We start from the raw sequence: 72,089 nt of genomic DNA, 5'->3' as shown, positions 1-72,089 counted from the left end.
GGATATTAGTCATCGGGATGGAGATGTACCAATCGTCAACGAGGATACATCCACGTTGAACGGAGCTATATCTGCCAAACACCAAAACATACATTTGGCAAACCCTTCTTTATCAATGTACAGTAAACATTTATTACCCGTGTAAAGGCGCATTTTACTTTTGTATTGTATGCCTATTCCCATGACAGAGGGATAAACCATAATTTTCCAACGACTGAGTTTCGTTGTGCTTTTTCATAATGAGTATTACACTTTCTTGCATATATTCAGGCTAGTGTGTATTAAAATTTGCGTAGTTGGCAAAGAATCTGAACATTTTTTCTGGCAAAAGGAAATAATATTACTATTGTTATATAACTGTGATATATCAACTTCTGAACCTTTTTAATAAAAATGTATAATGTGTGCTGTTAGGGGCCTAATACATTGTTTACACTCTTGTATTTGTAATAATATTTCTTAATGGGCCTTCAGGAACCTACAAACAAAAGGTGTAACCGAAGTTCTATTTTTAAAGAACAAAATGGGGGTGGTTATAACGTTAAACTATCCCACGTTGCTTTCTTTTCAAATGGTTGTTAGCTGTTTATGCATGGTTTAAACAGTCTTTTTCATGCACACAGAACCAGCTTGTTACGCGAGGCAGCAAATGAAGCAAAATTATTCATAGCGTAATGACCACTTATGCACGACCACGTAAAAAATAGAGTAAACTATTTTTGATACTGCATTATGTTTTACGTTGCTTCTATACTGCATTAAATTTTTCCGTGTGCCATAAAATTGCCTGATTGTTACAAGACCTCGCGAAGCCGTAGAGTATCTCCTACTAAATATATTTCAATTATGCTAGCTGTCAATCATATAAGCAGAGATGGATCATGAGTATAATAAAATATTCATCTTGCAGCATAACAATGTTTAGTAGTTCGTGCGCGTATACATCTCTGTAAGTGACATAGGCAGTGCTGCAGGTGTGTGCTTCTTTGCTGGCTGATGTGTCTTTTCAGCTTTAAAAACAATCAAATTTGAGTGAAAACCAAGTGGTCCGACTCTTAACTAAGCCTCCGTAGTGCTAAAAACCCAGTCTTTCATCTCCTCCATGGTTCGGTGGTTGAAGTTGTGGGGCAAGCTTAAAGGGGCCGTGCAACACTTTTTGAGCATTGTCAGAAATTGCTGCTGATCGGTAGTAGTGGCTCCCAAAAACACGCTAGCCAAATCTTATAGCGCAGCACGTGGCCTGAAATTTACAATAAATTATCAAAATGAACTGAAAATTGCTCTCTCTTCTCTCGACAAATCACGCAATAAGCCCAAAAATCACTCGCAGTAAGCCCATATATCAGCCATTGGCTGATTTGAACATCGCGCGCTTGGTCGTTACAGAGATTGCCGTGGGAGGCCATCGCTTGTCCATGCGTGTGCTCGTGATCACACTGAGAAAGCCACGCATTCTAAAAAAAAGATAAAAGAGCTCATGGTCACAAGGCGCGCGTGACGTATTTTGTTTGCCCCTCCCATCACTTTCTGCTTAGCTTCCAGCGCTTTCGTCGGGATGAAAGAAGAGAGAATGCAATTGCAGCGTGTGACAAATCCATCACTTTTACTGAAATGCCCATGCCACGGTCATCCAAAAACTTGTAGTTTTTATCAACAACTAGCGGTAAAGTGTTTATAACACCGATACAGGATCAAGAAAGAAGGCAGCAAAATATATTTCAGTACAAAAGCAACCTTAGAAATCGTCGGATGTAAGCTCCTCCCTTGCTGACGACCGCCATCTTGCCAGGAGGCTTCTACCAAGCCCAGTGCGAAACATTGAAATTCAGTGCGAAGCTGAAGAGGACTAAATTATTTCGATTTCACGAGTGGCTGACCTCAGAACAATATAGTTCGCCAGAATGCAGACGCTCGCACAGCTAGTTGCTTCTTATATCAATATTCGCGAGCACACCAGTGTTACCCAACTTCCTGGCAGTTTTCGTGTTTGAAAAGATATTCAGTTCTAAATCAATTATTCGACCGTATTGGGTGAAATGCCAGCAGATTATTTGAAAAAAAGGCTTATCCATCAAAATATTATGGTCGAAACTTGGGTTTCATGGCCTTATTCAAATGGTGCGAAGAAGTGTGGCAACCCCCACCCACGATGGTCCAGTCGCTAAGGTACTCGGTTGCTGACGTACAAGTCGAGGGATCGAATTCTGGCTGCGGCGGCAGCATTTTCGATGGAGGCGAAAATGCTATAATCCCGTGTGCTCAGATTAAGGTACACATAAAGAAACCCAGGTGGTGGAAATTTCCGGAGCCCTCCACTACTGCGTATCTCACAATCATATGGTGGTTCTGGGACGTTACACCTGACATATCCATCTATCTAGACGTGGAGAAACTCACGGAGCCCGCATTTTTGATGGAGGCGCCAATTACATTTGGTCAATCTAGCAACGCAGTCGGCGCCACGTTATTTTTCTCCGTACCTGGTACACGGTGATAAGTCTGCGACGCAGTTCGCTCTCGTGGTATTCATTAGCGCTGATTCGTTTTCATTCAGACATCTATGCGTCTCCTCAGCGAGAGAAAGTGTGGTCTGCAGCGAAACTAGAGGACTAGACGAGCTTTCCTACCTGAGATAGGGTGCACTTGAGACGCACACCTCAGGACCATCTCGTCCGCCATTTCGACCTACCGTCACGGAATGATCGAATAAACCCATCTGCTCATACTGGGCTGCAAGTGTGTATAAGATCGGGCTCTTGCGCATGTGCACAGATACTGTGTGCTGCTCCTTTCTTTTTGTTATACCTTCCCCTCACTGCCCATAGATTTACATAGGTGATACAGATTGATGAACGGGGCTTCATTTCTTTCTCAGCAGTTTGTCCTCGCTTGGTTACATCGAACACAATACACGATGTCAGAAGAGTTTGCCTTGGCAGCAGAATGAAAAACGTCAAGCCACTGGAGCCGCTGTAGCCTAACAGAAACCTGAGAATAAACTGGCTGCAGCTTAAACAAAAGTTGCGACTCTGCCTCACTGCCACATCACCATAAAAGCCTAGGAAATAAGCTGTGAAAGCAGCCATACTCCTCAGCGCTGCAGGTGGTGATGCTCTGGACCTGTACAACAAACATCATGTTTACAGAAGTTGAGAACAAAGAACACTTTCAAATGTTGATCGTAAAGTTTTATGAGTACTGTGTCCAGGAAGGCAATGACGTTTATGAAAGGTATGCGTATCGACTTCGAGTACAGGATGAGGCAGAATAGTTTGAACTATATTCGAGAGACCTCAAGAAGCAAGTGAAACTCTGCAGCTTCGAATACCTGGGACAATCTATGATAAGGAACCAAGTAGTAATCAGGATTAGTGACAAAAAGCTCAGGCAGAGAATGCCTAGAGAGAAGGACCTTAGGTTGCAGAAGCTGGTCAAATATGCATAGCAGCTTTGACCAGCTTAGACCTGTTGGTTCGCAGTGAAATGCAGCGTGGTCGAAAGAAACTCTGTAAGTTGAGTACACATGAAAAGCTGAGCGGGACCGGAAAAAAGCAGTGTCGATGTCATCAATGCGGATGACTTCACGCTCCAGAAGAATGTCCAGTCTGGGGAAAGTTTCGCTACCTACGCAAGAAACAATAATTATTTGCAATGTGTTGCCGAACACAGCAGGTTGACCGAGTGGACGATGCCCAAGAGGCCGGAGATCTTTTAGATATCTTGAACAGGGTATGTGGCGTTGCTGACGGCGTTGGGGTAGACTGGCCAGTGCGCGGCGAGACAGCCGGTCCAAAAGTGCGATTTAACGTAGATACTGGCTCACAAGCTAACCTACTACTTCTGTCTGGGTTGAGGCGTGCCAAGCAAACAAAGGAGCCAAGAACAAGCACAGCAGTTCTAACGGCATGTAATGGAATCATTATCAAGCACGTGGGAGTCTCAACAGAAGTCTTAAAATTAAGCGGCCAAGAAGGTCACTTGTCACGCATACCCACGCTGACCTTTTCCAGTGTCTTCTGACAAAGAGCAGTGCAATTTCTGGAAGTAAATGAATACTGCATTATGGCAGATTATTTCGAGTTTTATTTATTGTATTAGTTTACTTACAATACTGCAAGTTTTTTCTTAGACCATAGCATGAGGTCACTATAGAAAATACTACGAATGCTCATCATATTAACCAATTAGCAATATATTTGTTCTTGTCAGTCAGCGTGCGTCATTCCGACGACCTCCGCCGCAGAACACGCAAGTGCAAAACCCTGTCTTTCGCAAAGTGGCGCAACCAAAAGTTCATAGAAGGCAATGGCAAGCTCTCCGAAAAAGCGTGCGTTATAAGCGACAAGGAATTCCACGGCACAGACAAAATACGCGGTCTGTAACGCGCAGTATTTCAAACACTGTGCAGAAAAGCCTCTGGCCTTCCCATCGCCCCAATGTCCAGGTCAGGCTTCAACGCCTCTAACTCATTGGCACACGCCGCTTCTTCTTCCTTGAACGCCGCAAGCGGTCAGCCGTGGAGAACGCTAGAATGAGCCCAGTAGCTGTGCCTTTCACATTGAGTTTTTTTTTTGTTATTAGCAATTCTCTTTGCAAGAACAAAACCAGAGGCAACGGGCTCTAAGAGAGGCGCACCAGATAGTAGGAACAGGGCTATGTAAGGCAACTTATCAATCTGCCCTTGCGGGATGCGTCCGGAGAGCATGCAGGTGGGACGGTGCCAGGCAAAACGCACGTGAAAGAAAATCCAAGGCTTAATCGCTCGAAGCTCGCTTGTATCAACCGACGTCAACATCACCGGGTTCAACCTTCACTGGCTGCCGCTATTACCACCACGCTCTTTGGAAGAAGCCAAATAAAAGAGAATGAGGAAAATATCACGAAGCAAAATAAAAACTAATTACGAACATATCACTGCAGGAGTGCGTTTACGAGAAACTTGAGGGGCATTATTACTTATCTGTTTCTGCTAAGCCGAGAAAAAGAGTGGGAGGAGGTCGTAGCAGCTGTTAGGGGGGGGGGGGGGCTGCAGTCTAAGATGGCTGCGGGAGGATGATGAACCCGTGACCTCTCATAGGAAATGATAGGACGCACTAAGGCCACGTTCACACTGAGCATTCCGGCCGCCGAAAGTGCTCCTAATCCGGTTCGGTGGCGGCAAAATCCGGTTCGGTGCTCCTAATCCGGTTCGGCGCGAAGGGCCCTCTCCGCGCCGATTGCTCTCAGACAAATTTTTGCGGCGTTTGCCACCGATTCGGTCACTGCGGACTAAAAGAAGCGCTAGTCAAGGAATTTTGAAAAATGGCGGCCCAGCCCGACTCATTTGTTATGCCGCAGTGCACGTAACTGAACGTTGAAACCAATGGGAGTTTAACCTACTCGGTGCCTACTTCGCATCCGTATTTCGTGGAAGAGGTGACCGAGCTTGCTGTTGGTGTGACCGGGCTTGTTGTGGTGTTGCAGAGCAAATTAACCCGCCAACGCCGCTGGCGTGGGTGGTTTTTTTTTTCTTTTGCTCTTCGTGCATTACAAGACAGCCACTTGCCAGCAAAGTAGGCCGCACTGTCTTTTCTTGCTTCCTGCGTACGAGAATCATCGAAGTATACGCCACCGGATAGCGTAGTGGCGTTTGCGAGCCGCGACAACAACCGGGTGACAGCGCATTCATCCTGCGTTCGACCCGTGGTAGATGGCATATTCGGCACATTGCATAATGCTGCACGTGCTACACAAAACTGCGCGAACTCGAATTGACGTCTCCAATAAATGGCACTCCGAGGTAATTTGTACCGAGCCTGCCTGACAGATTTCCCGAAGTAGTGGCCCACTAGTGATTAGAGCGCCGTCGCGGCTGCACGGGACCAAATGTGTTTAACGTGTATAGCAATGGTTTCCAAACATATTATGCCGTCGTCATTACTTGCACTGTAAGCACGATGGAGTTGCTTCTTCAACGGCACACAAGCAATGAACTTACAATTAAGTAGCGCTTGTGTCACAGCTCAGAATAGTGCGCAATTTACTGCACTGGAATGTAGCAGGTTACATCAGCGCGATCGCAACAAGGATATCGAAATGAATACACGCGTACACTTTTCGCACCGTCAAAATTCTGAAAATTCTTCGAACAACAAGCGTACGGACGGTACCGTTGAAGTGCTGGGGAAGTCAGCAGAGAGATGCGGAGTCTAGTCGTAACTGCACGTTTCACTGCTCTAACCATTTCGCTTCGCTGGTCGAGCTTGAGCGTGTTGGCGGCCTGCGATGCTCCGTAATATTCACTGTGATAGGGCTATATGCAATGTAGAAAAAAACTACTTTTATTTTGAGCTCGCTGAAATTTATTATACACTAAATGCGATCAAAGTAACTTATGAGCATAAAAAAACATTAACGTACGAGGGGAGGTGAATTGCAACTCGCTGCTCGTGAGTTAACAGCTGATCGTTCATCGTCGCTGTCACTCTTGGTGCGTCTACGTCCATTTAAAAATCGTATACGTCACGACGGTTTCTTTTACACAACTGCTCAAAGTAATCTGAGGAATCCTCTCCGGCAAACGACTTCAATAACACCAAAAACGCGTCACTCCCAACGCATGACACCAACACGGTGACACTCACCATGGTCATCTGGGCGCGGATAACAGTTCTTTCTGACACCGGGCAAGAAGCGAATCGCTTCTAATGTGCTGACATGTATGAACGACCGTAAAAATCAAGCAACGCAGTGTTCGCCAAGGTTTGAAACAGCAGATCGCGAGCCTGCGCTACTTTCCACATACAATGAAAGTTATGGGATTCACGCACTACAAAAGTACTGACGAATGCTGTAAGCACATTAGACAAGCCGAGTTTCAACTGCAAAGGTCAGATGATAGCATTTAGCTATCCAACGTGACTGCAGCAAAGCTCACAAAACTCACATGTGTACTCGGCGGGCTATAATTAAGCGCGCGAGTTACCACGTATTTTATGAAGCGCGGAAGAAGGTTCAACTTTTTAGGGGCGACATTCTTTATAGCATCACCTGGTTGGTCGTCCTTTCATCTTAATTAGCCAGCATATCCATGGAGTGATTGTTGCCGAGCGGAGCGAAGCGTCCGTGCGTGTGATGCATGCTTTAGTGTGATAGGAGCGGATGTACAGGCAGACAGACAGCAGAAGCAAGGACGGAACGACGAACCGATGGACGGACGGACGTACGCTTCACCCGACTCGTCATCATTCACTCTGTGGATATGCTGCGAATTTTGTTTCGGAAGATCATACGTGGACGCTACGCACCAGTGTGCCGGGTGGCATCTAGGGACGGCGGGTGCGCAATACTGCTTTGTTGATGCGTGCTCACCTCTGCCCCCCACCAAGCTGCCACCAGCTGCACCAACCTTACGACTCGGTGCCGCCACCTGCTGCACTAAGTCCTGGAGGTGAAACTGAGAGAAAATGTGACCCTCCTGACAAACTTTCATAGCCTACGAGTGTCTATCGGAGGCTATTGAAGTAGCACAAGGATCATCAGCGTCCTAACATGCTGACGGAATATCCTTAGGTCGGGCAGGGCTCTAGAATGCCTCAAAAGGAAGAAACACCTTTCAGGCCAGCCGCCTCATAAAGGCAGCAAAGTGTGAATAAATCACCTTTTTTCCTCATTGATGAAAATGGCTGCCGAGAGCATCATTCACGGAATTCGCCGACGCCTACTGAATAACCTAGACGACATCTAAGATCTCCTTGCGCGCCAACCAAACCTTCTTTGCTTGCACGAAACGGGCCCAAACGCAACACACATTAACTTTTTTAAAGTTATGTCGTATACCGAAAAGACAGCTTCATTCAACACTGTTGCTATTGTTATGCAGAGCAAACTGCATCACCCTGGTTACTGACTTAGGGGCAGCTGAAATACGAACGCTAATTTTTGACCAAATGGCATTGTGTGCTCGCTAAACATCCCTCCAGAATACCACCTCTCTTCAATAGAACTTGAAACTCATCGACCAGCTCTGGCATTCATTGCTGGTGGTTGGAGATTATAATGCGTATGTGGATGTAGACGAACAGACTATCGAGGTTTCCTAATCGGTAACTTCCTGTTGTCCTCTGGCTCAAGTATATATATAAATTTAGAAAGAGCCAACATATTTTAATATTACGCACAGCTCATACAGAGCAATAGATCTTGCGATGAGCCCTCCTTCACTCATGGCAACCACTTAGCGGGCGGTTATAATGGCCACTGCGGAAGTGATAATCTTCCTGTCTGTATCAAACACAAAAGAAACTGAAATTTGATTATTGCAAATGTTACCAGTTTTAGAGAACAGGATGCTGACTGAATAAAATTTCGAAAACTTTGGACATTGTCACGTTCATCAATCGAAAACCTAGGCATTCAGGAGTGTGAAGCCTTAGTCACACTGCATAATATACAGACCGCAGAGCAATTCATCTTACTTTCATCTTACAATACATGAAAGGAACGACGACCTTGGTGAAATGCAGAGTGCGAAAATGCTTGTGAGAACCACAACAAAGCTTGGTCGAAATTTCGTAGGTATCCTGCAGCTGAAAACCTGATGAACTTCAATCGTGCGAAAGCAAATGGTTGGCGTACCCTATGAGAATCTAAACGACACAGCTGGAAGTCTTTCCTCTCATCGGTTCACTCTTATCATCATCAGCAGCAGCAGTCTCACTACGTCAACTGCAGGGCAAACGCTTCTCCCATGATCCGCCAACAACCTGGATTTGTGCTTTCTGTCCCCCCTTCGTGCGTTGGCCTTCCATGGGAATCCAGTCAGTTATCATTTGTGACCAGTGTTATTCTGCCTACATGTGACGGGCCCGGCGGATGTCCATTTCTTCTTCTTGATTTCAACTATGATATCATTAAACCCCTTTTTTCACTGGCCCACTCTGCTCTCTTCTTGTCTCATGGCCACACCTATCACTATCATTTGCCTTTCCATGGCTCGCTGCGTCGCTCTTATTTGAAGCTAAACTATCTTTGCGCACCTCCAGGTTTCTGCTCCTTAGGTAAATACCGGCAAGAAGCAGCTGTTATGTACTTTCCTATAGAAAGTTATTGGAAGATTAGCATTCATGATTTGAGATGCTTGCTGAACGTGATCCACCCCATTCTTGTTTTTTCTAGTTATTTCACTCTCATTGTTCGGCTCCGTGGTTACTACCTGTCATAAGTAAACATATTATTTCACAACTTCCAGTGTCTCTCCACCTATCGCAAAGTGCCGTTTTCTGCTGATACTGTTGCACAATACTTTATTTTTATGAATATTAATTTTCACATGTACTCTTTCGCTTCACGTTTCTAGTCCAGTAATCATGAGCTGTAATTCGTCGTCTGAGTTGCTCATCAAGACACTGTCAACAGCAAATCGCAGGTTACTAAGACACTCTCTATTAACTCTTGTCTTTAACACCAACCAATCTAGGACCTTGCAAACCTCCTGTATACAAGCGGTGAATAGCATTGAAGAGATCGTGTCTCCAAAGCTTTTCACCGCTTATTACCAAGGAGAGCTATGGTGGCTGAGAAACCACTGAATCCAGTGTGTTTATGTAGGGTTCGTCAATGACGTGACTACTACTGATGTCTCGAGTGAGTCAAACTCCTTCTTGTAATCTACTAAAGCAATGTATAGGTTTTCGTTGTATTTTGCGCATTTCTATATTAGCTCATTGATGGTATGAATATGGTCTATTATGGAGCAGCATGTGCGAAATTCTACTTGATGTAGTAGAGTGAAAGTCACGCTTGCACGGCAACCAACGCGCATGTGCCGCTTATCACAAGCCTCCTTATATACTCGGCTGCTTTACTGAATAAACTTCTTTTGTTCCCCGCTACTCGTCTGGCATACATGGCGTCAGAAGTGGACACGGCAGTTAGTTTCTGCCTTGCAGAAAGCTTTTCAATGTAACCACAGTTTTAACGGAGACAGTACGGGAAGAGTATCTCTCACGCCCAAGCCCGCGAGACAAGTCGGGATCACCCAGAACTGCTGACACAACCATGAGTTCGACACTGCTACCACCCCCCAAGCTGCTCGACACCACTGGCGACGTTTACCGTAACTGGAACATCTGGAAAAGTTAGTTCTAACTTTCCGCAACAGCAACAAATCTGATGGCACAGCCGCAAGATGTTCAAGCCGCTACGTTTCTCATGACCATCGGCGAAGAGGCAAGGCGGGTTTTCCGAACCTTTATAGTTGAGAAGGAGGAAGACAAGAAAGATCTGAATGTCCCAACCCGGAAGTTCGAAGACCACTACAAACCAGTTACAAACCTCACCTTCAACGACTTAAGGTTTGGTTCCAGAAACCAGCAAGAAGGCGAGTCGTTTAACGATTGGATCACAGAGCTCAGGATTCTAGCAGCGCAGTGCGAATTTGGGGAGCTGGAAGATAGGCTTCTACGCAGTGGAATAATCCTTGGGATAAGAGACAAAGAACTTCAGCAGAGACTCATCCATGAAACTCCCTCCTGTGCCGAAACGGTTGAGATTTGCCGTGCTAAAGAACAGAGTAAAGAACAGGTCGCTGAATTCCGAGGCAGCCTTTCTTTTGAATCTGAAAAAAGCATTGACGCGGTACAATAAAAAACCGCCCCCTGCCTGAAATGCGGCTTGCAACATCACAGATCTCGAAGATTTCCAGCAGTGGGGAAATATTGCAAGTGTAACGGTCGAAATCATTTTGCAAGCGTGTGTCGCACTCGAAGCATGACAACGCGGTCAGAAGGACGACACATACAACATGTAGAAATGACCGACGACGAAGAATACTTCCTGCAAACGTTGAAAGTTCACGCGATCAAGAATGATCCCCACAGGGGCGCCTGCGCAAGTAGGCGTTTGGTGTGTAGCGACACCACGGGCCCAAGATAACGGGGGAGTTTCGACTCCCTCCCACGCCTAGCCATGCGTGGCTTTGCCGTGTCCGGGAAAAGGGGATCCTGGGGGTTGAGCTAACGCTGGGTGATTGGACCTTTAAGGCGCCCCGGCAGAGGCAACACACCCATTTGGCCCCGGCTTCACGTAGACGGCAACCATGGGCTGACCCACCCAGGGAAAATCGGCAGTCACCTTTTCCTATCTTTCTCTACCTACATCTTCGTCTTTATCTCTCACTTTTTATCTGTCCTGTCATTTTCTCTCTTCCGTTCACTTCCAAATTTTCTGTCGGCGAGGGTTAACCCTGTGTAGTTACCCAGCCTTGGGTAGTTATATTCGGTTATAGCGGCGATGCATGGCTGGCGTCTCCAAGTGTTCACCATTCAACCTTGTAGCGTCCCCTTTTTGGGCTCAATGGTGGGTGGCCACCATCGCCGCCGAACTGCACACAATCTGTATGGCCAACTTTTTCTCCTCTCTCCCTGAACGCCGCCCCAAAAGGTGGCGCACCAAAGAACCGTTTCTTTTTTCCAAACCGAAGCAGTCTTTTCCCAAGTTTCATGTCGTCTATAGCCAAAAAGAGAACAAAACAGTCTGAGCAATTTCACCTTTTCTGTCTTGAAAACACTCACCGAAGCAATCGGCCCAGGATACCGTGTAACTAAGTTGGGAAGCGGCGACCTCCTTTTGGAGGTCCGCGACAAGCTCCAATACGACAACTTACCTAAACTGGTAGCGTTTGAAGATGTCCCAGTCTCAGTGGGCCCACACAGGTCAATGAATACAGTGCGCGGCGTGGTCTCTGATGACGACCTGCTTGAACTGTCCGAAAGTGAATTATTAGAAGGCTGGCAAGACCAGAACGCAGTCAAAGTCCAAAGAATAATTATACGACGAGACAAAAAGGAAACACCCACGAAACACATAATCGCCACCTTTGGTACGAGTGACTTACCCGATTCAATTGAAACTGGCTACTGCAAGCTCCGTGTCAGGCCCTACGTGCCAAACCCTCGCAGATGTTTCAAGTGCCAGCGCTTTGGAAATGTCCCACAAAGTTTCAAAGGGCGTAATACTTGCGCAATATGTGCATCTAACGAGCACGCATCAGATACCTGTCAGATGCTGCCTACTCAATATCGTGCCCAATCTGGAAGAAAGAAAAACAAATCTGGGAGATTAAAGTGAAGTTCAATCGGTCCTTTCAAGAAGCACGTGAACGGTTCTTCATCCATCAGTCCAGTCCATCCTTTGTCGATGTGACGCGCCGGGGCACCGCGCCGCGTCTTTCCGTGCCCGCATAAGTCACACAGAGTGAGACTGCGGGCGCGTCACAAGCGCTCCCGGCTGGAGCAGCCAGTACTGCTCCGCCACCTAACAAACAGGGCCAGCAGGCTCCCCAGTCGGCTGGACCTCGAACCACTGCAAGTGCTGTTACGTCCGAAAGTTCTGTGAATGTCCCTGCCGCGCAGACACCATCCACCACCTCACAAGAGGCGATGGATACAAGTACGACTCCTCCGGCATCCGAGACGCCGAAGGAGAGGCGTAGCTCTTTGGAGCGCACTAAAAAAGAAAGACTTCGAATTACAGGGCCTCCTAAGACCCTGTAACGTAAGGCAATACCTTTGTATATACAGCACCACAGTGTTTAAAATGACACAAATATTACAGTGGAACGTCAAAGGACTGCTGAAAACCTCGACGATATTCAAGAACTTTTACACAAATATTAAACAAAAGAGCTGTGTGTACAAGAGACACACTTAAAATCAAGACAAACTAACTTTCTTCGAAATCACGTTATCTTTCAAAAAGACCGGGATGATGCTGTCGCCTCATCCGATGGTGTTACACTTTTACCCCTTCAGACATCCCTGGAAGCAGTAGCTGTCCGAGCTGTCATCTTCAACAAATTGGTAATTTGCTGCCTATACATACCACCACACCATCAACTGAATAAACACGAGTTTCAGTCGCTGATAGCTGAAGTTCGAGAACCGTATCTTGTCCTAGGGGGCTTTAATGTTTATAGTAGCCTATGGGGTGACTCTCGCTGCGATGCGCGAGGTTGCTTGATTGAACAGTTTCTTTTTTCTTCCGGTGCGTGCTTCTCAATCGGAAAGAGCCAACACACTACAACATCGCTAGCAATACGTACTCAGCCTTGTACCTGAGCATAACGTCCCCATCACTCCTGCCTCTACTTAAATGGAAAGTCATTAATAATTCATACAGCAGTGACCATTTTCCTATCGTTATCAACACATCAATAACAAATATATGCCCTACACAGGTTCCCAAATGGCTCACCGACAAAGCCGATTGGGAACAGTATCAAAAAATGACTCTCCTAACTTGGACTGACATGGAGGGGTTAAGCGTAGAAGCTGCTGTGAGCAACTTGACAGCATTTTTGATTGATTCTGCAATGAAATCTATACCACAAACATGTGGATTATCAGACAAACGACGAGTCCCATGGTGGAATAATGAGTGCCGTAATGCGCGCAAAGAACAAAATAAGGTATGGAAGTTGCTTAGAGACTCGCCTACAGCCGAGAATCTTAAAAGCTTCAAGAATATCCAGTCGCAAGGAAGGAGGGTGCGCCGACAGGCGAGGAGAGAAAGTTGGCATAGATTCTTATCAGGCATTAATTCGTGCACAGATGAGGCGAGAGTCTGGAACATGGTTAGTAAGGTAGCAGGACGACAAGTACACACACCTCCTGTAGTGAACACACAAAGGGAGAGCTTGGAAGACCAGGCAAACACTCTTGGGGTGAACTTCCAGCAGGTTTCCAGCTCATCACACTCTAGTAAAGCGTTCTAACGATGCAAAACGAGAATAGAAAAACAGAGATTAGAGCGCAAACCCACAACACATAAGACATACAATGAACATTTCTGTTTGACTGAACTGCAAGCCTTACTTATGTGCTGCAATAAATCTACCCCAGGCACGGACCGTGTGGCATATGAAATGTTAAAACACCTGCCCACTGAAACGAAGAAAGCTCTCCCCTCTCTGTACAATGCGATATGGTCTTCCGGCGAGCTACCCTCAACCTTGAAGGAAGGTATCGTTATCCCGATTTTAAAACAAGGCAAGGACCCGGCCTCAGGTTCCAGCTACAGGCCAATAGCATTAACCAGCTGTCTTTGCAAGGTCTTTGAGAAAGTGATTAACAGATGCCTGATGCACTTCCTTGAAAATCAGGGCCTACTTGACCCATACCAGTGTGGGTTTCGAGAATCTTGGTCCACCACCGACCACGTTGTCCGTATCGAGACACAAATTCGCGGCGCTTTTGTTCATAAGCAGTTTTTTTCTTTCTGTGTTCCTCGGTATAGAAAAGGCATACGACACTAGGTGGCACTTTGGCATATTGCGAGACCTGTCACATTTAGGTGTGTGGTGTAGAATGCTGACAATTATCGAAAGCTACCTATTCAATCGTACATTCCGTGTGCGAGTTGGCACTGTCTTATCCCGAGTATTTCTCCAAGAAACAGGATTGCCACAAGGAGGTGTATTGAGCTGCACACTTTTCATAGTTAAAATGAATTTCTTGCACCTGTCTCTCCCACGTAATATTTTTTACTGCATATATGTCGATGATGGGCAGATTGGCTACAAATCGTGCAACATCTCAACGTGCCAACGTCAAGTTCAACTAGGGTTGAACAAGGTATCTCAATGGGCAAATGAGAATGGTTTTATACTCAACGCGCAAAAGAGCACTTATGTCTTGTTCAGCCGATAGAGGGGCCTTCGTCCTGACCCCGACATACCTGCATGGTCAACCTCTGTCAGTGAAGGCCGAGCACAAGTTTCTTAGTCTCATATTAGAAACTAAACTAACCTTCATCCCACACATCAAATAATTAAAGGACTAGGTGCTTTAAAACAGTGATTACTTTGAAGGTGCTGTCACGCACTACATGGGGTAGTGACACGAAATGTCTAATGAATTTATATAAAAGCCTCATACGCACACGCCTATATTACGGTGATATAACTTATCAGTCGGCAACACCATCAGCTTTGAAGATTCTCGACTCTGTCCCTCATCTAGGCATTCACCTCTCTACGGGTGCTTTCCGAACTAGCCCTGTGGAGAGCTTGTACGTGGACTCGAATGAAAGGTCACTCCACCTACAAAGATGTTTCCTGTCCTTTTTGTACTTTTGGGAGGTGTAGGCAGACAAGAAACACCCTTCCCACTTTACAATTTATGATTTGTCTTGTTCTGGCTTGTTCGAGAACCGTCCTTCCTTTAGGCAGCCCTACGCGCTCCGTGTAAGGGGCCTGGCTGAAGAAACAGGTGTGCCTCTACTCGAACACAGTTTGATGGCTCCTGCAACATATCTGCCACCGCGGCAGTGGCAGCTTAAAGACTGTGATGTCTCTTTTGTTGAAGTCACAAAAAAGCACGCACCACTTACACACATACATACATACTTTCTAGAACTACAACATAAATACACATGTCCTGAGTTCTTTACCGACGCGTCAAACACGTCGGTGTCATATGCAGTGGTAGGCCAATCCTTTTACGAGGCCGGCGTTCTTCACCCTGATGCAAGCATTTTCACAGAAGAAGCTTACGCAATACTGGCGGTCGTAAAACACATCAAACAGAGAAAATTACAAAAAGCGGTAATATACACAGATTTCCTAAGCGGGGTCAAAGCCCTGAAAACTCCTAAAAAAACACAAGAACCCCATGCTGGGCTCACTTTACTTACGTCTGTGCACACTGTACACATCAAAACAGCACGTCGTTGTCTGTTGGGTTCCAGGGCACCGTGAGACACAAGGGAACGTATTGGCAGACAAGCTGGCCGCTTCCGCCAATGACACCACCCCCAAAGCATCAATACCAATCCCTGCACTTGACCTTAAACCTTTTTCTAAAATGAAAGCTCAGGCGGTATTGGCAGAGCACGTGGGATAAACACACAAACAATAAACTCCATGCTATTGAGCCGCAACTAGGTTATTGGCCGCCACTATCGAAATCACGACACAAGAACAGGACATACATACTCTATACATTCATATCTTTTGCCACCGGCGATCCACTGTATTGTGGGAGATGTGGTGAACCATAAGTGGTTCTCCACATTCTCGAACAGTGCAATAAGCTTGATGCTCTAAGGAAAAAGCACTGTTTACTGCCCTACCGACAGCAGCTCCCACTACACCCTGGGATGCTCATCGGTAGGGATTTGCTTTTTAAACTGCATACACTTCTCACCTTTTTAAAAGATGTGCATAGCTTTCAACCGATATTTCGAGGTCATTCGTAGCACGACCTCTGTATCGTGGTCGTGGCTGCGGTGACTACATCTCCACCATGATATTAATATGATGACATTTTGCCATCCACTTTCAAAGCACATATTTCACACCACTGCCATGCTTTTATTACTTCCATATTTTAACCCGCGTTAGCGCGAGGAATTGTAAGGCCCCTTTACAGCCACGCATCATATCATTGTACATATCTCTACACTATTGAAATGACACTCTTTGGCCGTCAATTGGCTCTTGCGCCATTAAAAAGCACTCATCTTCAGCGATCAAGAATGATGGGCACTGGGTGGTGACGTTGAATGTAGCCGGTGTATGATCAGGTGCAAAATAGACATGGGAGCGAACTGCTGTGTCATACCAGAATCTGTCCTTTGAAAGTTATCAATGGCTCCTGCGCAAAACAGTTCCGCTACCTTGCGTGCTTTTTTGGTCACACACAAAAAGCAATCAGAAAGATAAACCTTACTGTCTCTAGCAGCACGCAGAGCACCAAGGTTACGTTTTTTGTAGTCGCTCAAGAGGTGCCAGTTACACCAAGTGTTGAAGTCGCTGAGAGGCTGGGCCTAATACAACGCACAGATGCAGTCAAGGTCGAAGCGTCTGGCACGTTGGTGTCCGGCTTTGATGATATTTTCCAGGACCTAGGACACTTGAAGGCTTCACCTATCGCCTGCAGCTTAAACCCGGCGGACCACCAAGCATCAAACCCGCAAGGAGAAGTGCCGTCACCCTTTAGGAACCAGTGAAAGCAAAGCTAGACGAGATGGAACGCGACGGCGTCATCACAAAGGTGAAAGAGCCGTGCGTGTGGTCCAGCCACATAGTGCTACGAAAATTTCCCATCGCCTTGGCTTACAAACCGTGAAAAGAACTGTCTTTGGCCGACGCACTTCGCGTTTTCCTCGCAATACAGAGCTGGTGGATGAAACGGAACAATGTCAAGTCAACGCTGTTTCTTCGTTACCTATTTCAGATCGGCAGCTACTCAGCAAGAAAGCAGAGACCGAGAAGGACACACTCATGACCGAGCTCTGCCGCTATGCAAGTACAGAGTGGCCCCAAAGCAAGCAGCAGCTTCCGGATGCCTTAAAGCCATATTGGAGCTTCCGGGATGAGCTCCACGTCGAAGACAATCTGCTTCTCAGAAGTAAAAAGCTTGTCATTCCGCCAGCAAAGCGCAGGAAGTTCTCGGCCTGCTCCACGCTGAGCATTGTGGCGAAGATAAAATGAAGGCAATGGCACGACAGGTAACTTACTAGCCAAGCATGAATGCTAATATTTCAGATGTGGCGAAGACATATTCTGTTTGCGACAAATACAAAAAAAGAAATGCAAGGCTTCCCATGATCAGCCACGAGTTACCAACTCTGACATGGCAAGTTGTCGGGGTAAATATTTTTCACCACGAAGGCAATGAATACTTCATAATAGTTGACTCTTACTCATTTTTCTTTGAGATTCGCAAGCTTAGTCTTGCTACCGCTGCTGCAGTAATCAAAGCAAGTGCAGAAATCTTTGCGAGGCCCGTTTTCTACCCTTGAATATTACAGCGCGTTGCTGGAATGGCGAAACACTCCGAGGAACGAATGGCTGCAATCGCCAGTTCAAAGGCTCATGGGACGTCACACTCGAAGCCAACTCCCGGTCCTCAACTGTTACTTGGAACCGAAGACGGTTCCGACAGAAACTGTTCATCAGTGACTGCAAGAAATACGACATAAACAGCGCTTCTACTACAACAGAACTACAAGGAGTCAGCCAGACCTTCATAGCGGAAACAGTGTCGATATATAACACACGCAGCAGAACGTGGGCTCCAGCCGTAGTGGTCGGCCCTGCAGGGCCCACGCAATCCTACGTGGTGACTACAGACAATGGGCAGCAGCTACGCCGCCCAAGAGAACATCTTCGGGCCACGGAAGTCTCGTCGCCTGCCCGCGAGTCCCAAGCAGAAAATCAAGCAGTACCATCAGACTCTACTCAGATCCTTCGAAGAAGTTAGTGCATACGCCGAGAGCCGCAACGTTATCCATTGCCAGAACGTCACAAATAGCAAGGCAATCTATGTTTGCAAACGAAAAAGTTCCTCAATGCTTGTTTGTGTGTGTCTGTGTGTGTGTGTGTGTGTGTGTGTGTGTGTGTGTGCGTGCGTGCGTGCGTGCGTGCGTGTGTGTGTGTGTGTGTGTGTGTGTGTGTGCGTGTGTGTGTGTGTGTGTGTGTGTGTGTGTGTGTGTGTGTGTGTGTGTGTGTGTGTGTGTGTGTGTGTGTCTTCATTTTTTGCCCCAAAGAAGGGAAGATGTAGTAGAGTGCAAGTCACGCTTGCCCGGCAACCAACGCGCATGTACAGCTTATCACAAGCCTCCTTATATACTCAGCCGCATTATTGCATAAACTGCTTTTGTTCATCGCTACTCGTCTGGCATACACTTGGTTCTTTGGTTCATTCAACTCTAACGTCGCCTTAATTTCATTAGCTTATATAACCCCTCTTATAAAAGTACCAATCATATCTTATGCTGATACGCATAAGGTGCACAACAGAGTAAAACCACTTCAAAGGCACAGAACCCATCCGGTGCCCCTTGTCAGTACTGCTGGTTATACACCTGAACACCAGGCAGATGTCATAAACCGGCATTCTGAATGCATCATTCGCTGAGCACATTATACAGACTCCTTTAATCGACACAAGCTTGCTGAGGAACGTAACGTGATAGAAAAGCGTATTCGTGATAGAAGGCCATCTGTGGAAAGATACAATACCCTTTGATACAATAATATCTGATAATTACTTTGGTACGTAAATTCCCACATTTGGGAACTCAGCAAATTCGTTAAAGGGTGTCTAACGCCATTATAACAAACAACACTAAACGACAATTGTCAATGGCAAGGCACTGAATGTTAATTATCAAAAACACAAAAAATAAACACTTGATAGTTCTAAAACAAGTGTTCATCATTCCTAAACCATGAAAGCATAAATGACGTGGTAATTTTATGTAATAAATACAAAAAGGTGCAAATATGTGGTACGTATAAGTGCGAACTTAAATACGTGTGAACGTTAATACGAAAAGTCTCTTTAGTAGGACGAGTCACTATGAATTGATGAAATAACTTTATTAGGGTCCAATAGGTAGTGCTGGTGTCCTAGCCAGAAGTCGGCCGCTCCCACGTTGGCACCGGAACACCTAGCCTTTCAGCCGCTTCGCGGGCCCGTTAGACAACCCATAATTGTTCCTTGGGTGTAGTACTGCGCAGAGATGCGTCCCATCGTTCTTCCATATTTTCCTGGTCGCTGCTTAACGCTGAGCAATGCCAGATTATATCAGCAAGATCTGTTGTGTCGTGGCAATAATCGGATGTTTTAGGAACACTGAACACCGGATAAGTCTTGGTAATCAACAGCGGCTTTGGATATGTTCTTGTTTGTAATCGCTTGAGTGTAATGGCGTGAGCTCTATTTATTTTACTTTGTCGATAGGCAAGACCCTGCGTCCTAGATAAAATGTTTTGTTTGCTCGTTGTATGGAAGGAGGTGATCATTGCACTCTGAAACCTCAGCATCTTCTTGAATTGTGGCTACATGGTTGACAAGCCTTCATGCAGCAGTGTGGGCAGATTCGTTAAGGTTCATGGAAGCAGCGTTGATTTCTCCCTTGTGAGCAGGAAACCGAATAATCGTATGTAACTTCATAACTTTTTCGTTGAGCATTGCCAGAGCCTATCTAGAGATTACTCCTTTGGCAAATGCTCGCACGGCTGCCCTATAGAGTTGCTATGGATCCTCGTTCTATTGGGGTCCAAAAGTGCCAATGTTATGGCTACTTGCTCGGCAATTTCCGTCTCTGTGGTGTATATGCAAGCCGAGTTGACTAGTTGACGTTTACCGTTCACTAGTACTATTGTGAAAGCTTGTTTATTAAACGCGAAAGCCACGTTGGCAAACCAGCATTCCTCAGCCTCACTTTTAGCTTTTTCTAGCAGAGACTTGCTTCTGGCTTTTTTTCTGCTTACATTATGAATAGGGTGAACATTCCTCGTAACAGGTATGAATGTGATATTGTCCTTCAGTTAGTTGGGTATTTCCTTGTGGTTATCATCTATCGCTGTGATTGGTGTAACACTTTTCATTTGAGGATGTGCCTACCTGCTTGCGTTGTTGTAAGTCAAAAGAACTAAGCTCTCTCTTGTGCCTGGACAATTTCCTCTAAACTGTTGTGCATCTCAATCTACATGAGTTTTTCAGTATCGTTGTACATAGGTAGCCCAACAGGTACCTTGATTATCTTCCTCAGCAATTTGTCTCTTTCGGATCTGCCATTCGCACGTGGCTGCTACGTAAGCGAAGTAGCGCAACACAAACGAGTAAACTAGTCTCACAACGTTGTCTTCACCAAGCCCTTGTTGGTGGTTATTAACTCTTTTGATGAGCCTGACTGCATTGTGCACTTTCTTAACGATACGCTGATTAGTATACTATTGATCTAATTTGCCAAATGTGCTAAGAAAAAGGTGTGTCACGGTGATGTTTTTAGACTAGCAGTGAGGCAATTCCAAATCACAGTTCCTCTGAATTCCAAAGTTTGACGACTATAATTAGTATTTATTTTCGGTAGTAGAAGTCGGGTGCATGAAAAACACTTGGTAGCTCGAGCTGACGTACGAAGAGACACCGACAGTAAGTCGAGGCTGCCGTGAAGTATGATGTATATCAAAGATGCAATATTATAAATAACAAGATTGTGTACACTCAATACATGGAAATTCTGAAACAAGTTGCCATCCCTTACATTCGATTATTAGGCAATATCATAGAGATCTTTAAATAGTTAAAACAGATTTTAGGTGAAATTTTTAAGTTCAACACCATATACAAATGTAATAATTTCTTTGTGAATGAATAATGCATAATGAATAGTATGTAGTATTTCGCTTGAAAAACAAAGTGCCGACATTTACAAAGAACATGCAATCTGTATGAGGCTTTTTGAACACTGTTGCGAGCGTTGTAATGAAATTTTAGATAAGAACTCATATATACTCCCAAGAATTTAGTGTGACTGGCAATCTGTAGTAAACAGTTGTAGATTGTGTCATTGTGTGGTAAGATTTACCCCTTTTTGGAGTGAAAAATAACGAATACAGTTTTCGTAGGGATTACGTGCGCCCGCAATGGTTGTGCTCCAGCGGTGAAGATCATAAAGTTAATGATATTGATAAATAACAAAGTTTCATTACTAGCAGAATTTAGCATTTTAGTGTAACCTGCTTAAAGCAGCGCAGTAGCCTTGTCTAGTTGTGAAGGTAAATCATCTGCGTACAGGAGAAAAAGTAGTGGTCACAAAATGTAGCCCTGTGGCACCCCAATGTTAACCAATTTAGCATATGATTCTGACGTGCCCATATGAACGATCAGTGTTCTGTCTTTCAATGGGGCTCTGAAATGCATTTTCTGATAACCATAAAATGGATTCAGTAAAAAAGCTCATTGGCTCACTATTTCAACACCGCTAAAATTCTAAGGCTTCATCTTGTACGAGCGGAATTCCTCTTCTCTCGTTCCGACGAAAGTGCTGGAAGCTAAGCAGGAATGAATGACATAGGCAAAAAAAATACATCACGCGCGGCTCGTGACATTGAGCACTTTCTTTCTTTTTTTACTTCGATTACATGATATTTTTTTTCAGTTAGATCGCACACACGCGTAGAAAAGTCGCTGCGTCTTGCGGCGATCCCTGTATTGACCGAGCGCGCCATGTTGAAATCAGACATTGACTGATAGATGACCTCCTACGAGTGATTTTTGAGCTTCCTCCATCATTTATCGAGAGAAAAGAAAGCAATTTTCAACTGCCTTTGATCATTTCTTGTGAATTCGAGGCAATGTGCTGCGCCATATTATTAAGCTCGCGTGTTTTCGGGAGCCTCTACAACCAATCGGCAGTGTTTTCTCACAATCCTCAAAAAGTGTTGCATGGCCCTTTTAGGTAGCTTCTGATGAGTTCCAGAGGCATTCCACTAATGCCATATCGACCAAGTTTATATTTAGGGATATTAGGATTTAACGAGTCAAACGCCTTTGCAAAGTCAATAAAAACTCCTGTTACTCATAAACCGGAATTCATCGCTTTCTTAATACTGCCAATATACGTTCAAACTGTTGTCGGACATTTTTTTTGCGAAAGCAAACTGGTGAGGCAAAAGAATTTCAAAATTTTTCGAGTAACTCATCATTCGATTACAAAATACTTTTTCAGGGGCTTTTCGAAAAAAATGAAAGTACTGAGATCGCTCTATATTTTCTGCCCTGTGTTTTTCTTTTCATTTGTGCAGCGCAGTACGTTTAGCGGTTTTCATTTTAGTAAGAAATGCACCAGTTCTAAATGCGATATTTATAAAATGTTCTAGCACTGGTGGAATACTGTCTTCAAGAAGTTTGGCAGAGTAGGCTGATATGTTATCGATACCACAAACAGTGTTGTGCAATGCTAAAAAAAAAGAAGCTGCTTCGATTTGATCAGTGGGATGAAAAGAAAATGATGAATCAGAATGAGGTATGTACGATGCATCAGATGCGACAATTTCATACCCACACTTTGACAGATAAAACAAAAGGGAAGATGTCTGCGACAGCGAAAGTGCGCCTCGAAAAGAACACCTCGAAAAGAACACCAAATTTACGAGAACGGTTCAAACACCATGAAACCATTTCGGGTTACCAGTTGACTCATTCGATCATAGTAAGGTGCAAGAATTATGCACACAAACACTAAATCAAAACTACGCAAATAACTTTTAATAGCCCAATCTGTGAATTTTCTAGTGGTAATATAGACGCCGTTTCGAAAATTGATTGTCCTCCAAGTAGCTCATGTAGCAAACGAAAGGTGCTAAAAAAAGCAACGAAGCTTCCCATATTTAAGCCGCGTACGCGAGAGGCATTCGTCAGTTGATACTTGTCACTTTTCATTCTCACTGCCAACAAATGTTTTCTATCACTTGGCAAAGAAAGCATCTTCCATCCATTTCTATAATGGTTCGCGCCCTGTGTAGCACGCAGCATGCAGTCATCTTGCGGGACTTGCGATAATTCATACTGCCGTCAAGGCAGCAGGCGCCGCCTGCACGTTTAAACAAGCGCGACGTGGGCCAAAAAAATGGCGGGCGCGGGGGGGGGGGGGGGGCGTTGACTTTTTCAAAAACTGACCACACTTCAAGCGAGGACGCACATGTCGAGGCCCTCTAGGTTAGTCTAAAACTCCTATATTTTGGAAAGTAGCAACAACTCGTTGACTTATGCCGTCTCGCTGTCGCCACGTCGTCGGCCTCCTCTTTTTTTCACCCTTTCTTTTGCGGAGCCGGCACATCCACAGCGCTGTGCGCGCTTCTGGCTTGTCCGTGACGTCACGTAAAACGCGCGCAAACTAACTTTGCGCGCTTTTCATTCTCCGTGCACGCCATAAACCCTCAAAGCATCTCACTCCGAATGTGCTTTACAGCTGAATTCCGAGCCTAGTTTTTTGTGGCGATGCCTCGCTGCTGCACGTTTCAGCGCTGCCGCACGTCAAAGAAAGGAGTAAAATAATTTTGTGTTCCCTGTGATGCGATGCTTGGCTGCTTCGCGTTTCAGGGGAGGGGCACGTAAGACAACGTAGTAAAATAATTTTATGTTCCATGAGGCAAAAAAATGCCGTTTGCGGGAAGCAGTGCATTGCAGGCATAGCGAAAAATAACTTTATCCCTTCCAAGACGTCGTTCTTTGTGAGGTAATTGTTAGTAGTTTTCTTATATATGACTCTATATCTGGATGACGTTGTATGGAGACTATAATGCTTATTGCATCATTGGACTGTTTGTTAAGTTAAACAAGCACATATAAGTGTGGATTTTGGCCTTTTCTGGGTGAGTCACTATGCAATGCCGTTTTCTCTCTGCCTTGACAAAGCCTCGTTCAGTATTCATGCGTGCGTTAACTTTCAAAATATTCACTTTGTAAGCGAACGTGTGCAATTCGTAACTTGTAGTTGTGAGCGCGTGCGTTTGTGTCCGAGTGTGCGCGCGCTTGTTTATGTGTGTGTACGTGTCTACTCGTGGGCCCGTGCATTTGTGTGTGTGTACGTGTGTACCTGCGTTTGCCTCCGATTGTGTATGTCAGTACTAGAGCCTGTGTGTGCGTGTGTGCGAGCCTATGTGTATATTTCTGTGAGTGTGTACGTTTGGTATGTCTGTATTCACGCCAGAGTGTGCGTATGCGCTCGCAAGTATGTCTGCGCATGTGTATACCTGCGTGTGGCTTCGTTTGTATATGTCTGAATTCATGCTTGCTTATGTGCTTGAGCTCCTGCCTGCGTTAGCTTATGCGTGTATTCGTGTGCTAACTTGCACGTGAGTGTGCGCAAATAATATTTAGGTGTATGTATGCGCTAGCGTATGCGTGCGTTCATGTCAAAACTGTAATTATAAGGTGCTATAGTATCAGAAGCTCTTCTTTATCAGCTTCTTTTTTTCTTCTTCTTTTTAGGAGGCTGAGGTAAGGCATTGAGGTAATGGAATACAATATCTTGTATTTTTATTGGCACAGAATACAGGCACGCACATTAATTTCACTCAGGTTTTATGCTAACTCGAGATGAATTTCAGCTTCGGTGTTCAACGCTACTAGATTCTTCTTTCAGTTTGTAAACTGCGCCGACGCAGGTGTCACCTTTCTATGCACCACCACGAGGGGGCGCGCTCATCGTTTTTCGACTAGTCTGACGAGGATCACGGTGGTTACGCGCACGCCACCGACCACGCCGGCGAAGCAAAACAGCAGGTGCTTCTTCGTAGCGTGCAAGTATAGTGCAAGTGTGTTTCGTGGCAAACGCTATCATTGTGTGTCTCAGTGAGATCGGTGACACTCGCGCAGTTTGTTTTCCCACTGCTGCTTACTGCGATATCATGGTGACAATCGACGTTGTGTTTCACTTGCTGTCGACACTGTTGTGTTATCGTGCCGGGTGTTATCTGCATAGCTCTCATGCGTCGTGTGACGGTTTTTCAATGTTATGAAACATGCCTCCTCAAATCCCGGCTGCAACGGCTGCATTTCCGATGGAGGCGGAAATGTTGTAGGCCCGTGTGCTCTGATTTGGGTCCACTTTAAAGAACCCCAGGTGGTCAAAGTTTTCGGAGCCCTCCACTACGGCGTCTCTCATAATCATGTGGTGGTTTTGGGATGTTAAACTCCACATATCAATAAATCAATTAAAACATGCCTCGCTGCTCTGTCACTGGCTGCCGAAGCGGCTTCGATTCAACGCAATCTGCGACCGAAAAAAAGGCATTTTTTCAAGTCACCCGTTGATGAGGTGGGTCTTCAACAGTGGCAACGAGCAATACCGAGATTTGATAAGGAACTATCAAGATCTTGCGCTGTGTACGACAACCACTTCCAGGAGGACGATATCTTGACTACGTGCACAATGTTCACGGTGAAGTAGTTTTGTTACCGCGTGAACAAAACTGACTTCCAGTTTGTTTGTTGTAGCGTTCAATAAGTTGTGTTCATTCAATAAGACTTTGCTGAACTCATTGTATTTTGCATTTTATTGCCTTGTAAGAGACATGCATTTTTTGAATTCGTGTGCTATCTTCCCTTGAAAAAAAGAAATCATTCGGATCGTAAATTTCAGTTATCCGAAACAAACAAATTGTTCTAGGCTTTACACTTTCAATATCTCTGGCGGAATCAGGTTAATGTGGTGTGTGCCTCATCATATAACAATAACTAAGGTTATACGATTACGAGGCACGTCGTGTTGAAGACCACTGAAAAATTTCGCTACCTGTGGTTTCTCTAGTATTCACCTGAATTCGAGTGCATAGTCCTCCAGCATTTACCCTTAAGCCCTCTGCCACGGTTGTTTATTATATACGGTTGAATTTTAAAGAACAAGAACGCAATACGACTAAATTAACACAATGCCCGCACGATTCAGACATCGCACTCGCATCTCCGCCTTGTGACACCGCATTACGCACAACTGGTGCTTTAATTGGCCACCCGTAATGACCTTAATGCACCATCACAGAAAATAACTCCCGCAACGCCAAATTAACCGCAAGAACTCCGTTTAACACTGTGCATAGGATCCATTACGTCACGGCGACTGGTCCAATGGGATCGGAAGTGCCACCTAGGGAGCAGGAAATGAAAGGGCCCGCGTTTCGCCACCTCGTTCCAGCTGAGTTTGCAAACAAAAGAAGAATCTAGTAACGTTGTTCGATGGTGGCATTGTCACGGAGTCGTGACGTGGCGGAAGACAGGGGACTGTATGTGGAGATCAAACTGTTTACTTGGGCGAACCTGTGTCCAGTGAACGAAAAATCGGATTACAGTAGCAGTCTTGACCTGATAGCAGCGAACGGAGTGTCCGCCATTGGCCAAATGACAAGCGGCGAAGCGTGTCACGGCGAACCCTAAATGTTCACAGATACAAAGGTAATGATCAGCGCGAATAAGCGTCTGATGGCGCCATGCAGGATCGTGCGAGTTTCGCCTGAGTTCGCGAAACTTGGGATATTCCCGAGCTCTGGTAACACCTCTATATGGGCGAGCCAACAGAACGAAAAATTCAAATTCACCCCTCAGCGCGCTGCATTTCATTGGCTACGATGAAAGCAGTCTTCACGTTAAGGACGGTCGACTAAGTTGGGTGGTGTTTTTTTAAAGCACATGCATCTTCTTCGTTTATTTGTAGTTCCAGTGAGTGCAGAAGTGCACCCATAAAATAAAAGCGTCCGAAACATTTAGTGATAGTAGTTTTAGACGTGCAGGCTGTTTAACTTATTTTTGAAGCTTCTAATGCGTGCACTAAGTCTGGTTTATTATAATCAGCACGGTAGCATCTGAGATTAGTACAAGCCGAGCGTCTTACAACATCGTAACCGCAGCTAAACCCGAGGCCACGTGTTAATCATTACGTCAGCCTGTACATTGCTTGCTTGCTTGTTCCTTTCTTTTGTGGCTCTCACCCACTAAGGGGGATTGGCCAAGAAGCCAGTGGTTAATGCAAGTAAATACCTATAGATTTTCTAGATTAGGGGAATATGAATACTGTGTTTTGACTGTGAAATTAATTTGGCGCAATGTTAAAAAAAAGAAAAAAAAAGAAAAAAGGGGGAGGGGGAGAAATAATGGAATTTGTTAAATATCTGTGGTGAAATCGTTATATGAAATTCTCCTGAAAGTAGAATCATTGCAGTGTATCAGCCATATAGTAAGTGGTAGTGTGACTAGTAAAATTCGAGAGCTGATGGCTGACTCAGCAAGGTAATCTTCTTGTGTTATATATGAAATCGCAGAGAGCCCCGCAGATGTTCCTGTTGCTATGTCCCAATGAAATGGCCCCAAAAGACAAAATATTGGGAGTATTAAGTGATATTCCTAATTTTCTGAATAAAATTTGGAAGCAGTTTTTTCTTTGATTTTTGAATCGGTGACATGTGATAAGAAAATGGTCGATATGTTCAGGTTCGTTACAGCTTGAGCACAGAGGGGATGGCACCAGACCAGACCTATTTAAGTAGAAATTAAGAGGTGGTACACGGCAACGTAATTTTGTTACCAAGACTTCCAATTTACGCGTGGGACACCATTTATTATTCCATGTGAAGTGCAGGTGCGAGAAATCTGGATTCGGTATCATGGTTTTTGATGAGTCTTCAAGAAGGGAAAGTTTTCTAAACCTCGCTGCTGTTACATAAGCTGTAGGAGGCATGATTGGCACAATCGGAAGATCAAGAGATGTTCGCGCAAGTTTGTCAGCCATCTCGTTTATAAATATACTACGATGGCCTGGCACCCATATCATTCGCACTAGACGGATGTTTGCTGGGATTAATGATTTAAAAGTCTCTAGTACTGCTGACGTCGACGACGATGATAAGAATGAACACACAGAATACGAGTCAGTCACTATCACAGCTGTCGAATGAGTCACAGGAAGTTTACGAATAGCTAGTATAACGGCCGTTAATTCCGCTTCAAATATTGGTGTATAATCTGGGAGGCGTAATGAAAACGACCAGAATAATGAGAGAGAAAAAATACCCACACCTGCCTTCTCGCCACTCATAGATGCATCCGTTGCAATTACTGTATTAGTACCTAATTGAGACAGGTGTTGTTCTAATAAACCAATCAAATATTTAGAGGGCAAGTGTTTAGCGTTCATGGGAAAGATATCGTCAAATTCTATTTGCACTTGGCCGATTGGTTTGACAGATGGTGTGATCTCGAATATATTAACATTTAAAGCATCTAGAAGTGTTTGAACAAATAGCACTTGGGGTTTATATACACGGGACCAATGCTCATTGAAAAAGACACCAGGCTCGGCAAAGAATACAAATTGTCGCCTTCTTAAAGTGGATTCAGAAAATTTTAAATAGGTGTTTACTGTTAAAATACGAAATCTGCAAGCAAGGGTGGGTATCCGAGCTTCTTGATACAAAACATTGTTAGCTGTGAATTTTGGCACACCTAAACAACTACGTAGGGCTTCCCGCTCTAAGAGAATGAGGGGGTTTATTTTGTATGCTGGTCCACCAGAGAATAGTACACATCCAAATTCAAGAATCGGACGAACGTACATGCGATAAATCATGATCATCGTATCTCTGCGAAGACCGGAACGAAGGCGGCCAAGCCTACTTATCATTCCAACAGCGCGTGTAGCCTTAATTTTAATATATTCAATGTGGTCACGCCAGCTCAGTTTTTGATCGTACAGTACACCCAGATATTTAATACAATTAACCTGGGGTATTATTTCTTGATGGTACTGAAGAGAAATAGTAACTGGTGCGTCCAACGGAAAAACTATTATAGCACTTTTAGTTACGTTCAGGTTCATATGAATTTTCTGAAACCAGGTTTCCAATGTCACCAAATAACGCTGTAAAGTGCACATTCTAGTGCACTGCTCGGCTGGTGCGCGTCGTCTTTGTTGTCATCGCACGCTACCACCCGAGCACGTGTCGCCGGCTAATTAGCTTTATTAGAAGTGGAGCTCCTAAAGCAGTGGGTCTGTCCCTCTGTGATGCAGGGTTCTTGTTGCTGATTTGTTTTTCTCCCGGGCTGAGCCTCAGAGAGTTTTTCTAATAAGGACAAAGCCGTTCGGTTTCCAAGAAACACACAAAAAGTTTAATTGAAAAGAAAAAAGGCAAAGATTCCTCACAAAACAAAACACTTAATAAACAGTTGACTGGACATGACGAAACACATCTGTAAACACCCAACAAAAACGTTCAAAGTCAGTAACCAAACCTAACGTTCGAAAGGGGCTGAGTGATGGGAGTAGCGCAAGATATCTGTTCGGTCTCACCCACACGCTGAATTCCGCCGACGATGAGCAAACCGGAACGCGGTGATTCCGGCTTCAGGACGCGGGCAGGACGGGGATGAAGGAACGCTGGCTGCTGACGACACGTCGAGAAACCAGGCCGGAACGTGGTGGCTCTGGCTTTAGGAGTGTGGACCCGTCTGTGACGAGAGAACACAGGCTGGTGGTGACGCGTCAGAGAACCAGGGTCGACCTAGTCAAGCAGCTGGGCGCACAGCTCGGGCCCGGAGCCCGACGGCTGTAGCTCGCCTGCCGGAACCAAAGTCCGCAGGCCCTGGAAAGGAGTTCAGGACCGGATGGCCACGGTCCTTTGGAGCGGGAACACGACGGCAGGAGGCCCCGGCCGGTTGAAGACCTGCAGGCTCGGGTCCTACGCCCGACGGCCCATCTTCAGCGCCCGGTCTGGTGACGACCTTCCGCTTGCCCCGTCTTCTTCGAACTCCCCTTGCTCTGGTCTGCTCTGGCTCCTGCTTCAGCTCTGGCCCACTTGTCTCGTTCTCATTGGAGATACTGCTGTCTCGTGGTGTCAAGCCATTGGGCCTTGAAATCTCCGTGTTCGCTGCCCATTGGATGTTTTACCTTTTGTTTACTTCACGTCCTGCCACGCATCCTCGTGCTCGACGCTCTTTAACGTCGTCATTCTTGTTTAAGCAGCCCCGCACGTGCACTCTGGTATTTCTCCTTTTGTTTTTTTTTTTTTCCGTGACGCGCACTTTTCGAAGGCGCACACTTTGAACGCGCACCACACATCACATACGCCCCCCTTTCATTCAAGTTTTTTTTTTTAGAAAAAAAAACTGCCGATGAGTGCGCGTTCTGCACTACGTCACAATTACACCACATATTTGCACCACGCAGTTCAACACATCACACCGATGGCACCACACTGCTTCTTCGTTGACATGTCTCACGTCGAAACACCGAGTCCACAGAACGTAACATTCAACCAACAACAATAAGAAAAGTTTTTTTTTTTTTTCGAGAAGAAAAAAAAAAACTGCCGTTGAGTGCACGTTTCGCACTGCACCACAATTTACCCACATATGTCCGCCACACAGTTCACTGCATTGCCCAAAGGTCCACATTCACTAACCTCAAAATACGCAAGAAGTGAGAAAAAGTATGGACACATCTAGCGGATTGTGAAAATCCCCAGATTAGTAGTACACCACCCCTTTTTTTTTTTTTTTTATCATATATACCCTATCATCTCAAAAACTATACATCATGTTAATGTTACATTGCATGTAACTTCTTCAAATATTTACAAGCAACACCCTTCCATGGTCCGCAAGCAAGATCCAAAAGAAACCAGCGGGAAATCGAATTTGACGCTTAAGTTATAGCGTCCCATACAAGACGTTTAACTGCTCTAACCATTTGACAAGAGTAAGGAATCGGAAGCCAGTGGAAGAATTCTCGACCGTAAGCTCGTATGAACCTAAAGCTGTGTATCACCAGGTTCCCAACCTCGAAATCACAAGCATACACGCTGGAATGTCTGTATGCCAGTCGGAGGCGTTGCCTCCAGGCGCACCAGTACAACCACGCCTGAATCATTTCATCCTTCCCACGAACGCCTTGCTTGAGCTCGTAAGCCGCTAATCGTTGAGACATCTTAACAGAAGCGACCTCTTCAACCGAAGATGCCAAAGAGCACCAGTCGGCGTCCTTCCTCGTACAATAACCTGCTGGACCATTACTGCCTTCTGGTTCACTTTCCATCCCTTCAGCTTTCTGTATTGCTTGTTCATCAATACTTTCAACCCTTCTGCCTGGGTCATCGTGATTACCCTCATAGTCACATATAGCTGACCTACATTGCAACTCTACTCTCTGTTCTTCAACAAGTGCTTTTGCATTTTGCTCCAATATTCTTCTAAAAGCATCATCTACAATTTCCCGAGAACACAAGCCATCTCTCTGTATGGGCAAGTTATAATCATGGTGAAAACCCATGTCCGTAGCGTCTGTTGCTATCTCCAGTGGCCCAAAACAATAGGTAGCTGCTACATCAGAGCTTTCATTATGGCATTCGCCGGCATTACCTAGGAGACCTTTTATTGCTCCTTCAGCGGAGCTATTCAGAGGCAATCCTACCTCTGAATAAAGTGCGCTTGACCTCTCACAGGTTTCAAAATACCCTTTACTCTGAATGGAACGTTCTTGTTCCATGCTCACGAAGCATTCCTGCGCTTCAATAAGCTTATCGAGTCTCCTAGTCTTTTGACTGTTTACCTCCCTGTCATACTCTTTCAGAGTTTCTTTCTCTAGCGAAAGGTCATGACGAGGTACAGGGTCAGTCTCACGTAAATTCAAATCGCTCCCGATGTAACTGCTTTCAGAGCACACCTCATCCACTGGTTGACTACTCTGGCTCTCAGACCACGTATATTCAGCGTTTTCCCTCTCAAGCCACTGCTGCAAATCCTCATATTCTAGTTCCAACAGTCTCTTCTTTTCGCGCATCTCTATCTCGAGCAGCCTTTTCTTTTCACGCATTTCTAGCTCAAGCTGCTCCTTCTTAGCGCGTGTCTCTCGCTCGAGCTTCTCTCTCCTAGCCCGTGTTTCTTGCTCGAACTCCTCTCTCTTAGCGTGTGTTTGCAATGCAATCTGCTGCTTTTTAGCGTCACATATCGCAGCCCTTTGCTCACGCTCCCTCTCCATCCGCTCCTCGTACCATACTCTAAACTCCGCTCCCGTCAGTCCCATTTTATCCGCCAACTCAATTAACTCCCACGTGTTCGTCATCGTGTTAACCGCGTCAAAAAATCTACTGGAAAAACAAACGACTTTGTCCTGTCGCTGCGGACGCCAATTTGTGATGCAGGGTTCTTGTTGCTGATTTGTTTTTCTCCCGGGCTGAGCCTCAGAGAGTTTTTCTAATAAGGACAAAGCCGTTCGGTTTCCAAGAAACACACAAAAAGTTTAATTGAAAAGAAAAAAGGCAAAGATTCCTCACAAAACAAAACACTTAATAAACAGTTGACTGGACATGACGAAACACATCTGTAAACACCCAACAAAAACGTTCAAAGTCAGTAACCAAACCTAACGTTCGAAAGGGGCTGAGTGATGGGAGTAGCGCAAGATATCTGTTCGGTCTCACCCACACGCTGAATTCCGCCGACGATGAGCAAACCGGAACGCGGTGATTCCGGCTTCAGGACGCGGGCAGGACGGGGATGAAGGAACGCTGGCTGCTGACGACACGTCGAGAAACCAGGCCGGAACGTGGTGGCTCTGGCTTTAGGAGTGTGGACCCGTCTGTGACGAGAGAACACAGGCTGGTGGTGACGCGTCAGAGAACCAGGGTCGACCTAGTCAAGCAGCTGGGCGCACAGCTCGGGCCCGGAGCCCGACGGCTGTAGCTCGCCTGCCGGAACCAAAGTCCGCAGGCCCTGGAAAGGAGTTCAGGACCGGATGGCCACGGTCCTTTGGAGCGGGAACACGACGGCAGGAGGCCCCGGCCGGTTGAAGACCTGCAGGCTCGGGTCCTACGCCCGACGGCCCATCTTCAGCGCCCGGTCTGGTGACGACCTTCCGCTTGCCCCGTCTTCTTCGAACTCCCCTTGCTCTGGTCTGCTCTGGCTCCTGCTTCAGCTCTGGCCCACTTGTCTCGTTCTCATTGGAGATACTGCTGTCTCGTGGTGTCAAGCCATTGGGCCTTGAAATCTCCGTGTTCGCTGCCCATTGGATGTTTTACCTTTTGTTTACTTCACGTCCTGCCACGCATCCTCGTGCTCGACGCTCTTTAACGTCGTCATTCTTGTTTAAGCAGCCCCGCACGTGCACTCTGGTATTTCTCCTTTTGTTTTTTTTTTTTTCCGTGACGCGCACTTTTCGAAGGCGCACACTTTGAACGCGCACCACACATCACACCCTCCTAGCTCGTCGTACGTGACCGCCTAGGTTGGTGACTTACTTAGCAGGTGTGGACGGACGGATGGACGGATGGCCAGCCAGAGACATAGATAGACGGACGATTCACAGTTTATACCAATAAACCCTCCGAAGCTTCGCCCCACTCATCATCATTTCCTTCATGTGTATGCTGTGTTTTTTTACTGGATGATATACTTAAATAGTTATGCCAAGACATTCTGTGACCAAGCCATTTATGCCAAGTTATGGTAAGGCTGAGGTAGTTATGCCACATTTCAGACCATGCTATTAAAGTTATGTATAGCTAGAATCAGGCTAACTAAGGTATGCTAACTCATGAGCTAACTAAACTATGCTAATTAACGCATCATTATTCAAGGGGACGCTAAGTAAAACTATGTTACTTAACCCATTCTAATATATAGACAATTAGTATCGTGCTAATCAAGATTACGTTTATAGTTTGATACTGATCGTAGCTTCGGTAACTACGCCCGAGATAATTGGCTTTTATTTAAAAGCCTTATCACTGAAGACAAGACAGCTTTGTATAATGGTCGTTAAGCCTCAGCCAATCGGTATGATCAAAATTAAGACAAAACTGATGTGGTCTTCACTTCCAAGCCGACCACGCACATAAATGGACAACCAACTTAAAAAGCTGCGAGAAGCTAGCTTATCACAAACTTATCTATGTCTTCAGCCTTGCACAAGTAGTGTAAGTTCAACAAATTATTTTATATGCAAAGAAGCTGCCACTTAGCGTTCACCGCATCAAGCGCTCGACAGTCACACCAGCATCACCACAGTCCCGAATTGAACTCAGGCCTTCTCAGAATCAACGAGTTTGCATCCGAGTTCACGCCTCCATCAGATTGATTGACTGACGCCCGTGGAACAGGTCGGGTACGCCCACCTCGTCTGCTCATGCCGAGGAGCAGTATTCACGTCATGCGGTAAAATTAATCTATCAACTTTATAGCACAGACTATGCACACACGCACCCAGAAGTAAAAGTGATAGAACCACGTGGCTACGGTGTTTCGCATTCCACCGAGCTCACGGCTTATTCAATCACAGCTGCGTTGCCGACAATAAGCGAGCGCCCCTGGTGGCCACCTGTTGCTATATTTATCTGCAATACTTAGTAGAAGCGAAACAAACCGCACGAGAGTGCTGCGTGAGCACCCTTGCTGCATTCAAGAGTGAAAATTTCCATGCTGCATGTAGAACGCCAGAACCTGTGCGAAAAAGGAGATACGCCAATGAACACGCCTGTAGGGGGCGCTTGTTGAGTTGGCAAAAAGACAGCATGGTCAATATAGATAGAAGTGGTCGATATAGATATCTTGCTGTTTAAACGTGGAATCCGTGCTCCTCGGTGGCTCAATTGTTAACGCCTCGCACTTACGATTCAGTCGGCCCAAGTTCGACTTCCCGCGCGGGAGGCCTTTACTGAATTTTTTTTTCTTAAGTTTATATATATATATATATATATATATATATATACGGGTTGATATACGCTGATTGACAGCGACGCTAGCGGGAAAATCCAGCCGAGAATGTTTATATAATTGCTCTCGCAATAAATGATTTGATTGATATGTGGAGTTTAACGTCCCAAAATCACCATATGATTAGGAGAGGCGCTGTAGTGGAGGGCTCCGGAAGTTTGGACCACCTGGGATTCTTTAACGTGCGCCTAAATCTGATCACACGGGCCTACAACATTTGCGCCTCCAACGGAAAAACAGCCGCCGCAGCCGGGATCCGATCCCGCAACCTGCGGGTCAGGAGACGAGTACCTTAGCCACTAGACCACCGTGGCGGGGCTGCTATCGCAATAATATAGGAGCTTTAACACAGTCAAGTGAAGGCTAGAAGTTGAGTCAAGGCATGTGTCAGAATACGGGGGTAAGCTCGTCAGAAAACACTGCATTATTTAACACTCGCCTGGCTTCACGTGATTAAAGTTGGAACATCCTTTTCCACTTGCTTCACCCTCATCAGTTTCTTTTTCCCCCATTGAGGAAACTGCGCCTTCTGACCACACTTTTTTTTCAATGACGCCTGATGGTAACTTCAACTAGGCAAAAACGAACTGCGCATCTGCAGAGGTTCTTCTTCGTGCAGCTACGCGTTGCTGATAGTGCAGTGCGGGACGTACTCCAGTGCCTATGGAAAGTGTGATGACAGCTATACATTCACGCTTACCTTTGTGTCTGTTCCCCCCGATGGACTTCGCAGCAGCAAGTCGAAGCGTGGGCACATCGAAGCCAGCTCATCGGCTATTGGTCGGCTCTTGTTGCAAGGGAGTGGGCACATGCCACCCATCACCGTAAACCTTTAATAAAGCATCAATACAAAAAATATTACAACCGTGGTCTTCACTAAAAACACCACTATAGTGCTCAGTTCATAAAATCTGAAAAGAGCCTAGAAACACCATTAAACAACAAGGAGCATCCCTTTACTGGGCAAGTTCCTGTAAACAGGTGCAACAATAGCAAATCAAGAAAACGTCTTCCAGCTTAGTTCATTCGAATTTTTCGGCATAATAATCAAGGAGCCAGTCAAGTTATTCGAAATGCCAATGCTCTTAATCTAAGCTTCAACTATTTATTCCGGGCACCCCTTGGTACGGAGTTATTCAACTTACCATTTGATTCAATCCATGCGCTAGCCATAGTAGACCAAATGACAGTCGTTTTCATCTCCGTCTCAGTGAACATAATCATCCTAAAAGTTGGCTTTAGAACAAAGCGTATTATTTGCGAAACAGCTCTGAAAAGGTGCCATCATTGGCATTAGTTAGCACTAACGTCTTTTGGATTATTGGTCTTGTCCTTTTCCAGGCACGGTTTCGAGCCACAAGCTACTCCCATAAGTGCGTTACAATCGTGAAAAATATCGCGTCAGCTGTATATGAACCTAATAATAATCATAATAATATTAATAATAATAATAATAATAATAATAATAATAATAATAATAATAATAATAATAATAATAATAATAATAATAATAATAATAATAATAACCAGGTCTGCGTGGAAGGCGCACCACAGTCACAGCAAAAGCTAGAGGAGTGGCCTTTCGCAGCCTTTTCTTCACAGTCGTTGGGTGACTGCTGCAAGCACGCTTGCTTGATGCCCACTATGGCATAATTAACAAAAATTTTAGGGTAGTAGGCCAGCATTCGCTATGCCATTTTTCGTTAATTTCTGAAAAGCGAGGTATCCGCTAAGCTATTGCGAGGTTTTTTGTGCCCATCGTCTATGCAGTGGCTGACGACGATGAGAAATAATGCATGAAGTGGGCATGCGCCGCCGTTAATAGCTGAACAAAAACAAGCTTTTGTAATGGGTTGGAGAATTGGATGAGTCACTTCTTACGCTGTTCCCATTGTGTGACGACTGCTTGATCCTTCGATGTTACAAAACGTTTATAAGTAGTAATAACGTAATTGCTTTCCCGACATCAAGCCTTCCTAAGGCAAGTTGGCCAGCAAGTCCCACGCGCCGACGTAGCTCAGTGGTAGAATACTGGGCTGGCACCCTGCGTTCCCGGATTCGAGCCCCACAGCATTGGTACTAGGTTTCTTTGCTGATTTCGTGTGATGTGGTTGCGGAAAATGGCGGTGGCGTTGGACAACTACGGTGCTGCACGAGACCCGAATTGTGATATTATAACAGCTTTCGCTGTAATAATATTATTGCGACGTAGTCCTCTGCTTTTATTAAACCTGAAAGACGTGGCCAAAACAGTCAACTCCAAAGCACAGAACACTCAAGAGCTATATCCACTAACGTTGAAGATGAAGAACACTGTGTGATTATGCATGATTGTACCAAGCCATCGTGGCATATCTCAATGAGATGGCGGATGCACTAGCCACAGTATCACTTAGCGATCCCCTTATCCCGATATTACCTGATGCAGCTTACGCGAAAGCAATAAGGTTTAGAAACCTCTCTTTGCATGAAATCAACTCCTACTCATTGGATAAATTTCGAGATTTTGCACATCTAAAATATGCTGCTGGAATAGACAGGTGTGCGCAACACCGCGATTGGAAGTTACTTATACCAGATTGCGTTGTAGAATTCCGCAATTAAATTATTACTTATGAAACAGGGTTTATTGGAGTAAGTAGTACTTGCACAGCAGGTCTATTGACGCGGAAAGCAGGTGGCAGCAACGTACCCAGGAATCACAGCACTCGAGGCAACAGCTCACGCTCCGCTCCTCTCGCTCAAGGCGTGACCCACTGCGGCACATAATCTTCTTCTTCTCTACAATACCCCAGCCACGAAGATGAGCCATCCTGGCAAATCAAGTTGACAGGATTAGGAGTTGGTCGTGATAGGGCTTGAGACGACTCACGTGGACAGTCTCACGATCAAGGCGTCGCCTGTCTGTAATGGCGTGACTGGCTCAATCACGTATTTGACATGAGATCGACGTTCTACGACGCGATAAGGACCGTGAAACTTGGGGCCAAACTTAAAGGACAGACCTGAGGAGTGGAAGGGCAGTCGAAGCCAGACGAGCGAGCCCACGGCAAAAGTATCGACTTGCTGGTCACGGTCGTGGTGGTCTTTTTCGAGTGCTTGCTTGTCTGAGGTGAATTATCGGGCCAACTGACGGCACTCTTCAGCATGGTGCACAAATTCAGAAAGAGGGTTGAACTCTGAGACGTCGGGACGATGCGGCAAAATGGTGTCAAGGGTGGACCATGGCTCACGCCCATATAGAAGAAAGGCGAGAAGCCTGTGGTTGACTGCGTCGCGGTGTTGTACGCATAAGTCACAAATGGAAGAATGACATCCAAGTTCGATTGGTCGGAATTGACATACATGGCGAGCATGTCGCCTAGCGTTCGGTTGAAGCACTCAGTTAGACCGTTGGTCTGCAGGTGGTAGGCTGTGGAGGTGCGGTGCACCGTGCGGCATGCCCGAAGGAGTTGTTGTACAACTTCCGATAAAAAGACGCGCCCTCAATCACTCAGTAGTACGCGTGGTGCCCCGTGACGCAGTACGAAGTGTCGCAAGACAAAATTCTCTACGTCACGTGCACCAGCTGTAAGTAGCGGAGCTGTTTCAGCATACCTCGTCAGATGGTCGACCGCGACAATGATCCATCGATTTCCAGTGGCAGTGTACGGAAGGGGACCATATAGATCGATGCCAACGCGGTCGAAAGGGGGTGCCGGGCATGGTAGAGGCTGTAATAATCCGGGTGAATGGGCCGCTGTCTTTCGTCGTTTGCATAATGAACAGGACCGAATGTATTTTCGTACAAAGGTGTACATACTACTTCAGTAGTAACGCTGGCGGATTCGGTGATATGTTTTTAACACACCAGGGTGAGCATGTTTTGGGTCGGCGTGAAAATACGCACAGACATCAGATAGCATGTGGCGTGGTGTGACCAAGAGCCATTTTCGACCATCCGCGTGGTAGTTTCTGCGGTATAGTTGCACAGCCCGTATCTCGAAATGATTGGCTTGGCGGCGAAAAGGGCGTGAGTATGCAGACGTTGAGGAGCCGGAAAGAGTGTTAAGGAGGGAATTTTATCCGCAGGTCTTTCCGCAGTTCAGACGACATGCTTGAGACGGAAATGGGAGCGATGTGAAAGTTGGCGTCCGAATGCAGGTCTGCGCTAGATCTCACTGGTGATCGTGAGAGGGCGTCTGCATCAGAGCGTTTTCGTCCTGAACGGTAGACGACACGAATGTCGAATTCTTGTAGGTGAGGAGCCCGACGTCTAAGGTGACCTGAAGGATCTTTTGGTGATGCCAACCAACAAAGTGCGTGGTGGTCTGTCACAACGTCAGAACTCTGTCCGTACAAGTAAGGACAAAACTTGCTTAACGCCCAAACGATTGCGACGCATTATTTTTCGGTTATTGAGTAGTTCGTTTCCGTTTTCGTGAGTGCGCGGCATGCCTATGCGATGACGTACTCTAGAATGGAATACCGGACTTTCATTGCGCGAGTACTGCTCCCAGACTAACGCCACTGGCATCTGTGCGCACTTCAGTGGAGAAATTTGGGTCGAAATGGCGTAAAACGTGTGGTGACGTAATCAGGCAGCGCAGTATAAGGAAGGCTTCATCACATGCCGAGGTCCAGTTAGAAAGATTAGCTGGACCATTCAGTAGTTGCGTAAGTGGGGCTAATATTTATGCAACGTTGGGGACGAAACGGCGAAAATACGGGCACAAGCCGATGCAGCTCCTATGTTCTTCGAGTGAAGTCCGCTTCGGAAAGTCTTCTACGGCTCGAAGTTTGTCCGGGTCGGGGCGAATTCAATCCTTCGACACAACGTGACCAAGTATAGTAAGTTGGTGAGCCCCGAAGCGGCACTTTATTAGGTTAAGCTGGAGGTTTGCCTTAGTAAGGCGCTGAAGAATTGTGTGCAGACGGTCGACATGGGTAGGGAAATCAGGAGAGAATACGATAACATCAACAAGGTAACATAAGCATATCTGTCATTTAAGGCCGCGTAAAATGCTGTTCAGTTGCATTGCACAGGCCTAATGGCATAACTGTGAATTCGTATAGGCCATCCAGCGTAAAGAACGCTGTTTTGGGACGGTCACACTCTGCCATCGAAACCTGCCAGTAACTTGAACATGTCCAGCGAAGAAAAAAATTCGGTACCTTATAGGCAATCGATAGCGTCATTGATGCGGGAAAGAGAGTACACATCTTTTCGTGTAATGTTCAGTCGCCGGTAGTCGACACTAAATCTAATCTAACCATCTTTTTTCTTCACTAGCACCACAGGTGAAGACCAGGGGATGGAAGATGGCTTGATGACACTGCGCTGAAACATATCGTCTTCGTGCTCTGCAATTACACTTCGTTCCTTGGATGATACGCGGTAGGGGCCTTGCCGCGAAGGAGGGTGGTTCCAGTGTAGATTGTGTGAGCGATGGTGTTAGTTTGACTCAGTGCCTTTTTAGGAAGGTCATATGAACCTCGGAATTCATGCAGAAGAGTTATAAGCTGGTTCCGTTGATCCGGAGGAAGCTCGCTGTCGATGGAACGATCAAAAATATTTGAGAAGTAGTCATCCCGCGTAAAAGGAGGAGTAACAGCGCTCAGTTGAAGTTGTTGGCCAGGGTCGTGGGACTCAATAGGCACAATAACGTTGTCATTAACAGGAAGAACATAGCCCAGTGTTTAGTGAGCTCTTGAGGTGAGAGGGCATGAGCTAGGATTGCAAACGACAATTCTAGAAGTATCTTGGTGAGGTGGCAGAAATGCGTATGGCAGAGACGTACCGTGGCGGCGACTGAAAACGTCAGATGGGGAGAACACAACGGCAGAGCCGGACAATTCAGTGCGATTGACGGGGACAATGATGGCACTAAGAGGGGGAAGATCTATGTCGGAAGCAACAAGAAGCTTGCGAAGGTGAGTGCGCTCATTGTCGGTAGATGGCCAATCAGAAAACGCAAAATTCCACCTGCGCGCGAGCGCAGTCAATTACGGCGGGGTGGCGCGACAAAAATCCCATCCAAGTAACACGTCATGAGAACAAGTGGTCAACACTAGAAACTCGATGTGGTACGGGACGTCCTGACTGATTACTCTCGCCGTACATGCTCCGACTGGTCGAATTGGTTGCGCGCTCGTGGTATTCAGCAAAATGTCGGAAGGCGGCGTCGTTCGTTTTCGTATCTAACGGCAGAGTTTTTGACTCATCCCAGATACGGCGGCACCCGTGTCAACAAGCGCAAGAGTTCGTATACCTTCAACAAGCAGTTCCAGAACGTTTGTGGGGGACGGGCGAAGACTTCTAAAGGCACGATTTCGCAGCTCGTGCCTCCGGAGCGGCGGCAGCCAGTTTTTCGTCTCTACGGGGTTTGGTCGGCGACGCAGAGGGGACGGAGAATGGTAGCGGCGTGGTGAGGATGAGCGACGGGGTTCGAATGGTCGGTAGTCGGCAGCAGGATGGTGGTCTAGTCTGGAAGGTGACGGGTCGCGTTGCACTGATTGTCGCTCGCATTGACGGGGCACTTCTCGTTGCGCGTTGTACGGGGCCGGGAAATAGTCGTCAGAGTACCTGGAAGCTGCAGCCGAGCCGGTTGCGAAGTGCCGGCGACAGAAGCGCGCCACGGGACCTGGATATCCGCATGCGTAACAGATCGGGTGATTGTCAACTGTTCGCCAAGGGTTTCTGTTATAGCGCTGTTGTGTTGCTGGAAATGGCGTCGTTGGAACTCGTACAGGCTGGGAAATTAGCCCAAGTGTAGGTCGTGGCGGAGTTGCAGCAACAGCATCGTACGTCAATGGCTTGGTGACAGGTGTTGTCTGAGAGACGGACGGCAGTGCCTCAGAGACCTGCGCCTGTATTACCTGCCTGATGGTGGGCGCGAGACACTAAGAAGGGGGTTCTGTTGCCGGTTGATTCGACAGACACAAAAGTTGTCGGGCTACCTCCTCGCGCACATATCGTTTGATTTCCGACATGATTGTGTTGTGGTCTTCACCCAGGGTCAATGTCACAAGATTTTTGTCGGTAGCCGCTGGCCGCCATGTCATGACCCGTTGTTTGCACAACTCCTCGAAGCTCTGGCAAAGAGTGGCGAGTTCGAACACGGTACGTGGGCCCTTGGCCAGCAGCATCTGGAAGGCGTCGTCGTCTATCCCCTTCAAGATGTGGTTGATCTTGTCTGCTTCGATCATTGAAGGGTCAAAGCGCTTGCACAAGTCGAGCACATCCTCGATGTAGCTTGTGAAGCCTTTCCCCTGAAGCTGTGCGCGTCCCTGTAGATGCTGTTCTGCACGGAGCTTGCGTACCTAGGGGCGACCGAATACATCTGTAATGCGTAGCTTAAAAGCACCCCTAGTGACGAATTCCACGTGGTGGTTGTTAAACCAGAGACTCGCTACCTCTTTTAGGTAGAAGAATACATATTGCAGCTTCGATGTGTCGTCCCACTTGTTGCTTGCGCCTACCTTTTCAAATGTCGACAGCCAATCTTCTACGTCTTGCTCATCGGTACCGTCCAAAAAAGGTGGATCGCGCACGCGTAGCGCAGTGGGCACGATGACCATCGGAGACTGTGTCGTACTTTACTGGGTGTTTTGTTAAGCCATTTCTGGGATGGCAGGTAGTTTCCTTTTGCGGAATTCCAGGTTGAGTTACCCAGCCCCTCCACCACTCTGAAACGGGCTTTATTGGCGTAAGTATTACTTGCACAGCAGGTCGATTGATGCGGAAAGCCGGCGGCAGCAATGGACCCAGGAATCACAGCACTCGGGGCAACAGCTCGCGCTCGGCTCCTCTCGCTCAAGGCGTGACCCACTGCGGCACATATTCTTCTTCCTCTCTACACTTACATAAAGTTGGTCTAAAGGCGTCACCTTTATGCCAGGTTGGCGAAGAAATGAAAACGATAGATCATTTCTTTTTATTCTGTTACCAATATTCTTATCAGCGGAAAAGATACCTGGTAGCTGCACTTGAAAAATTAGGATTAGAACCTAATGTGGCAGTAATTTTATCGTTTGGTAGCAGTAAAGGGTTAAACTTGGTTATAGCCACAGGGACGTCTGCTGTGCGGTATTTGACTACATAATTGAAACAAAGCTAATGCCATGTTAGAATGCCTTTTTATATATATATTGCTCGCGTTGGACCCATCATCACCTCTGTCTCAAATCACATCTCGCAGCCTGCATCGATCCTTGCTCAGATACGCTTCTTTTTCAATGTTTGGCTTTTCTTTCTATATATATTTTTTCAGTCCAAAATTACTTTTTGTTTGGAAAACCATAAGCCTTTTACCTAAAGATCTTGCCGCCCGGTTTTTGGCCGATCCCCCTTTTTTGTGCGTGTGCGCCAGAATAACATGGATCATCAACATTATCATCATCATCATCATCATGTACAGGTGCTGAAAAAGCATGTTGTAAATGTCCACACAAATTTCCCGCGCATGAAAGGGATTATCCTGGCCACAACCTATAGATGCGAAGAACTTCTTGCGAGAGGCTTCTTACACAAGACATGCACTTTCTCGGTACCGCGACAGCGCCGGTCACTTGAAGCAATGACAGGTTAACGCAATAATTAACGAGTGAAGTCTGTTCTAATACTGTGATGGGCCGAGGGACTGAAACTGAAGTTTGTCGCACAAGCAAGGAAGGCGAACTGGTGTCCTGAGTAGCACCTCGTCGCCGGGGTGGAAGATCACATTGGTGTGAGATGCGTCAAGCAGATTCTTACGCGCTTGTTGTCATACCTCAGTGTTGAGTCTGGCGAGCTGGCGACAGTCATGGAGGCGGGAAACATATTGTTCACAGCAGGGTGCAGATGGTTTAACAGGTGCGGTAAAGAACGAGACCTCAAGAAAGGAAGGTGGCGATTGGCCGTAGACAAAGAAGAACGGTGAGGAGCCAGTTGTGCGTTGTGCAGTGGTAGTATATGCGAACGTTACCAACAGCAAAATTGCATCCCAGTTAGGGTGTTATGCCTCAATCTACATGGCTATCATGTCGGAGATAGTGCGGTAAAATCGCTCCGTCAGCTCATTGGTTTGGGGGTTATAGCTGAAGGTTGTCTTGTAGCTAGTTCTGGAGGCTCTGAAATACGACTTCCATATTTGTGACAGCAATACTTTTCCACGGTCACTCAAGATGACACGATGAGCACCGTGACGCAAGATCAAGGCTTCAAGCACATTTGTAGCCACGTCAGATGTGGAGGCCGAATCCACGCGGGACGTTTCAGAGTAACGTCTCAAGTGGTCGACAGCTGTCACTATCTATCGAACGCCACTGAGAGTCGTCGGAAGAGGACCATATAGATCAATTCCAACGACTTGGATGGCGTTCCCTTGAGTGGCGAGAAACGCAGGCTGATCGTAGAGAGTGGTAACTTTGCGGAGACGTGCACACAAATTACTGTGAATGACTGACAAACTAGCACCAGTGTCTATTATTACCTCAACTTCTGTGGCTTCCACCCAAACACAGATCATATTATGAAGATGGGCTGAAGGACCTTTTCTACTTTCACTAAATGCAGCTTGCGTTTCCCCCAAAAGCCGCGTCATTTAGTTTTTCAGGCGATGGTCGGCGAACTGAGAGGCTGGTGGAAGTGGTGATGTAGACCGACGAAGAGGGAACGGCGAGCGATGCCTGGCACCACAGAGGCGAGGAGCTATTGCAGGAGTTGCTGATGGCGAGGGAGAGCGACCGTGAAGGCCGAGTAAGGACGGCACTCGAAAGGACGGCACTCGACGGCACTCGAAATCCCGTTTGTAAGTGTCACGCGCACGATGCTCGTCTCGCTGACGCTTGCGAAAGACACGTGCGATGTGTCCGAAATATCTGCAGTAGTAGCATGTAGGTCTCGTCGGGCGCCGTGGTTGACAGTAGGGTTGGGTGTTTGCGGAGGAGGCCTCAGAAGCCAGGTGTTTTGTCACCGTTGGTGCAGAGTAAAGATGTTTTTGCGTGCTGGACACCAGGGATGCTAGTTGGCCTGGCGTCGTTGTCACTGGCATCGATGAAACTAAGGCTGGAGTAACTGCGGCGACTTGCACGTAGGTTAGTGGGGCTTTATAGACGTGAAGGTCTGTGTGCGCATTACCAGTCATAGCCGCCTACTCCTCCTTAACGAACATCTGTTCTGGGAGTGTCAGAAGGAACCTGACGTGCTGGAAAACCTAGCGACAGCAGTTCTTCTCGTATCATTTCGCGGATCGAGGGGTTGACCGTAGGATTGTAGGGATGGCTGCACGAGAGTTGTAAGCCTGCAGCCGTGTGGATATGAGCTCTAGGAGGCACTGGCACATAGCTAAAATGTCAGCAATGGTAGTTGGTTCCTATATGACCAAAGAATTGAAGGCAACAAGTCATGTTCCTTTGAGAAAATAGCGCAATTCTTCCGTCTCAGTCAAGGAGGCGTTGACGCGTCAACACAGAAAGAGAACATCATCGCTATACGAGGTATAAGACTCACCTAGTTGTTGTTTGAGACCATCAAGTGCTCTTTTCGCAAGGCCGGCTCCAACTGCAAGTGCAGCTGAGACTTGTCGCAGACTTTCTCTGAAGACGTTCCAATTGGGACAGTCTATCTGGTGATTAAAAAACCAAGTCTTCGCCATGCCCGTAAGATGGAAAGAGACGTGGCGGAGCTTCTGGGGATCGTCCCAACATTTCGTTGCACTCACTATGTCTGTTTTAACTGTTTTGCTGTGGAGAGGTTGAGGTGCCTATTGCCACTCACTATGTCATGTTGGTGTGACCAGTCGTCAACGTCCTCATTGTTTAGTACAGCAAACAGAGGGGGTTCGCGAGGTGGTCCACTGCCAATCCAACAGTGAGTAGCTGCGGCAGTCGTAGCCACAGGGGTAAAAGGAGAAGCGTCTGAGGGTTTTTCGGTGACATGCTGGTAGACACTTGGCCCAAACAGCGACCTGAACGAAGCTCCAAGAAGTAAAGTGGGCGCACAGGGACGGGGAATTGAAGACCAACCTCCACCATATACGACGTAGTCTTCTACGCGCCTTTATCAGGCCTGGAAGACAAGGCCAAAACAGTCACCTCCGAGGCACAGAACAGACCCAAGCGTTATATTCACTAAAGATGAAGATGAAGGAAACTATGTGATGATGGTTATGGACAAGCGATGAAGACGCGTAGCCCCGTAATTTTGGTTGTATTCCGGCTTCCTGTATTGCTATGTCAGCAGGTGGCTTTTGTTGCGACGCCACCAGCTGCAACAGTTGCCCCCTTTTCCGCCGAAAACCACGGCGGTTTCACTGCCATATTTCGCACTTTTCTGTTGACTCTTGTCTTTCGGACAAACTCTCCTTGAACAATTTGCTCGTGCAAGCCCGTCAACATGAACCCGCTGAGAGCCGAAAGCAACGCTTGGCCTCTGCCGCTGAGCAGACACCATCGGCGTCTCACACCGCACCACTATCTCCCATGAACCAGCGCAGCGTCCCATTAAACGGCATAAAAAACGCGCCGCCTGCAAGAAGAGTCACGGCGGCGAGGCTTCAGAAGCTTTGAGAAGCGGCCACAGTGGGCAGGGCCAATCTTGCCGTCACAAATTGCACTGACAGTTGGATTACCCAGCAGCCAAAGTGATTTGTTGTAGTCAGTCCCAGAAGCGAGGTCATTTTGCGTTGGTGTGCCACTCGAAAAAGTGTCCTGAAATTGTGCAGCTGCACGTCGTTGCGGCGGTGGCCCAGAACGGACTCTACGTTAAAGCGCAGGTCGACGGGCGCCTTCTTGTCTTGAAAGTAGGATCCAGTGCCTATGTCTTGGTTGTGCCGGATACGTCTCCTTGCTGCCAATCCGCAGTCGAGAAGCTTCGTTGTGAGTAAATATTGGGCTGGGCAAACAAGCTCGAAAGCTTTTTGGTATCTTTCACGCAGCTCTGTCTTGGTGGGGCAGGCAAACTAATGAAGCGCTGTACGTTGTCGAAGGTCAAGAGCAACATATTTTCGGCTATCCCGTCATTGTTTGCCTTGGTGTCTTCAAGGTTGTCGGCACCGTGACGCCCGCCTGGCCGGAAACGTCGACTCGGGAAGACACTCCAGCCTTTTTCAACGACCTTAGCCCGTTCCCGGTAGAGTATACGATCCGTATCAAGCCTTATGTGGTGTCGTACTCCCTGAGCATGGCTAGGCGCATCCCGATACCTCTACGAGACGTAGTTAAAAGAAGGAGCTCGACAACATGGAGCGAGAGGGTGTGAAACGGCGCGCCGATGAACAACAAATCGGTGCGCATTCCTCGTTGTCATGCCAAGGACAGTGTAAAGTTACCGACTTTGCGTGGATTAGTCCTAACTCAATCATGACCGGCATGAACGACACTTGCTTCCTACCGTCGAGCTAATCCTTGGAATGCTCGGCGACGCCCGCATTTTCTCGATGTTGGAGGCAACTTCTGGGTTTCAACTAATCAATACGCCAGACATGCGACTCCCATAAGAGACCTTTATCATACTGCTTCAAAGATCCTGGTATTGCCACCTCCCGTTCAGCATAACTTCAGCTTCAGTTGCATACGCCTCTCGTGCTCTGACTGTGACTGAAACTGAACGAAAGTACAGCCAGATCGAGGCACTGGCTGCTTTGTGGGCCATTCAAAGATTCGACGAGTTTTTTTTTTTTTGAGTTTTCACTTCACCCTCCAGACCGAACATAAGCCTTTGGTCAAGGGGGCCTTCGAACCACGCACCGCGACTTCATACCGCCCTCAATACAACGTTTTCGTATCTGCCTTCTTGAGTGCCAGTTCAACGTCAGATGGCTCGCCTGCTGTAAGGGTTGGATACTGTACCTAATTTCATAAATGACATCCTCTTGTTTGACCAAATCGAGCACGAAGAACCCTTCCAAGCAGTGCTCGGTTGCGTCCAGTGAGCGGGAATCACCATCAACGCTGCCAAATGCAGTTTCAGCGTGAGCAGCGTGCGCTTTCTTGGCGACATCGTTGGGTGCAAACGGCACCTTTATATGTCCAGAAAAAGCGGCGGCCATTCAGCGCATGCCAGCTCCAAAGGATATTCATGGTGTGCAGCAGTTCCTCGGTATGCTCTATCATGTGGGTCGCTTCACCCCACGTTTCTCTCAGAAGATATCTGCACGAATCCGACGTGGGGCCAGCGGAAGCCTCCGCTCTTGAGAAGCTTAAGTCAATGCTATGTTCAGACATCTGCCACTCCAGGTACCACCTTGCAATTCTGAAACGGGTCTCCACAAATGCCACTTCATTCGGGCTGGGTGCGGTGCTTCTACAAGACCACGCTTCAGGCGATTTCCGACCAGTTGCATAGATCTCTCTTGCTCTGACTGTGACTGAAACTGAACGAGAGTACAGTCTGATCAAAAAAGAGGCACTGGTTGCTATGTGGGCCATTGACAGATTCGACTAGTTTCTTCGGAGGTTTTACTTCATCCTTGAGACCGACTATAAGCTTTTGATCAAGGGGGCCTTCGAACCGAGCACGGTGAGTTCATGACACCCATGATACAACGTTTTGTATCCGCATTCTTCAGTGCCAGTTCGACGTCAGATACGTGAGTAGAAAACACCTGGCTAACGCTGATGCACGTGGGACTCGGTTGCTGAACTTCCAGAGATTCCAGTTGTTAACAAGGTCGAGCTCTATTTTCAAAAAGGGCTTCGTGTACTCCCTCCCATTTTTGCGGTCCTACTCGACGATTTTCGAGCTCACCAGGCTGCAGATTGCGCTCAACTCCCGACATACTGCGAGTAAAGATGGTTCTCAAAAGACAATCTGCCTTCATAAATAAAAGCAAGTTTTGGTCTCGTCGTGCTGACGTTAAATCAAACGACGGCCTTATCTATGGTGGAAGCCTACTGGTGCCCACTTCTTGACGCAAGCACATCCTCTTTCTGATTCGCGATGGGCACCTCGAAGTGAACCGTTGCCGCTCCATTGCCAAGGGGGCTGTTTGGTGCCGCCTCATCATGGGGAACCATATCAACACGATGGTGCAAAATGTATCAACTGCATCCCCACGCGTATCCAACGAGCAGAATTATTGCTTCCACGGTTACAACACCCTTCTGAGTGATTCGGGGTCGACATTTTTCATCATGACGGAGCAAATTGCTTCCTCCTCATCGAATACTTTCGAGGTACCACGAAGTGCTCTTTCTTCGCTTGACTACGTCTGCGGCGGTGAGCTCTATCATCAAAGTTGTATCCCGTAGACATGAGAAATCATCGAGACAATTGTCAGCGACAACAGACCACACTTTTCGTCGACAGAGTTCTGCGTCTCCTCCCACTGTTACGGAATCTCGCATGTCAACAAAAGTCCCAAGTAGGCTCAGTCCAACGGTGAAGTTAACCACATGGTGCGGACGGTCAAGGAACTTTTCATGATGTCTCCAGACTCATTGACTATCGTCTATGAAACGGGCCACCAACATGAGGACGCCGATTGCTTATGTCGTCACCTAGTAAACTTTATGACATTCCTGAGAGCAGCGAGTCCACGTGCGTGCTGGCGCTTTCAGTATTGCAAATATCGGAGATGAGCAACGACGTGATCTCCACTTAAGAGAGATCATCAACCGGCTTCCAGTAGTGGCTCAGTGACCCACTACTGCTCCTTCGCTTCGTATGTTTGTGCTCAACGGTGGTGTTCTATACCGTTACAACATGCATATTGAGGGCCTTGACTTGCTGCTACACCCCTGCGTATGTTTCTCGCACGTGTGTGTGCTGTGAGCAATTTTGCTGATTTGTGTCTGGAGGTAGGAGGCAGAAATGTTGTAGGCCCGTGTACTTATATTTGGGTGAACGTTAAAGAACCGCTGGTGGTCGAAATTTCCGGAGCCTTCCACCACGGCGTCTGTCATAATCATATTTATTTATTTATTTATTGTACCCTCAAGGCCAGAGAGCGTTACAGAGGGGAGTGGTGAACGGAAAATTGTACAAACTTGGGTAGTAAATAACAGAACAAGAGTAAAAGTGCAATAAAACAAACGACTAGAACTAGCAGTACATACAATGTAGCAAGGAAATGCTTTGCAATAATATCAAAAACAAACAAAGTAACATGACTTTAATTCCTGTTTATGCAACTTTACAACAATAATAAGGTGCCATGAATTCCAAGTTAAACAATGTTAGTTATAGCCTTTCCAAAAAGTTTATTATCAATGATGGTGACTATGTCATTGGGAAGGTGGTTCTATTGTCGAGATGTTCTAGGGAAAAATGAATGACTAAAGGTGTTCGTGTTTCCTGCTTGAATTCTGACTTTGGAGTGATGCTCTACACGGTGCGATAAGTAATGTGGCTGTGAAACGAAGTTATAATGAAAAACTGGGTGACGGTATATCTTATGAAACAGAGTTAGGCCAGCTATTTTTCTCTGTGATGCTAGTGATGGAAGACATATTTTAGCTTTCATTGAAGATATGCTGGAAGTGCGGTTATAAATGGAATAATTGATAAACGGAATTGTTTTTAATGATTTCTAGATAGAAGATGAGGTTTTCGTTGTGTGGGTTCCACACAGCTGCGGCGTATTCTAGTTTCGAGTGCACTAATGACTGATAGTAGTAATTTCAATGATGATGGGGCGTTAGAAAATTTGTGACGTAAGTAGCCTAGCGCGTAGTTAGCTCTACTGGTTATGTATTCAATATGACGAGGCCAGGTTATGTTTAAAGTTATATGAACGCCTAAGTATTTATATCAATTCGCAGGATCTAAGGGGATATTATTCATATGGTAGAATGGAAGGGTGGTAGAATTCTATGTACACGTAAAATTTTTACATTTGTTAATATTTAGTTGCATTCGCCAGGTATTATACCAATCACTCATAAGGTTTAGATCTGATTGAAGATCATTAGAATCGTCAGTACTGATTATTTCATGGTAAATTACGCACTCGCCAGCAAATAAGTGAACATGACAAGTCAATGTAGATGGCAAGTCGTTAATATATATTAGAGAAACAAGTGGTCCTAGTACTGATTCTTGAGGCACGCCGGAACGAACTTCAGTTGTTACAGGTGAGTCTTGATTATTAGCAGTAACAAACTGATGGCGGTTACAACGGTTACAAAGAAAATATTCAATCCATTTCAGTATGTTATTATCGAGGTTCAAAAGACTTAGACTGAAAAAAATATGGTGGTTTTGGGACGTTAAACCACACATATCAATCAATCAGTGTGTCGGGTGGTACACAGCGTGTCAGTGACAGCTGTTTATGCTAGACTGTTGGAAGACAATGCGCTTTTGCACGTAAACGTTGCATAGGTATTTTAGCGTGTCTACTATAACATTTGCATTTCGTACGCGCGCATTGTCGCGAGCTACATGCTCGGACAGCAGCGCCTTTTTAGCGTTTTGACGATTACTTAGTTCTTCTGTCATGGTTTATGCACAATATTTCGTGATATAGGTGGTTATTGCTCATTATCAATCTTTTACTGATCATTTGTATGGGAAGTGGCTACTTTTACCTTTATTCATCATCACACTGCTGTTCAAGTGAATGCTGAAACGCGCACCAAGGTCAAGTTTGACGTACAAAAATTAGCGACGGACAGGTCGGTCTCCATTAAAATAAATAATGCTTATGCACATCTCTTTCGCAAACGTCCGCGTGCAGTTAGGGTCGAGAATTGGTGCAGAACGAACCTCAAAATCTTAATTGTTACTGCATGCAGTTGCTCTTTAGAAAATGGGGATTTTTATAGCTGGTACATCATCTCCACAGCAGTACACTGGTTGTCTTGGTCGTGGCTCACTGTTACAAATCCATGTAGGAATATGAGTGGTGCTTAATTAGGGGTGAGTGGTACTTAATATTCAAAAGAGTGAGCAAACTTCGATGACATACGCTCTCCTGCTGACATCTGCACCTGACTTATGACTTCTGTACTTTTCTTTCATTTCATTTATTTTTTTCATGTTCATAATCAAATCACGCAACCACTAATACAACTTCACCCGATCGTTTTTCATTTTTGATCTTTCTCTTTCTCGCTGCCATTGGTTTGCTTATTTTTTGCTATACATTCCTAGAATTATCAGTTCAACTTGTTTTGTAGAACACGAGCATCAACATACATAGGCCAGTGTTTCAGTAAGCTGTCGCGCACGCCCAAGTATTCTTTTATTTAGTGCATGACACAACGTCATACCTCGACAATTGATAAACAAAAAGGTTTTTGTACTTTGTATTGAAATAAAAAAATAACTCTGGGATTCCACATCTCAGTGTTTGCCCAAATGCAAGGAGATATGATATCTTGAACAAGGTGTGCCTTAAGGCACTGGAAAATGTTCCCTTCCCAGACCATCATGTAGAAAAACAACCATCACAAGACAGTGGGACAAAACGGCGACGCACAAATGCCACAACATGCAGGGGATAGCGAACGTGATGTCGGCGTCGGGCGCCGAGCTGGTGAGGCGGCGGCAGAAGGGGGGGGGGTCTTTTTTTCTGTGCTCGTGCTCGTTGTGGCTGAACGGTTCTGCGTAAGGTAATGGCGGCTCCTGATGCCAGGCTGGCACGACAGAGACGCGGCTCTCCCCCCTTTTTTTGTTCTTGCACCTGCTGTTACCGGCTGTAGCGTTACTTCCGCGCCGAGCAGCTGTCACGAATATTTTTATTGCGGGGCTTCCTCTGAACAAGATTTTAGTCACCACGCAGGAGCGCGCCGCCTACATGCCGTTCGTAATCCGGCACTTTACTGAAAATGTAATACCGACCACTCATCGGCTCAGCCAATAGTGGCTCACTGCCGGTAGCAGTGAGCCGACATTGGGCCTTTCATAGCCACCGTAAAATCACTATTTGGCGTGCGTTCTGTACTACCTGGGAAGCCTTGTGTCTATGACAAAGAGCCGGCAAGATTAGTCGCTGTAAAGTTATGTGAAACCGGAACTGGATGAGAGGTTTCCAGCAAATTTCAGGGAAACTCCTTTCAATAGTATAATTACAAAACACCTGAGATACTTTCGGTGACTTAGCATAATTGGAAACATTTACGACACCCACCTGCTGTATGACGCGATATGTTATTGCTGAACGCCCCAAACAGTATTTGCACTTTGAATGAAGCACACGCACCTCATAAGTACTTTCATGGCTTCCAGGTCTGTGGCATGTTCATGCATCCCACGAACAGTGCGAGCTCGAAGATTCAGAAGGTAGTGGTTCCTGGCACGTTCCCACCCTGGAGGACGTGTTTGTACCGCAATGAGCGGCAGGTATCTATGCGAGAGAAGCAGACTTAACAGGGTCCAGCAATAGAGCAAGAAAATGTAAAACATTCGCATCCTTCATGCGTCATCAAAATCGATGGTATGATGTTTTTTTGGATATGGCACACAGATGACTGTGGTGACCATAGAGTTTCCTAAATATACACTAGAAAGAACTCTGGCATTGATGTCTATGGGAGCTGCAACGCAGAGCGCTTGAACAAGCATAAAAATTTCAAATATGGCATTCATTCGCCAAGTCTTCGTCCTTAACCTTCGTTCTGCCTTTGTGTGGCTTGAAGATGCATTGTCACGAAACCAGAATCAGCAAATGCTCGGAAGTTACGCTTTGCCACCTTAATTTTTCAGGCTTTCCGCTCCAAAACAGGTCACGAAGTGAAAACACGTTGGTTCTTTCATTCGAAACAAAACCAAAACATAGCAACAAACGAAGCCACTAGCGTCTTTGCTGCCCGCAAGCCCGAAGGCTACGCAAACACATGTCATACCCATAATTTCTACAGATTTTAGGAATCTCTGTGATAGTGAGAGGTCTACACCTGCAGCCCTTGTTGGTTAGCCCGAAAACAACATGATTGTAGGTTACAAGGCCGGAAACACTGTGCAACCACATGTACAGCACACAACTCGGAATGAAAGTTTTTTGAAATGCACAGCAACGTGACATTTTCAGTACGGATTACCGATGTTACCAACATTCTTATTGAAGTTTTGATGGGGCATCAACAGAAACAAGTACATAGTATCATTTACATTTGTTATCACACACTAAAGCTACCAAACAGTAATCACATAGAATATGAAGTTTGTGGTCAAAACATAACACTTTCTTTAAATGAAACGTGTGTGTGTGTGTTTATAAAGTTACTTTATGTATAGGACCATTTATGTTTAATACGATGTTCATAACTTGAAAAGCACTTTCGGAGCGACAAGCGGTTTTTTCTATAAAGGCCCACACCACTAGTCAGCTGTGCTTTTGAAGTTTTTTTTTTATGTGCATCGTTCTTTAACAGGGCTTGTTGCTGAGGTAGTCGGTTCACACCTAAACAACAAGAAACAGACACGGCGCAAAGAGTGCGGAGACGAAGTGAAGAAACAAACTGAAGCCCGTGTCTGTCAGTTGGTCGCTTCACTTCGTCCCCATACTTTTTGCACTGTGTCTTTTCGATCGTTCCTTTATTTCCTTCCTGCCAATAAATTCAGTACGGCATTCATACCCCTATGGTTGTTCACTCTTGGTTGTAGAAAGTATTCTGTAGGATTTCGTTTCCCTATTGTCTCTAACAAACGACGCTTTCATCCGTCCTGATTTCATGGCATATAGGTTTCACGTGTATGGGTACGCGCTTGACTTCAAACGACCTCATGAGGCTTAGGAACGTACATGCACCACCATCAAAAAGTCACGTGACTTCCGCTTCATGCTGTTTGACTTGGAAAGGCTTGTGCTGATCAAGCTCAAAAAATAAAAAAGTGTTTTGTCGTTTGGGTTGTGTAAATCAACGTATAATGCGAACCACGCTGACTCAGTAGCTAAGCGCTCGGAGGCCCAAATAGGCCACGGTGTTTGCACGTATTCGATAGCCCAGCCAAGTGGAGCTCACTGCACAGAGGCATGCTCGAAAGGGGTAAGCTGAAGAAAGACGCCGTGAATGCGCCGTTGACTCGCAGTGAAGCATCTTACACAAGCGGCAACGTGTGACCTAGTCTTGTGTGCCAACGGTGCACTCAAACTAAACTGCCCTGGTTCCATTCGCTGCAAGCAACTAATCTAACGACGCATGCGACTTCCTCATCTGCTTCACATGTGCCGTTGTATCTGCAGTCCTTTCGTTTAACCTGTCAACTTCACGGGACGAGCACGAGGCAGCAATGTCCGCAACTCAATCCGAAGCGAAATGCCTTTGCCTAAAACTTACTCAAATATAGCTGGCACCCAAACGCCTCTCAAGCTAGTAGTATTAGGAAACCTAAGGGAGTTTATTTTCACTTTGTCAGGAAGAAGATCCCTGAGCGTCTGTTCATGATGAACAGAGGCACAAGTTCGCCCTGTCAGTGCGCACAACGGTGATGTAGTTCCAACAAGGCAGAATCACCACCTATGTGAAATATCGGACTTAAGGGACTGTACGGCGAGTATGAGTGGCTTGAAGAGACCAGCTGTTCAACAGCACGGAATGTCCGAGGTGGAACGTCAAATGATAATGTGTCCAAGAGATCTGAATGCCTAGCCGAAATAGAATATTCCACCTTAATGAAATGCCTGTACATGAACACCTCAGTGCCAGTTTGGTACACTGGTGGACCCAAGGAGGCGAAGGCGATGGGTGATAGCTTTCCCCCAAAGCCACCAACCCCACGTTTTTCGCTGATACCTACTATAACTTAGCCGTCCGCTTTTGAGACCGGACCTACATTGCCTGGGAAGGAGGGATAACGAAGTTCGCAGCTGTGCAGGCGCCCTTCACGCACCCGCGTGAACTGCGCCCAAGGCTCTTTCTCATGCATTCATGCAACCTGAAGATGCATCGTAACTATTACCTGGCTCGTCTACCTGCTTTGGTATCCCCGTGGAGAGCCCTTCGCTTCCACCGAAAGAAAGATAAGACGAATGGGCAGGCGCGAGGCCATTTTCTGAAACCTTGGCACCGATTGACACCTTGCCATAGATTGGCATCTTGATGTTGACATATTGCAATCAGTCATCAGAAACTGGGGAGGTCTCTAAAAACGGGACAGAAAACTCGGCATCGTGAGTCGAGATTTAAGGATCTATCTGCAATCTTCTTATTAAGCGTATATATTTTGAAACACAATTGTTGAAAGAAAGGGTGGCTCTGAATGACGACGTTTAATCATTCCTTCTAACTTTCGGCCCGTACGTAGATAGTCTTCTATACGCAACACTGTAGCAAGGAATGCACCCCCGATTGCTACCTCTTCTCGGCACGAAGCTTCCTATCTAACCCCCGCTTTTCTTTAGAACAACCTAATAGCTTCATACACGCAACTTGAATGTTTTGCATGATCGCCCTATTTAGAATACCAGCAATGTTATGCCCCCTAGGCAGAGGAATTGTAAAATCCTTTACTCAAGGAAGCTTCTTGCGGGAAGGCATACATGAGCAGTGACAGAACAATACGAAGAATTATCTCCGTCCCGACAATGTTCCTTCACGGAAAGGCAGATTCGCCCCAATTCATGTATCGAAGGTCAAGGTATGCTATAGCGTACAGCGACCGACTCACGAATGCTGTCACTCAACAATTCAGACTATGATGCAATGCTGCTAGGAGTCGCGCAATCCCTTCTGTGACGTTGCAAATACGTGTGGCTCCACCAAACCTGCACTGCTCAGGCCGCGATTCCGTCCTTTCTACGCCGGAATCACATCTCTAGCGCCGGCATGCTGGATTCTGGCTGTTTCATTGCATGGCCATGATCACTGATCTCTTCGCCGAGAGTTAGGCACAGTTCAGAGTGCTCATTGAGCACCAGCCGGTCTTGGAAGCGTGTTATTTTAAGCTGACTTAATGAGCAGATGCTTTTTAACATGAAAGTGTCTTATGCCGGGGTCCACCAAGATACCAGTAACGTATTTCCGTCAGCGAAATGACGTTCAAAAAATAGGCACGTTCGGAAATCACAGTTTTCTCAGTGGGAATCGAATCCACGACCTCACGCCTCACGACGACAGATGCTGGGGGCACTACCCACTGCGCCATGGCCACACATTCTCGACGCCTTACAAACGCAGCTTTCATACCTAGCAGCTGCCTTCGATCTAAGGTGCTCTTGGTAAAGTGAAGTAATGCGTCATGACTGGTAAATCCATGATTAGTTCGTTAAATGCTTCACAGCGAAAGCTCTTATGAGATCACAGCTCGGGTCACGTGCGGCACCGTACTTGTCCGCCAGCGCAGGTGTTCGTGCCCACTTCGCATGAAATAAAAAACAAAAACGTATTACCTGAGACACAGTGGGGCTGGAACCCGTGTCCGCTGCGTGCCTGCGCAGTAAGTATTCTACCACTGAGCCACGTCGGGGCTTCTTTTCTTTATTGCATGGAAATACAATCAATTCTTTCAAAATCAGGCTCACATGCACACATGCACAAGAGAGAATTGCATACAGTCCAGCGAACCTTCAGAAATCCGGTAAACAAACACACATGTCCAGAAGTTCAAGCCACACCGCAACAGAGCTGAAAGACAAACTTTTTTGAGCGAGGTGGATCAGCATGTCTGCCAATCATGCGGCTACTTCATAATGAATAAACTCCCATTCACATAAAGAAATTGTATGGCGCATTATTGTTTAGGGTCTTTTTGAACTGTACGAACCTACCGTGAGCGGTAATAGGAAATTCTTTTTTGTTGGTTCTTCTAAGATTGTCCCAGAAATGACACGCATCACAGCAATTATTAAAAAGGCTGCATTGTTTCAGGCTCGTTGCACGGTATGCAAGTTAGAGACCAAGGCAGGTGTATACCTGTTTTATGAAGCCACGGCTTTACACGTAATGTGAAAGTGTGTAGCTTAAAGAATAACGTTTACGCTGCTGGCAATGTGCACAATTTATGCGTATAATAGAATTTTGTCACGGCTAAGGGTTTATGTGAGGATTACCGCAGGCTAAATTAGGTGACAGAAAAAGATGTCTAACCACCCCCACGTATCGACAATTCACTCGATCGACCGCGGCATGCGCGTTATTTCTCGTCGATGGATCTAAGGAGTGGTTATTGGCAGATAGAAGCCAATGAAAAAGACCGGAAGAAAACAGCTTTCGTGACAACTGATGGCATTATTGAACTTAAGGTACTTTCATTTGGCTTGTGCTAAGCACCGGCAACGTTGCAGCAGCTAATGAACACCGTACTATCAGGCCTCAAGTTGCAGACGTGCTTCGTGCAATTAGATGGCGTCATCGCATTTTCTGCCATATTCGACGAACACGTCAGATGACTGCATTCAGTATTTCAAGCTATCTGTTCCACCAAACTAACACTTAAGCCGGAAAAATGCTACTTCGGCTTCGAAGAGCTTCTGTTCTTGGGGCATCTTGTCAGCAGTGAAGGTGTGCGGCCTGACCCTGGAAAAATAGCTGCCGTTACGAATTTTTAGCGCCGACTGACAAAATGGTGGTCAGACAACTTTTAATAGTGTGTACACACTACCTGCGCTTCACTGAAAACTTTTCGCGCATTGCCTCGCCATTGACCCGCCTTACCGAAGAAGACGTCACATTTGTATGGAATGACGAACAGCAAAAATCATTCGACAAGCTGTGACAGCGCCTTCGCAAGTCACCAGTCCTCGTACACTTTGATGATGACGCCCCGACAAAAGTGCACACCGACGCCAGCAATGTCAGCTTATGAGCTGTACTCGTGCAGTGGCAGGATGACGCCGAACGAGTAATTGGTTACGTGAGCAGAACTCTTTCACGTGCGGAAGAAAATTATTACACCACGGAAAAAGAGTGATTTGCGGTGGTGTTGGTGGTTGTAAAATCCCGCCTATATGGCTATCATTTTAATGTTGTCAGCGACCATCACTCCCTCTGCTGGCGGATGAATTTTAAAGACCCATTAGGACGGTTCGCACGCTGGAGCCTGAGGCTTCAAGAATTTGACATGACGGTGGTCTACAGATTGGAGAAGCGACATTCAGACGCTGATTGCCTTTCTCGTGCGTCATACGAACCTGCGATGGCATAAGATGACTATACAGACTTTGTCGGACTTCTAAACACGGCAACTGTCACAAAGCTGCAGCAAGACGACCCGGAAGTAGAACCTATATTTGGTTTTCGGGGGGTCCCACTTCAGCTGTACCTAGACTGTTTGCGAGAGGGCTTTCGTCATTTTGCTTGCGCAACGACGTCTCGTATAAGATGAACTTCACGCCACACGGAAATGACAACTTACTCGTCGTCCCAACATCTTTAAGGAGCGAAGTACTACAGGCATGCCACAACGAACCAACATACAGCCACTTGGGTTACACGCATACGCTGTGCAAAAAGAGGCAGAAATACTACTGGCCAAGACTGACGGCGACCATCCAACACTATTTTTGAACGTGCTTTGATTACCAGAACATAAAAGCCCGACCCGTCGAACCAGCACGCTTCCTCCATCCTATTGGCGTGCCTGTTACTTCATTTGCTCAAGTCGGAATGGATCTTTTGGGCCCATTTTGAACCTCATCGGCAGGTCAAAGATGTATTATAGTAGCCGCCGACTACCTCCCTCGTTACGTCGAAACCAAGGCTCTGGAGAGGGGCACCTCAAGTGAAGCAGCGGGATTTTTTGTTGAGAATGTGGTGCTGAGGCACGGCGTACGTCAGTGGTAATAACTGACAAGGGAACGGCACTTGCAGCCGAACTATGACAGACACCTTTAAGACTTAGTGGCACATCCCATCGGCGAACGACGGCGTATCATCTTCAAGCGAATGGCCTTACGAAGCGTCTCAACAAGACATTTGCGGATATGCTCTGCATGTACGTCGATGTGGAGCATAAAAACTGAGACGAGATTTTGCCGTGCGTCACGTTTGCCCATAACATGGCTCATCAAGAAACAACAAGAACAACGCCATTCCACCTTCTTCATGGTCGTGAAGTCGCCACTATGCTGGATGCCATGCTGCCCCACGAGTGCGAAAACGCCAAAGCAGATTCAGATTATATGACCCATGTTGCCGAAGAAGCCCGACAACTTGCACGCCTACGTATTAGTCGACAGCAGGACTACGATTCAAGCCGCTACAACCTTCGTAACGAACCAGTCTCAAACGAGCCAGAAGAGAAAGTTTGAATACGGACTCCCATACGGCACCATGCCCTCTCAGAAAACTACTAAGATGGTACTTCGGGACCTATAAAGTTCTACGACGTCTCAGTGACATTTTTACGAGAGTGTTCCTGATACTGCGCACTCCTAAAAGCGTCGAAGCTATGCTCTAGAAGCTGTGCAGTGGTTCGGATGAAGCCTTATTTCTCCGAATGAACTCATACGTTTCAAACAAGTACAAACCACTTTGATGATAAAGCATCAGGACGATTTTTTCTTGTATGGGAGGCTAATGTCACGGCTAAAGACGGGGCAGGAAGACAGAGGACGACGAAGTGATGAGCATGGACAGCAACCAGGGTTCCTACAGGAAGACGACGCCGAGGCGGCAGCTCTTTTTTTTTGTTCTCTGAATACAGAGCTTGTATTTCTTGGTCTCAGCGTCGTCCTGTATCCTGTTAGTTTCACGTCGAGACAACATCATGACTAGTTCGAGATAAATATTGCTGTCGGCAGACAGGTTCAGTGAAAACGGTGCTGACAAATACAGCAGTGAGTGTCGTTCTGCCTACATGGTATGGATATCGTAAAATGAATCTGGCTACAAAAGCTGCATGGCCTCCACAATTTATTTCAAGAAACCCCGCCATTGCGAGTTTTCAGCCACTCTTGCGACAAAAAGAAAAAGGAGGTGGTAATCGATTCGAATGCGGACAACAACCAAAAGAAATGGGTTGCACACATTCTTAAGGTAAGCAAGTCTTATCACCAGTTCTCGTGCAAACAAATGCACAAGACTAAATTCCCCCTCCCTTATCAAGCGGAAGAAAAAAGTTGACTCATTGCATAGCTTTCCATGAAGAACTCCAAATGAAAAAGGCAGATATCCGCGAAACGCCTTGAGAGTGGGCACTGCGAAAAGGCTGCCACCATGCCGCTAACTAAGACGTCTGTTCTCGGTGTGCAGGTTTTCCTGCTAGCGACCACCGGCGTACCAACTTCGTGCAACGTGTGCCTTGGACCCAGTGCGACCAACGCATACTTAGACGCACGGCCACGATCAAGATCAACATTCACGCCAGGCATGTGGGACACACCACTTCAGGATCTGAGCATGCACGTGACGTCATGCGTCATGGACAGTATAAAAGCACTACCACAGAACTACTTCACCAGTGGACACGGCGAAACGACTGCCACCATGCCGCTAACCAAGAAGTTTGTTCTTGCTGTGCAGGTTAGTTGTTCATTCTCTACAATTAGGAGTGGAGATGAGTTGTTTTATTGGTTTTGCCGTGCCCAGGCGCTTTTTTAGTATTGCCTATGACTGTTATGTAGCTCTTAGAATCTTTATTTGTGGCGATGTTGAAAGTAACTCGGGTCCCTCCACAGCTGTTATATTACAGAATGTACTGAAGGGACAGGCCGATATTCACGCCAAGGTTACTGAAATGAAAAATAGGTTTAGCGAGGGTGTACAGCTCATTCGTGGTCTTGACTCACGTTTAGAATAACTAGAGCAACTTATGAAAGAACCAAAGGAAAGCTTGCCACTAATTCCAGCGCTTCAATCATCGTCTTTATCTCTTCAAACTTCAGTGGCCTTGCAAAGCAGAAAACTTGTTGACCTTGAAGATCGCAGTCGAAGGTCAAACATAATCGTTTATGGCATTTTGGAAAATAGGGGGGAAAACGGGACATCATTAAGAAAAATGTTGTTGGAGACATTTTTGAAAAAAAAACTTGGAGTTAAATGCGCTTCTATAGCCCGTATTCACCGCCTTGGCCGACGCGCCGGCCGACGCCCAGTAATAGCGTATTTTCAAGACTTCATTGTAAAGCTGGCTGTAATTCAAAATACAAACAAGCTTAAAGGGACAAACATTTTCATTCAAAATGACTACAGTCATGAAACACTGCGCGTGCGTAAGCTTCTTTGGGATAGCGCCAAAGTTGACCGAGTAAATAAAAAGCGCGTATCTTTTTTCCATGATAAGTTGAAAATTGATGCCACCATCTTTGTATGTGACGATACTAGAAATGAACGTGTAGCACTTTCAAAACAGCGGGACGCCTCTCATTGATGTAAAACGCGTACAGAGACAAAAAATATAAGGATACTAAACTTTAATGCTCAAAGCCTAGTAAATAAAATTGGCGGACTTGAACTGTTACTTATTGAACATGATCCACACATAACAGTAATCACGGAAACCTGATTACATGACAATGTTTGTGATTCTGTTTTATAACACCAAACTATGGGAATTTTCGTTATGATCGGCCAAGTAGGGGTGGCGGCGTAGCCATTGTTTTACGGCACCCCTTGACAGGTGTTGTGATAAACCAAATTGATGGTCATGAAAGTTTGGTTCTCAGAGTAAACAGCTGGGACCCTATCTTTATCGTGTGTGCTGTGTATAGGCCTCCATCGGCTTCCCCTGAATACATTTCCAAACTGTGCGATCATATGGCTGCGTTTTCGAACAACAGGGTGATACTCGCCGGTGATTTTAACATCCCTTGCAATAATTGGCGTGAGAATGTTTCCTTTTTCAATGTCGACATAAACCCTCTTGTGCATATCATGATTATGTGTGATCTAAAACAAACTGTTACCGAGTACACCAGAAAAGCGGGAAGTGCCGGTTCGGTAATAGATTTAGTATTTATAAGTAATGATATTTCTGCATACTTTGTGGATTTTGTTGGTGGTGTGTCGGACCACAAGGTGGTGCACCTTTCCTTTACGCTTGGTGATGCGAAGTCGCACAAAAACCAGGAAAAAATTTAATAAAAGATTTCGCTAAAGCCGATGACCATGCAATACTTGACTGTTTGTGGGAATTTTGTGATAACATGCCGGGCTGCGTCACAACCCTCTGGGATGCTCTAAAAGAAACTATTCGCTGTTGCATCAAAAAATTTGTCCCCTCCAAATGTGTTCGCACTAACAAAAATAAACCGTGGATGACAAGAGAAATCATTCATTTACCCTGTAGGCTAAAACAAGCCAAAAAACATGAAACCTAGTTAGTGAGATATCTCAATTAAAAATCAGCCTTGCTTTTAAACTCTCCGACACAAAAATTAGGTATTTCACTCAATCATTACCTGAATTTTTGAAAAAAAGCCCTGAAAAATTCTGGCGATATTTAGAACGAACGGATGCTACGCCCAGTCGAATAACTGTTGATGGTTCCATCGTATATGATGCGTCGGTTGTCGCTGATCCGTTTAACAGATACTTCTGCTCCGTATTTTCTATTCCCCAACATGAATCACCACATGACAACCTTCTTCCAGTAATGTCGTCCTAGTTCATAACTTTTGAGGGTATATTTTCTTTGCTGCTTAACCTGAAAAATAAATCTTAAGCTGGTCCAGATAATATCCCTAACACATTATTCCGTAAAAATGCCGAACCTGTTGCGCACATTTTAACAATCGTCTTTCGCCTCTTTTTCGAAAATTCCTTCATTCCTGATGACTGGCGCATGGCAAGTGTAGTACCGGTGTTTAAAAAAGGGGATCGTCTAAACATTGCAAACTACAGGCCTATTTTCTTAACGTGTACGTCATGTAAGCTATTAGAACACATAGTCACACATTGCATCACAACATTTCTTTAAGAAAACTGCCTGCTGTCGTCATTACAGCATGGATTTAGAAAAAAAATTATCGTCCACAGCGCAGCTGGTCACAACAATTCATGAGTTCAAATCGTCGCTGGATACGGGGAATCAAACTGATGCAACTTTTTTGGATTTCAGTAAAGCCTTCGACCTTGTCGCGCATAGCTAACTCCTTTCTAAATTACATATTCTAGGCCTACCTGTTAACCTCATTGAGTGGATCCGTTCTTACCTTCACAATCGCAAGCAGTATGTTAAAGTAAATGACTGCATGCCTGGTATTCTACCAGTATCATCCGGAGTTCCTCAAGGCAGTGTTTTGGGACCTATTCTCTTTCTAGAGTATATAAATGACATTGTTAAATCAATAGAAACATCACAAGTTCACATAAAGCTTTTTGCAGACGACTGCATACTTTTTAAAATGATTACTGCTCTGATTGACCAGCAATGCCTGCAATCCAACCTCTGTGCCATTTCTAAGCGGTGTGAAGATTGGTCAATGAAATTAAATAGCAATAAATCAGTTGTCATGCATAAAACAAATGAGAAACATCGTTTTAATTATACGCATTCTCTCAACAACTGGCCATTGACTGAGGTTAACGAATATAAATATTTGGGCGTCACAAATACAAGCCACCTAACATGGTCAACCACATTAATAAAACATGCTCACCTGCTTCTAGAAAGCTCGGTTTTTCGAGACACAAATAAAAAGAGCACCCTCAGAAATCAAAATGTTGGCCTACAATGCTTTTATAAGACCAAATTTAGATTATGCTAGTGTCGTTTGGGAGCCACATATAAAGAAAGATGTTAAGAAGCTAGAGATGTTGCAGCGATAGGCGGATCGCTTTATCTTTATTGCCAACCAGAGAAATGACTCACCAACAACAATCATGGCCATTATTGATATCCCTATTTTAAAATACCGAAGATCTGTTCCCGGCTGAAATTTCTACTCAATTTATTTCCGTAAATTTAACAATAGTCCAGAAACTTATTTAAGAAATCGAATCTCAAGACAAACTCGACATACGCACAGGTACACTCTTGAACCTTACTTCGCACGTACTAATGTTTTCATGAACTCGTTCTTTCCTCAGACGATCAATGATTGGAACGCGTTACCTTTTGAAGAATTTTGTTATAATGAAAATCCTGACTTCAATAACTATGTATCTTTTCGTTTTTAACCGTACAACTCAAGATCTCAGAGTGTCTCATGTTGTATCTGATTTGCATTCTTTGGTTGCAATTTTTCAATTTCTTGCTGCCATTTTACTTTGTTCAAATGTTATGCTGTGTTCTACTGCCTTAACACATTTTTATTGCTTGAACTTTCTTTTTATTGAAGTTACATTGTGATGAACTTTTTATTATGCCCCCTGCTTGGTCTTTCGACCGCAGTATTCTGTAATTAAATATGTACGCGAGAGCAATGCAATACTTGTATGTAGACAAGCTTTCAGGCTAGAAAGATGTTGCATGCTTTAGCTCTCTAAAAACGTAAAGATCTCGTCCTCGCCAAATTAACACCTTTCGACGGAGAGTGTTTATGGCGTGCGTCAAATGAGGACCACTATTACGGTGGTTGTCAAAAGAAACACCAAGACAACAAACGGTTTTTATCAAGAGGTACACCAAGACGCCGGTGCCTGGGAATTGTTCGAAAACCTGTCTTAAGCAGACTTTATGTCAGGAGAGGCATCGCGATAATATGAGTAATAAGCTGCTTTAGCGCACCAAAACAACAACCAGGCGCCACACAAAGTGAATAGCGTAACGAGTGGGTCTTCTATTCATCCAACCCATTACAAAAGCTTGTAGTTCTGTAGCGCCCACGCACTTCAGGCACAATTCCATATCGTCATCAGGCACTGCATGAACAATTGACACAAAATTCTTTGCAAGGGTTTATCGGATACCACACTTCTCAAAATAATGATGAAGGACAGCATAGCTAATGCTGGCCTACTACCCAGGAAATATCAATATTGTAACGTGGACTGAAAGAGCGAGAAAGAAGAGGTAGGACGCTCTCGAGCGATGGTGATTCGGCAGTGACGGTTGAGCACTGGCATTTTTCAGTGTAAATAAGCCCTTCACATTCGTAACAGCTTTGGTGGAGGTTCTGGGTTGTTCACCGTCCTGGATCCCGTAGCAGAAGTTTATCGAAGAAGCAGACGCTTAGCTGGCCTACCCCCGGGCAACATTAGCATGAACGACGACAAAGCAATCTCTTTGACGTACTATGCTGCTGCATCCACCAGTGCCACCGAAATGGCACAAGGTGGCCGTCGACCTCGAGAACCAGACTACTGGGTGCCTGAGCCACGGATATTCTCAAGTAAAACTGACGACGACGTGGGTGCTTGGCTAAAACACTACGACTGAGTGAGCCACTAATACGAATGGAGCGCGCCGGCAAAGCTCATGAACGTAATATTCTTCTTTGCCGGGACCACTTTGCTTTGGTTTGAGAACCTTGAGCATGTCCTCACCACTTGGGATATATTTTTGAGGAACTGAAGGCTTGCTTTGGCTATACGAGTTCTATGAAAAAGAAAGCTCAGCAAACGCTGTCACTTAGGGCTCAGTTGCTCGGCGAAACGTGCACAATCTACATTGAAGAAGCATTGAAGCTTTGTGGGATTGTCAACGAAAATATGTCTGACGGAGACAAAGTTGGTCATTTGTTAGAAGGCATCGCCGAGGACGTGTACAATTTTCTGATAACGACAGAAAACATGAACACTCTATTTTGAGGCCGCAGTGCCGCGCATTCGAGGCGTTGAACACCCAGAGAATTTCACCCAAGTTCGGGCGCTTGGACAATGTTCCCACTGGGGCAAGTATAGACGTCGCCGCCTGCGAAAACATCCCCTTCCTCGTACGTCGGATAGTTAGAGAAGCGCTCGTACGGCTTCAAGCAGGTTATGCTTACCACCAATGCTCGTTCGTCCCGTGCCCCGAACCACCTCCCTACTGGATGCGAGAGCGCCACGTCGAAAACCGACCACCCACAGAAACTGCAGATTTCACTTCGCGACTTCCGTTTTCCCCGACGGGTCACAGTCACCACAGTATGTCATCATCTCGACGTGCCGCTGCGGACCTCCAAGCGTCGTCAATCAGGCCTCTACCAGAAGACTACTATGCGTCATCACGAAATGTTCCTGCGGAGCACCACCCGTCTCCGCGTACTTCTGCCACCTCTGCTGCTGCTAATGTAAGCCGACAAGTGCCCGTTTGCTACACATGTGGTCTCCCAGGGCATATTTTGCGCTTCTGTCCAAGCCGGCCTCCTGCGCCGCCGCGTTTTTCGACGGACCCAGCTCATATGCACGAAACACCTGTGCCGCCACGTTTTTCGACGTACCCGCGTCGTATGCACGAAACCTATACCTCGCACCCAGCCGACCACCGTCCCCGACAGCAATGGCCTAATGAATTTCGCAGCGAGTCCCCCGCCTCCGTGGGAAGCCTGACGCCGCCTCTGACACGTTCCCGCCGGTCGCCGTCTCCACGTCGTAGATCGCCTTGGCCGCATCAGCTGGGAAACTAGCTGGTGCGACCGATGAAGCTGTGGTCGCGGCACGGTCAGTTTCGAGAATTCCATCTTCGGCTGTGATGTTGATGGACAAAGGGCGTGTGTGTATATACGGTGTAGATACTCTTGCTCTTGTAAACACTGGTACTGCTATTGATTTATTTTACTTGATTTATTACCTACTGCTGACCTGTTTACCAGGTCTCAAGCAGGAATGGGCATACAGAAATGTTTACTAAAAAAACATAGTTGGCGTCACACAGCATACTGACAGTGGTTACGATTCAACACTTTGGTATAAATTTACAAAAAACTAAAGAATGATATTAAAACAATGGCATAGCCCCGCCGTGGTGGTCTAGTGGCTAAAGTACTCGGCTGCTGACCCGCAGGTCGCGGGTTCAAATCCCGGCTGCGGCGGCTGCATTTTCGAGGGAGGCGGAAATGTTGTAGGCCCGTGTGCTCAGATTTGGGTGCACATTAAAGAACCCCAGGTGGTCAAAATTTCCGGAGCCCTCCACTACGGCGTCTCTCATAATCATATGGTGGTTTTGGGACGTTAAACCCCACATATCAATCAATCAATCAACAATGGCATAGCTTTGCTGACTGAAATGTACTAAAAATGGAAGCATTGCGTAACTCTGGGCTGCATGAATGTACAAAAAACTGTTAGTGGTTATTGAAAGCATGTAAAAATAAATCAACTGTTCGACACTGTACAGCATCGGGTGATAGGCAATTCCATGCACGGGTAGTTCTTGGAAAAAATGAATACCTGAATGTGTCTGTGCGGTTCACGTAATCTAAAACTTTCTTTGAATGATGTCAGCGCACAGCATAATCACTTATTCGTCAAATGCGCACTGTTTTGTTGATACCAATTTTGTTGTAGAAAATGAGGTAAAAAAACTTCAGCCTCTCCATTCTTCTTCTCTCCCGTAGTTTTTTGAAATCCGCTTTAATTAGTAGAAGTGAAGGGGAAGTACGCCAACTATAACAATTAAAACAAATCGGACAGATTTTCTTCGGACCATTTGTAATTTTTCAATATTGGACTCAGTAAGGGGATCCCGCACTGCAGCTCCATATTCTTATACTGGTCTAATAAAAGTTTTGTACGCGAGAGGTTTGATGAGTGGTGTGGCATTCACAAGCCTCCTTCGCAAATAGCCAAGCTTTTTCATTGCATTTCTTTCAATGTATTCTATGTGTTCATTTCATTTTAAGTCTGATGTTAGTATGAGTCCTAAATATTTTTGTTTGGAGACTTCGGATAACGCATGGCCATTGACGTGATAGGTAAACGGAAGCGGTTGTTTCTTACGCGTAATTCGCATTGCTACTGTTTTTTTAAAATTAATTGTCATCTGTCGATTTTCACACCACGTTTGTAACGTTGCTGGTGCAGTATTTAAAGATTCTTGATCATTGTAACTACAAATTTCCTGATATATTATACAATCGTCCGCGAAAAGCTTTATTTTTACGGGCACTTTTAGCACAATATTATTATTAAATAACAGAAAAAACAACGGCCGCTAAATTGACCCTTGAGGCAAAGCCGATTTCACGGGGGCGGAACTCGAGGTGACACCATCAAAGGCAACATTTGGCTCCTCATTGAAAGATAAGTGGTAATCTATGTAAGTAATTTCTCATTTTGCAGAAGTAGTTCGAGCTTAATTAGTAATTTCTGATGACTCACACGATCGAAAGCTTTCTAAAATTCAATAATATAACATATGCTCGACCATTCATATCGATTACTGCTGATAGGTCATGAAACGTCTCAATTAGCTGGGTTACCGAAGAATACCCTTTGCGAAAGCCGTGCTGAAGGGGCGTGGTTAGGTTATTTCTTTCGACAAACATAAACAAATGTTTGAATACTATATGCTCTAGAATTTTGACGCTAGAACCTAGCAAAGAGTCTTCATTTCAAGCATTGTTTCTTGGGTCCCAAAGTTATGTTCACGTGCAATCATAAAGAAACTTTTCGTGGAGTTGGAGGTGAAGCGTTATGCTCTGTTGGTGCTTGCTCAGTTGTACTCACGATTGGTGAATAAAACTTCCGAGTTGAATTCACTGTACTGGCTCACGCAAATTATGACGTCATTTTAGGGATAGACCTTCTTCATGAATGCAGCGCTACGCTTCACTGTGGAACTGGGGAGATTCTTCTACAAAGTACGTTGCCCACTGCCACGACGATTTTCCGACTCTGCCCATCAATGCGCTTTCGTTGTCGGAAGATGTGACAATCGGACAGCAGTGTTTGTTCCCGTATGCTGTTCTCACGTCCGCTCAGGACCCTGCACTTGACTTGTCGAGCCCGATCATACAAACGCCATCAAGAAGATTGTGCTGGTCCTACGGTCTGTCCTTACAGCCATCGACGGACATGCTTGTTTATGGGCGCTCAACGCAGCCTCAGAGCCTGTTGTTCTACCAGCCAGATTCAAACTGGGAACGTTTGAGGAGCAAGCCAGAGTTGACGTCAGAGTGGTCTCAGAGTCTCCGGCCATCAGTCAGACTGCACCGAACTACTCAGCCGAGATGAAACGCATGATCAAAAAGTCGTTGCCTTCTTCCAAGCAGCATGTCTTCGAGGAGGTGCTTACACGCTATGCGGGAGTCTTATTTCGCTCAAGACAAGCGTTGTTTCGTGTTGCCAGACTCCCGTATGCACCCCCGCATCAACACGGGAGATGCTACACCGATACGCCAGAAACCATATCGCGTATACCCTTCAGAGAGGCAAGCGATCGCCAATCTGGTCAACGACATGCTGCAGAAACACGTTAATGAATAGTCAGACAGTCCTTGGGCAGCTCCCGTTATATTGGTAAAAAAGAAAGACAACTCTTGGCGATTTTGTGTAGACTACCGCTGTCTTAACGCCGTCACAAAGAAAGACGTGTATCCGCTACCACGCATCGATGATGCAGTTGATTGCCTGCACCCTGTCGCATACTTTTCGTCCGTCAACCTAAGGTCTAAATATTGGCAAATAGCAATCCATCCGTCTGACAGAGAGAAGACTTCTTTTGTCACGCCTGATGGTTATTCGAATTTAACATTATGCCGTTTGGCTTATGTGATGCCCCAGCTACCTTCAAGCGATTCATCGACTCCATCCTTCGCGGTCTCAAGTGGGAGATATGTATGGGTTTTCTCGATGATGTAATTCTTTTTGGGAAGATATTCCACGAGCACAACCACTGGCTTAGCGTTGTTCTAAATTGCGTCAAACAAGCTGGTCTCGTTTTAAACGCAGAGAAGTGTCATTTCGGTGAGCGTCAAGCCCTTGTGCTCAGATATCTAGTCGACAGGAACGGTATACGGGCAGACACGCAAAAGATCGATGCTGTCCGAGACTACCAGCAACTAACGTCTGTGAAGGATTTGCATAGCTTCGTGGGCCAGTGTTCTCATTTTCATCGGTTTATGAAAGACTTCGTCCAGATTGCTCATCCTCTGCAGAGTTGCTCCACAAAAACGCCCCACTCCGATGGACCGTTGAGTGTGAGCCTGCTTTCGAGCAGCTGAAGTATTTGATTACTTCCGGGCCCCTTTTGCGCCATTTCGACCCGGAGGCACTCACGGAACTGCATACAGATGCTAGTGGTATCGGAGTTGGTGCCGTGCTAGTTCAGTATCACGACAGCCGCCAGCACGTCATGGCGTATGCAGTCGTACTATGACTAAGGCGGAGAGAAATTGTACGGTCACTGAACTGGAATGTCCTGTGGTTTTTTCGCCGTCCAAAAAAGTTCAGACCTTATTTGTACGGCCGGCAATTCAAGATTGTCACAGATAATTATTCTCTATGTTGGCTTGTCCGACTACGTGACCCAGCTGGCCGGTTGGCTCGTTGGCCTTTACGGCTTCAAGAATATAATTTTTGTGTGACCTACAAGAGCGGTCTGTGTCACGCAGATGCCGACTGCTTCTCTCGTCTTCCATCTCCGACTGTGGATGCTGTTGATGATGATTTCGATAACTACCTGGCTGTGATCTCCTCCAACTTCACAAATTTAAACGTCTTTCGTCACGAACAACAGTGCGGCCCTTAGCTGAAATCAATGATCGATGTGGCACGTCGCTCCAAACGCGCCCTGCCATTCGTGATCCAACACACCCTACTATATCGCGAGAATTGCTCCAGCCATGGTTCAACACTACTCCTCGTGGTGCCAGAATGCGTGCGTTTTGTATTCCAAGCCATGCACGTTGTCATCACGTCTGAGCACCTTCGATTTGCCAGAACGCTTCACCGTAACCGACAACGTTTTTACTAGCTTCGACTCTGGAAGACCACCAAGCACTACGTCGCAAGTTGTGATGCCTGCCAACGCCACAAACAACCTACAACGCCATTGGCTGGCCCACTGCAACCGGTTAAACCACCAACATCACCATTAGAAAAAGTCGGCATAGATTTACTGGGCCCTTTTTCCGAGTCTATCACCAGCCACCGCCGGATTATTGTGTGCGTAGATTACCTGACGCGGTATACTGAAACGATGGCGGTTGCTTCAGGCACATCATCTGATGTGCCATGGTTTCTTTTGCACTCGATTATACTCCGTCACGGGGCCCCTCGTGTGGTGATACGTGATCGCGGCCGACAGTTTACCGCTGCCGTTGTCGAAGACTTGCTATGGCTTTGTGGGTGCCAGTATTGGCATTCCACGCCATACCACCCTCAGACCAACGGCCTCACTGAGCGCACCGATAGTACCATCGTCAGCATGCTTTCAATTTACGTCGCGGCAGATCACAAGAA

At 46.0% G+C, this 72,089-nt stretch overlaps 1 long non-coding RNA gene across 1 annotated transcript; it reads right to left on the bottom strand.

Moving 5' to 3' along the window:
• Positions 1–35,737: 35,737 nt before the first annotated feature.
• LOC142768265 (uncharacterized) lies at positions 35,738–53,282 on the bottom strand. Its single transcript, XR_012885258.1, has 2 exons — positions 53,144–53,282; positions 35,738–35,866 (listed from the first exon to the last, which is right to left on the bottom strand). It is a non-coding gene; the product is annotated as an uncharacterized LOC142768265 (long non-coding RNA).
• Positions 53,283–72,089: the final 18,807 nt, after the last annotated feature.

The sequence above is a fragment of the Rhipicephalus microplus genome, chromosome 1, assembly GCF_043290135.1.
Source record: "Rhipicephalus microplus isolate Deutch F79 chromosome 1, USDA_Rmic, whole genome shotgun sequence".
In the NCBI taxonomy this organism is placed as follows: domain Eukaryota; kingdom Metazoa; phylum Arthropoda; class Arachnida; order Ixodida; family Ixodidae; genus Rhipicephalus; species Rhipicephalus microplus.
Note: the sequence above shows the minus strand (reverse complement) of the source record. Positions and strands in the feature narration are given on the sequence as shown.